General features: G+C 39.3%; 4 protein-coding genes, 1 long non-coding RNA gene and 1 pseudogene across 9 annotated transcripts; 4 read left to right on the top strand and 2 right to left on the bottom strand.

Annotated features, from left to right (window-relative positions):
- Positions 1-5,531: 5,531 nt before the first annotated feature.
- Positions 5,532-11,198, top strand: LOC121791193 (pumilio homolog 2-like). 3 transcript variants are annotated; one of them, XM_042189237.1, is made up of 11 exons: positions 5,534-5,849; positions 5,984-6,658; positions 7,645-8,248; positions 8,390-9,170; positions 9,254-9,395; positions 9,503-9,610; positions 9,690-9,902; positions 9,999-10,109; positions 10,242-10,436; positions 10,525-10,699; positions 10,783-11,198. In XM_042189237.1, exons 2-11 carry the CDS (start codon positions 6,005-6,007, stop codon positions 10,821-10,823), a joined length of 3,024 nt encoding a protein of 1,007 aa, XP_042045171.1. In that variant the 5' UTR covers positions 5,534-5,849; positions 5,984-6,004; the 3' UTR covers positions 10,824-11,198. The 3 variants fall into 3 exon arrangements, with proteins under 3 accessions (XP_042045157.1, XP_042045164.1, XP_042045171.1); XM_042189223.1 differs by having other exon boundaries at positions 5,532-5,849; positions 7,645-9,170; XM_042189230.1 differs by having other exon boundaries at positions 5,532-5,849; positions 6,025-6,658; positions 7,645-9,170.
- A 10,534-nt stretch (positions 11,199-21,732) lies between these two features.
- LOC121791218 (probably inactive leucine-rich repeat receptor-like protein kinase At5g48380) lies at positions 21,733-24,586 on the top strand. Its single transcript, XM_042189244.1, has 3 exons — positions 21,733-21,900; positions 22,326-23,223; positions 23,364-24,586. Exons 2-3 carry the CDS (start codon positions 22,393-22,395, stop codon positions 24,363-24,365), a joined length of 1,833 nt encoding a protein of 610 aa, XP_042045178.1. The 5' UTR covers positions 21,733-21,900; positions 22,326-22,392; the 3' UTR covers positions 24,366-24,586.
- Positions 24,587-25,322: 736 nt separating this feature from the next.
- Positions 25,323-29,231, bottom strand: LOC121791229. Of its 2 annotated transcripts, XM_042189249.1 has the most exons (3): positions 28,938-29,231; positions 27,473-28,356; positions 25,323-26,972 (listed from the first exon to the last, which is right to left on the bottom strand). In XM_042189249.1, exons 2-3 carry the CDS (start codon positions 27,712-27,714, stop codon positions 25,589-25,591), a joined length of 1,626 nt encoding a protein of 541 aa, XP_042045183.1. In that variant the 5' UTR covers positions 27,715-28,356; positions 28,938-29,231; the 3' UTR covers positions 25,323-25,588. The 2 variants fall into 2 exon arrangements, with proteins under 2 accessions (XP_042045183.1, XP_042045188.1); XM_042189254.1 differs by lacking the exon at positions 28,938-29,231 and having other exon boundaries at positions 25,323-27,112; positions 27,473-27,601.
- Positions 28,421-29,869, top strand: LOC121791247. Its single transcript, XR_006048501.1, has 3 exons — positions 28,421-28,590; positions 28,667-28,741; positions 29,813-29,869. It is a non-coding gene; the product is annotated as an uncharacterized LOC121791247 (long non-coding RNA).
- Positions 29,870-31,766: 1,897 nt separating this feature from the next.
- LOC121791255 (60S ribosomal protein L5-like) lies at positions 31,767-35,092 on the bottom strand. Of its 2 annotated transcripts, none has more exons than XM_042189265.1 (9): positions 34,701-35,092; positions 33,738-33,807; positions 33,558-33,649; positions 33,277-33,403; positions 33,118-33,197; positions 32,903-33,019; positions 32,523-32,657; positions 32,233-32,402; positions 31,767-32,111 (listed from the first exon to the last, which is right to left on the bottom strand). In XM_042189265.1, the coding sequence occupies exons 1-9, from the start codon at positions 34,704-34,706 to the stop codon at positions 31,985-31,987; spliced, it is 924 nt and encodes a 307-aa protein (XP_042045199.1). In that variant the 5' UTR covers positions 34,707-35,092; the 3' UTR covers positions 31,767-31,984. The 2 variants fall into 2 exon arrangements, with proteins under 2 accessions (XP_042045199.1, XP_042045205.1); XM_042189271.1 differs by lacking the exon at positions 34,701-35,092 and adding an exon at positions 34,345-34,442.
- Positions 35,093-38,458: 3,366 nt separating this feature from the next.
- Positions 38,459-38,551, top strand: LOC121793177 (annotated as a pseudogene).
- Positions 38,552-72,089: the final 33,538 nt, after the last annotated feature.

Below are 72,089 nucleotides of genomic sequence, written 5' to 3' on the forward strand. Positions count from 1 at the left end.
ATATGTGAACCGGGAATGTGGCCACATTCCACGAAGGTCACTGGACCGGCCAACTCGAAAGCTAGCTCACGATCCCCATATGTGTACACTAGTCCAAGTAAGGTTTTCGGCCCTATTAGAACCCAAATTCGATTTAACATAGTTGGCATAGTCAAGCAGATAGGTAATCGTAAAAACAAAACATGGCATAACAAACATGTTTAGAAAAGATTCACATTTTCATACTAAAATCACGTTTTGAAAAGAATGCCCACCTCAAAGCTATTTCCTTAGGCGAAAAGTTCCTTGATTTGGTCTTAAACGACATGCGAAGACGCCCCTTTAGAAAAGAATAATACTTAAATTAGACTTAAGAAATTTTAGAAGACTTAAACGTGGATGCATTCCTAAGTGCATGATCATTTTATCCTTTTTCCTTATTTCATAGAAAGTCTTTGAGCATTAATTAAATCGATGTAGAAACTCGCAAAATTTTTGTATAGTCAAGAGAGCATTACCTCCTATGCAGATTATTCAATCATTAAAATAAATTTTAGGTCTATGCATTATTTCTGAATTAATTAGCGTACCATTTCTTAACATCAATTATTCGAGCACTCGATTAAAGTTCGGGAATTAAATTTATCATCGCGGAATTAATTAGCGGACCGTCAAATATTTGATCGGGCAAACATTAGGAGAGCCCGTAAATTAAATTTGATTCTTAGCCCATACTTTTACTTAATTTTTGGCCCAACTCCATAATTTATTTCTATGAAGATAGCCCACTCTTCAATTAGTTTCCTAACCAAACTTAAAATTAAATTGAAAAGGCCCAACCAATCATACTCTCATTCCCGTCGCTTCTCTCACTCTCAATTCCATCTCACAAAATTCAACTTTCAACCCAAAAAAATCTCTAAATCAAAGAAAACCCTAGATTAGAATCCCCAAAATTGAAATTTCGTCGCCCCTCTTCTCCCCGCGATTTCTACTCCCGACGGGTTGCCGGAGCTTCGCCGGCGTTTTCCCCTCTGCGAATTCTCCTTCCGGCGAGCTCCCTCTCAAATTCCAATCGGAACTCTCGAGTCGAGGTAGCGTCTGGAAAGGAACCCTAGATCGAGGCGAACTCGGCGGCGTCTCTCCCTTCGCCGTCCGTCGGTCACCGCCGCCGCCAAGCTGGCTGTCCGTTTGAAACATCGCGGCCCGCTGCCGCTGCCGCTGCCTCTGGTCCCTTCGTTGCTGGTGTCGCACCGTCGGGTAAGGAAAGGAAGCTTCGTCTCTCTTTCTCTCTCTGCACCCACAGCTCCGCTACGCCCGCACCGCTGGCCCTCCGTCGAGTTGCGGTTCCGCTCGCTGTGATCCCAGCCGGCGTCGCCTAGATGCGCCGCCAGGGCAGCCACCGTCCACCAATCGGCCCTAAAGCTAAGTCTCTGAACTCTCATTATCTAGCTCGCATCTATCCCGTTGATTAGGTGTACAATGGGTGAAGCTCGGTACTTGGGATTATAGCTATTCACAAAACATGGAAAGCAAAGCCTGAGGACAAGCTATGATTTTTCGTTCTGTTTGGGGGGTTGCTCTTGCTTGGTGGCTTAGAGCATCCGCAATGGCGGATTTCGCCGCAGAATTCCCACGGATGTGCCGGAATTCCGTGGCGGACGTCCGCCATTAGGCACGAATGGCACGGATACGGAATTGAGCTGAGGACGTCGCAGGTCTGCAGCCTTCTGCGGAATTCCGCGCGGAATTCCGAAGGGACGTCCGCCATTGCGTCGACTCCCGCGGAATTCCGCGCGGATTTCCGATTTATTTATTATTTTTTTGTAATGTCTATACATACGGCTCGTTGAATTTCACTTCATTCGCACCACTTGTTTTAACAAGTTTCTCTCTCTCTAAATTTCTTTTATATAATAGTAATGGCTGGTAGTAGTAGTGGTAGTGGTAGTGGCCATCACGAAGACCCTATGGCTCGGATTTGGGCACATGTGCGAGAGGCCACGGCGAGAGAGGAACAAGCGGACTTTGCGCCTGCGGTGCCTCGACCCATCCATCGTCGCACTATAGTATCCTGCGACCATCTCGCAACCCACCGTCGGTTGTACGATTACTACTTTGCGTCGGAGCCATAGTTTGGGGAGAACCTATTCCGGTGACGGTTTAGGATGCATCGACCGCTGTTTATGAGTATCGTTGGCACTTTGGAGCGTCGATACGGGTATTTCAGGGTGCAGGAGGATGCAGCGGGTAAACCTGGCCACACGCCGATCCAGAAGTGCACTGCCGCAATCAGGCAGTTGGCGTACAGAGGTGCAGCGGACATGTTCGAAGAGTACCTCCACATCGGTGAGTCGACAGCACGCGATTGCCTAAAGTATTTTTGTCAGGGCGTGAGGGAGATATTCGGGGATAGGTAACTTCGGAAGCCTACCCCGAAGATTGTCAGGCTCTGCTGGATATGCATGGGTCTCAGCACGGCTTCCCGGGTATGCTGGGCAACATAGATTGTATGCACTGGGAATGAAAGAACTTCCCCGCTGCCTGGAAAGGGATGCTCACTACTGGTTTCAAGGCTAAGAATCCTACGATGATCCTTTAAGCGGTAGCTGACTACCGGTTGTGGATTTGGCACGCCTATTTTGGAGTAGCCGGGGTGAACAACGACATCAACGTCCTCCAGTCGTCGCCCCTTTTGAACGACCAGTGCATGGGCGTCTGTCTGGCCGTCAACTTCGTCGCCAACGACAACCAGCACTACATGGGCTATTATTTGGCGGATGGAATATACCCGATGTTGCCCGTCTTTGTGAAGACAATCAGATGCCCAACGGATAAGAATAAGGTATACTTTGCGCAACGTCAGGAGGCAGCGTACAAGGATGTGGAGCGTGCATTTGGTGTGCTCCAAGCTCGATGGGCGGCAGTGAAGGGTCCGTCACGGCTGTGGTATGTTGACAGCATCGCCGACATCATGTACGCATGTATTATCATGCACAACATGATCGTCGAAGATGAAGGCCCAGCACTGACCGATTGGGCCAATGATGATACTGACACTGCGGGTCCAAGCCACGGCGTGACCACGAGCAATGTACGCATGGGGATACCCCATGACGACGTCGATCGAGTCCGTGCATTTGCCGACATTCGCCAAAAACAAGACCACGTTCGACTCCGGAATGATATTAATGAAGAAGTGTGGCAGCATAGAGGTCGTCGTTGATGTAGTTTGTAATTATTGAAATGTATTTTTTTATTTGGTGAAATGTACTTTTCTTTTTTTAATGGATTTTTTTCCATATTCGCGTCGATGGAAAAACTGACCATCTTCGAGCAATGTATGCATGGGGATTTTTTATTTGTTTGTATTTTGCAAGGGAAAAACTGACCATCTTCGGCTGCCACCTTGCTGATTCGGGCCCGATGGGCGTCGGGATCGGGCCGCGATTCGGGCCTAAAGAAGAGGCCCGAAGTGCTCATTAGAAATCTTGCATTCTGTTTCTTTGCTTTGTGTACTTTATTTGGAATTAGTTGATAGTTCATTATGTAAAAGATATTCGAACACCTTTAGTCCGAAATAAATTTCTTGTTTCTCCTTTTTTATAAACATATTATCGAGGTCGTTTTTGTTCGTTCAATTATTTCTTTAACTTTTACTTCTTTGTGAACCAACAATATTAAGCATTTACGAGCGATAAAATTTTCTCATTCCAAAACACAAATCAAGAGAGCTAGGATTTATTAGTTCGACCTTAACATTAATGAAAAGGATAATAAAAGGGGCGGGTATTACATAATATGACTAATTTTCATCATTATTTAATAGATTGACTATATGTTAATTTTGTTGATAACAATTCAAATAATTCACTGGGCTAGCCTAAAACCCAAACAATTAGGGTTATGGTTGAATATTTATAACCTGATAAAATCACAACAGATTAGCTCACATCCAATTAACTCGCAATCCAAGGAGAGTTGACTCGAAATTCATTGGGCTGACCCGATTAACATCCCTACTCATAGCTATTAGCATTTTGTCTGTTTACGAATATGAATTACTGCTAATGTTATTAAAAGTATCGCGTGATCACTATGTATATGAATTACTGATGATGAACTTAAAGAGGGCGACCAGCTCACCATTTAATGAGAATGTTTTAATATAACGAAAATTGAACTTTTAACTAAGGAAAACATGCATGCATACGAATACAAATTACTGCTAAAATCACAAACATGCATGGATACGATTTGAAATTGAATATTTTTAAGAGAATAAGACGTCGATTTCAAATTATGAAATATGTTTCTATTCTCAAACGTAATTTGTAAGGCAATTATTAACTTGAAAGTATAAACTCTAAAGAACTTGGCAAAAAGATAGGATTTTTTATGGGACGGATGTGAAAGGAAAGTGTCCCTATTTTTATGGGATGAAGGGAATAAATAACTTCCCTATAGAACAAAAGATAGTATAGTTCCTTCGTCCACGATTAAATGTCACACTTTGATCCGACATTAGTTGTAAAAAATGTAATGAAAAGTGGGTTGAAAAAATTAGTAGAATATGAATTCTACTTCTATATATTAGTTTTATAATAAAATATGAGCGGAATGAGTTAGTGGAATATGTGATCCATTACCATAAGTAGTACTCCATCCGTCTCACAATATGCACTTTCTAAATTTGAAAACTATTTTTTCTCTCTGACGAAGTGTGACTCATTCTCTCTCCTCTATTAATACTTTAATTACTTTTTTTTATTTCTACTTCTCTCTTACTTTATCAATTATACATTAAAATTCGTGTCCAACTAAAAGTGCATATTCTTGTAGAATGGAGAGAGTAAAAAAAATAAGTGTGACTAGTATTTACACACAGATCCAAAAAAAAACTAGTAACAAATAATAACGGACGAAAAGAGTACTATTATACTTCCCCCGTCCCCAAAGAGTACGGACTATTTCCTTTTTCGTCCGCCCTAAAGAGTATGAACTTTCTAATTTTAAAAAAATTCAAATAACATACTACCCCTACACATCATTTTATTTACAACTTGTATCATTAACATTAACACTTATACTATTATAACAATGTGGATCTCACTCTTCACTAACATTATTTTCACTACCCTTTCTCCCTCTCTCACTTTTTCCCTTATTTATTAAAATTTGTGCCGAACTTAAAATTCATAAATAAACCTAAAATCCTTCGACGGAATAGGAAAGTTACAACAATAAAAATTGATTCGAGTGAGATATAGTAGTAGTGCGTTGCATTTTGAATAAATATCACTTGGAATGCAAAGGGCGAACGTGTCACCCGCATATTCTTCTTTGGCAACAATTTACAGAGTAGAACTTCTTTCTGTTGATATAAATCCGTTATCATCACTGGGTCAATTAGACCACCTAGTATTTAGGAAATTTGTTATTGACAAAATTAAGCAAAGCCCTTGCGAATAATAATAGCAACTTTAGATAAATTTGGTGACCATGTATTTAGTCACAACACCCCTTTCTCTTCTCACTCTGTACACAGTTCCAAAACAAAACCCTAAAATGGCTTCTTTGTAAGAACAATTCGCCGCCATATTCATCCTTTCTCTCTTATATATATATATATATATATATATATATATATATATATATGCCTTTCATTCTCATTCACTTCTCTTCCCCTCAGCCTCACTCTCTTAACTCAATCTGAAACTAAAAAATTTCATTTTTTCTACATATTGATTTCAATCAACACCAACACTTAATTTATTGTGAGATGGGTTCCTTTCCTTTCTATTTGATCAGGCTGACGACTTCATTCATCTTCAAGAACTGAGCTATCCTGACGCCTGGATGATCAAAAGGTTGTTTTTTTATGAGCTCCAAGATTTGATTTTTATTCTAATTTGCTCGTGTGGGCTTTGTTTGAATTAGTAAAGTTCCGTTCTTGGTAGCTATTGAATTGACTTGAGCTTTGTTTCTTTCTTGTAATGAACAGTGAATTTCCGGTTGAATAAACATGTTATCCGAATTGTGTAGGAGGCCGATGGTTGGGAATAGTGAGAATTCATCATATCCGGATGAGTTTGAGCAGGAAATAGGGCTGTTGCTCCGTGAACAGAGGAGCCAAGAGGCTGATGATCTTGAAAAAGAGCTTAATTTGTATAGAAGTGGTTCAGCTCCACCGACGGTCGAGGGCTCACTAAGTGCAGTTGGTGGGTTGTTCAATCATGGAGCCAGCGGTGGCGGCGGCTCTGGAAGTGGAGCTGGTGTTTCTTCAGCAATTGCTGAGTTTGCAAGAAATAAGAGTGGTAATGGGTTCATGTCTGAGGAGGAGCTTAGGTCTGATCCCGCGTATCTATCTTACTATTACTCGAATGTCAATTTGAACCCGCGCCTCCCGCCTCCTCTGTTGTCGAGAGAGGATTGGCGGTTTGCTCAGAGGCTGCAAGGAGGGAGTTCTGCTATTGGGGATAAGAGGAAGGTGAACAGGAGTGATAGTGGCAATGGCGGGAGATCCATGTTTTCGATGCCTCCTGGTTTCATTCCGAAGAAGCAAGAGAGTGAGAATGAGGACAAGCTGCAGGGTTCTGTCGAGTGGGGTGATGGACTTATTGGTTTGCCTGGATTAGGACTAGGTAGCAAGCAGAAGAGCCTCGCAGAGATTTTTCAGGTTAGCAATTTTTGCTCTGCCTTTATTTTTATGTTCTTTTTCTGCTAATGATATTAGTATCTTAAGTTCCTGGCATCTGATTTTGTATAATTGTAGTGGTTCTGCTCGGTTGCTGATAGTTCCATTGAATATGTTCCTTTATCATTTCCTTGAACGTGATGCTTCCTAACATGCAACTTAGGATTTTTCTAGAGATTTTAGTGTGCACAGTTTTTTTTCTAATACAGACTGAGTTTTTGAAGATTATTCAGCACTTCTTCGGATATAATAGCTTTTTATTTGTTCTTATGTCCCTATCATTGCGATTGGCTTTGTTTTGGATTTAGCAATGGAGCACCTTTGCGAGGGTGATGCCCTTTCTGTTTAAACTATTACAAGCACAACATGATTTAATTCTACTATGAACTCTAGAATTTGGCATGCTTGCATATTATATCTATGCTCCTCCTAAACGTCATTACTTTATCTCCATTAGGATTTCTGACACACCCCCAGGGTGTTTGCAGTTTTGCACTTTGAATTATATATGTATCATCGAGTACTTGTGAACCCATTACTAAACTCGCAACGTGGGTAAGCTTATGCATATCACATGCTCTTTTTTTTATCCTTATGAGTTTGATTATCTATCATTTCTTCTGTAGTTGTGGTCATGTTTGGATTTCTGTTTCTCCTCTTGAATGAATATATGCAACATTATCATGAGCTAGTCTTCTTGCTTTATTATACTTCTCTAAGAAGCTTCCTGTTTGGCAGGAAGAGCATTCATATTTTATTTTCTGAGTTATCATCAGTTTCAGATAATCAGATGTAAATGTTTTGTACTTTTTAAACCTTACTTGGAGTCATTTATGTGTTGCATCTATTGATGAGTGAAGGCCAAGTTGTTACTTTGGACCCATTTCTATCATAATGCATTCTAGTCCTGCATACCCCAAGCCCTTTTTACGATTTTATCTGATCTTAAGATCTTAATATCTCTACAGGATGATATGAACCGTGCTACTCCTGTTCCTGGACACCCTTCTCGCCCAGCTAGCAGAAATGCTTTTGATGAGAACTCTAGTGGTATGGATTCAGCTGAGGCTGAGTTGGCTAATCTGCGTCGGGAATTGTCTTCATCTGATCTAGTACACTCTACTTCAAATGTCCAGACCTCATCTGCTCCTCAGCACACAGGAACAGCTGCATCATTTTCTTATGCTGCTGTCTTGGGTGCATCCTTGTCGAGAAGCTCAACTCCTGATCCTCAACGCATTGCAAGAGCACCAAGTCCTTGCCCAACTCCCATTGGAGGAGGCAGGGGAGGAAATTCAGAAAAAAGAAACATAAATAGTCCTAACTCTTTCAACGGTGTAGCTTCCCATTCTAATGAACCTGCTGATATTGTGTCGTCTTTATCTGGATTGAACCTTTCAAATGGCATCATGGAGGAGGAGAATCATTTATCCTCCCGGAATGAGCCTGATGCTGAATACCACAATAGTTATCTTTTTAGTGTTCAGGGTGGCCAGAATGACTCAAGGAAACAATCTTACGCAAAGAAACATGAATCTGGGCCGTACAATATGACTTCTGTTCCCCAGACAGGTAAAGTAATGCCTTCTGATTCTGGTATGGGAAATGGTGGTGGGTCAGATCTAAGTGGTAATCATTATTTTCAAGCTGAGCTCCACAGAAATTCTGTTCCTTCTAATAACTCATACTTGCAAGTTTCTCCTAATGCTGCAGCTAATGGCGGGGTAGGTGGAATTTCTCAGTATCAGCATCTGGATAGTCCAAACTCATCATTTTCAAATTATGGATTAAGTGGGTACCCTATGAGTCCAATATCAGGTCAACTTGGTGGGTCCAATTTGCCTCCGTTGTTTGAAAACACTGCTGCAGCCTCAGCTATGGGTTTACCTGGGATGGACTCTAGAATGTTGGGGGGATCAAATATTGGTACTGCTGCTGCTGAGCAAAGCCTTGGAAGATTAGGAAATCAGGTTCCGGGTAGCACAATGCAGGCACCGTATGTCGACCCTTTGTATCTGCAGTATTTGAGAACTGCTGAATATGCTGCACAAGTGGCTGCTCTTAATGATCCTTCTGTCGATAGGAACTACATGGGTAACTCATACATGGACCTACTCCAGAAAACCTATCTTGGGAATCTATTAACTCCTCAGAAATCTCAATATGGTGCTCCCATGGGTGGTAAAACAGGTGTATCTAGCCCTCATGGTTACTACGGGAATCCTGCATTTGGGATTGGATTGTCATATCCTGGAAGTCCCTTGGCTAGTGCGGTAATCCCAAGTTCAGGAGGGCCCGGTAGCCCTATGAGGCATGGAGATTTCAATGTGAGATACCCTGGTGGGTTGAGAAATGTTTCAGGGAGCGTCATTGGACCCTGGCACTTGGATAACATGGATGGTACCTTTGCTTCTTCACTGCTGGAAGAGTTCAAGAGCAATAAAGCAAAGTGCTTTGAGCTTTCCGAGATTGCTGGTCATGTTGTTGAATTCAGGTATGCCTTTCTTTAAAGTTGAAATCATTATTCATTTGTGAGGCTCTTGATTTCTGACTTTTCGTCTCTACATCTTATGTCAGTGCTGATCAATATGGAAGCCGGTTTATCCAACAAAAACTTGAAACTGCAACAACAGATGAGAAGAACATGGTTTTTCAGGAAATTTTTCCACAAGCTCTTGCATTAATGACTGACGTATTTGGTAATTATGTAATCCAAAAGGTACAGAGTCCTGTGACTAGTTGTAGTTGATACGTGTGCTTCTGAATCACTTCACTGTATCTTGGCTTTGTTAATCCACCTCTATACTGAATTTTATACATTCCCAGTTCTTCGAACATGGTATGGCGTCTCAACGAAGAGAGCTGGCTGACAAGCTTTTCGGCCATGTACTTAGCTTAAGCCTCCAGATGTATGGTTGTAGAGTGATCCAAAAGGTATCATCTTCTTTGGATTTCGCATTCATATGATGAAATGACTCTTTACATCAATCTTCCTTGCATTCGGATTATGTAGGCAATAGAAGTTGTCGATGTGGATCAAAAGATCAAAATGGTGGAGGAGCTGGATGGGAGTGTCATGCGCTGTGTCCGTGATCAGAATGGGAATCATGTTATCCAGAAGTGCATCGAATGTGTCCCCGAGGAGCACATTCAGTTTATTGTCTCGACATTCTATGATCAAGTTGTGACCCTCTCGGCACATCCTTATGGTTGCCGTGTGATACAGGTTACTAAGAACTGTTTAGATGTCTTGGTTCACACTTGTAGTTGGAATTGCGTTCAAAATGTTAATGCATAACATGATATGCTTCCAATTATGCAGAGAGTTTTAGAGCACTGTAAGGATGAAATTACCCAGAGCAAAGTTATGGAAGAAATTTTGGGATCCGTAAGTATGCTGGCACAAGATCAGTATGGGAATTACGTTGTTCAGGTTTGTAGTTTCCTATGATTTTTTTTCATAAGTTTAATAATGTGTTTCATTTGTTTACTTACAAAATTCGTAATTGGATGCATGTCATTTAGCTTCTTTTCACTGACTGCTTTTTATGCTGCTGCTATATAGCACGTACTGGAGCAGGGAAAGCCACACGAGCGATCAGCCATTATTCAGGAATTAGGTGGGAAGATTGTCCAGATGAGCCAGCAGAAGTTTGCATCAAACGTTGTCGAGAAATGCTTAACATTTAGCAATCCTAGTGAACGCCAACTGTTGGTGAATGAAATGCTCGGAACAACTGATGAGAATGAGCCACTTCAGGTTTGTCACACAATTTTGCCTTTTTATACATGAAGATGAACTAATACTTTTCTAAACTTGTATTTTCTCATTCTAACCTCAAAATCAGGCCATGATGAAAGACCAATTTGCGAATTACGTTGTACAGAAGGTTTTAGAAACTTGTAGCGACCAGCAACGTGAACTGCTCATGTCAAGAATAAAAGTTCACTTGAACGCATTGAAGAAATACACATATGGGAAGCACATAGTAGCCCGTGTGGAGAAACTTGTTGCCGCTGGGGGTATGTTGAATCTCAAAGTCCTGATTCCTACTTCGTCAAAAACCATACTTACTAACCGATGGTTTTTATTTGTTGAATGGTAGAGAGGAGAATTGCGGCTCAGACCCCAAATCCAGCAGCATAGCCATAGACGCGTTGTAGAAAAGAAAGAAATTGTACAGCTAACTGAGGCTAGTTTGCGCTATACCTCTCTTTCTCATCTTTCTTTCTTAAGCGGAGCGTATTATATTCGATGATGAGGAGGAGGTCATAAGCTGATTGCGAATAAAGCTGTCGCCGCGTGTACTAAGAAACCTGTACATTGTGTAGTGTTGAGTTTATACATAGAGAGAGAGTGTAGTAAGAGCTGAGGCCCGAATGCTGCTGCTGCTGCTGCTGAGGAGAATATCAAAACGGGTGTAATATAGTTTTACATTGCAAAGTTAGTTTTAATGTGCAAAGTGACTGTACAAAATTATGCCTTCTTCCAGAGCTTTAAACCTGCTTTTTTTACTCTTCATTTGATTTTTTACACAGTAGTAGTACTTGGTACTCTTTCCGTTTTAATGCAAAATTGCTCAAATAAGAGAGATAATTGACAGCTAATTTAAACGATGTTGAAAATGTAGTCTGATTGAGTTTTTCTTGTATCAACATTTTCTACATAATCACAGTCACAAAAGCCAAGTATAACATCTCCTAACGGATTCATAGTTTTGTACATTGCAAAGCATCTTTCATAGTGTTTCTATATTGTAAAAAACTCTTTGTTTATTTTCCAATCAAATAAAAGGAATATTTTGTCACAATTTGATATGTTAAGTGGCAGACGCAGGATTTATATGATGGAGGTTCCAAACCACTGTTTCTTATTGTGATAATTTTTAGCGCCGATAAATAAGAGAATCAATTATAAAAGTCAAAAGTATGTGTAAGGTGATTGTTAAGACGTGAACGTAAAAAAGCCAACTTAATTTGTTGACAAAAGAGTTTAAAAAAATAAAATAAAACATAAATCATTGAAGAAAAAAAGAGTTAAACTGGATTGCGGCAAAATCGCGTTTCTAGGCTATTTGGCCTTTAAAATAACGTAAATGTACCCATTTTGTTATCAATTCCATTTATGGGAAAAACGCCGATGAAGTTGGCGTGTTTTTAAGTAAAAACGCCAGCGATATTGGCGTGTCTAAACGTAAAGACGCCAACATAGACGGCGTTTTATACTTGTGCCGTATTTTGAGCGTATTCTTTCCAATTATCATTACGTTGAAACACGCCATTGGTGTTGGCGTGTATTATATAAAACACGCCAATTTTAGATGCGTGTTTACGGAAATACGCCAATAACATCGGCGTGTTTAAACGCAAAGACGCCAATAACAGCAGCGTTTTTAAAAGAAAAGACGCCAATAACATCGGCGGGTTTAACAGAAAAACGCCAATTTGAGTGGCGTGTTTTAACAGGCTGATATAGCCCCAGCCTCCACCCCCAAATCGCGAAACATCACAGCCACACCCACACTTTGCGATTTTTCTCCAAGCAGCGCCAATCTCCGCGAATTCGCCCTCCTCTCCGTGATTTCGCCCTCCATTCATCAATCGGTGCTATTCTTCCCCAGATTCATATATTTTCTTCGGTTAGTATGCTTATCTTTTACATTATTAGAGTAATTGTTGGATAGTTAGCTAGGGTTTGTAATGGGTTGTGAATTGAGTTGAAATATTATGCATTTTGGATTGTTTGAATGACATTAGTGTTGATTATTATGTTGGATTATTTGGATTTAAGTGAATTTATATAAAAAATTGATTATAAACCTAAACCCTAGGGTTGTTATAGCAAAAAAATTGGGCAAATTGATTTGGTTTATGTGGGTTTTGGTTGATGTATATTGTTTAGTTTGAATTGTTAATTTTGTTTATATTGTTAGGCTGGGCAATTTGAAATTGGACAAATTGAAATTGTTAGGTCGGACAAATTTGTAATTGAAATTGTCAATTTTGTGTAGATGAATTGTGTTATGATTTTGGATGTGAAATGTTGAGTAGGTGAATTTGTGTATTGTGAATTATTTGATTTTGGTGTTCCATTTTGTGAAATTGGATTAAATTGTATGTAATTATTGAAATGATTTATGTTTGGTAAATGTTAAATTTGGATTATGAATGTTGTGTAGGTAAATTATGGCATCATCTTCGACTTCTGCTCGTCGGCTTGCGTGTGGTCCTGCGGATCCTTCTGTACTGTATCTTCAGAGACAACACGTCTCTAATAACATATGGGCAGGAGTTCCATCCGAATAAGTACGCTGCCGACGATATGAAGGAATAATTTGGAATGTTCCCATACATCACCGTGTTTTGGCACTAGTGGACCAGATGAGGTTCGGCGGTTTATTGAGGTGTGGTCAGCCAAAGGAAATTGACCACCATCTTATCACCGCTTTGATTGAACATTGGAGGCCAGAGACTCACACGTTTCACTTCCCAATCGGTGAAGCGACTGTAACATTGGAAGACGTGGAGGTTTTATGGGGCCTGAAAGTTGATGGAGAGGCTGTGACGGGTTACATCCCCCCGACACAACCGGGATATTGGCAGGACAGGTGTTTGGATTTTCTAGGATTCATACTGGACGCATCCGAGTTGAAGGAAATGGCTTTTAAGCAGACAAGCTTATCGCGTCAATTGAGGATTGAGCTGAATGATGAGCACGATCACAACATATATGCTCAGCGGGCTCGTATCTATTGTCTGCTATTACTTGGTGGTCTGATGATCCCGAATGCCACCGGAAATAAAATTCCGTTCTTCTACCTGCAATTTTTCATGGATATAGAACGGTGTTCTACCTATAGCTGGGGTGGTGCGACGCTTGCTTGCTTGTACCACAATTTGTGTGAAGCTGCCGTTGCTAAGAGGACGGATGTCGGGGGAGCCTTAACTCTATTACAGCTGTGGGCTTGGGAGAGAATCCCAAATATTAGACCGAGGATGCTAGATCACGTGCATACAGACTATCTACCATGTGCAAGCGCGTAAGTTGTTCACTAATTCATTTTTTAAGCTTTATGTTCATCAATCTTCGTGTTATTCGCTCATAATTTACATTTTGTAGATGGAATGGTCCGGCGTCATATGTAAAAGCACCCGGACATTGTATTGAAAATTTCCGAGATCAGTTCTCCATGATGCATGCCAACCAGGTACTTCATATACTTATAAATTGTTTTTTGTTTGTTGTTTTTTATTGAAATTATTTTGAATAAATTTGTGTTGCATGTAGTTTATTTGGATGCCTTATCTCCAACGGGAGTTGCCGGAAAGTTGTGATGCCGGTCGTCCTGTATGGATGTCGATAACACCTGCCACACCGAGTGTTGCGCCAATTTGGGATTGTCCAACCGTATATCCCACAACTCCCCCGGTTCCACGGTACTGATTTTGCGAAACAGGATCGCCGTGGAAAAGCTGGTCGAAATTGGGTTGATTGGCACGCCAATTATATACAGGAGTGGGACAACAGGCACTTTTTGGTGTGGACTGATCTGGAGTACAGTGATGAGCCTGTTGCAACCGAAGAATATATGGATTGGTTTCGGCAGATAACTGTGGTGTATTTAATCAAACCTGGCGTGCATGCTGAAGAGGGCTTCCACGAAACGACATCTTCTCATAAATTCGCGGTAAATTATTCATACTTAACCAAACCCTAATTAATTATTTAAATTCATATTATGATATGTATTTAACTTTGATAATTGTAGGTGAAGACACTTCACAACGTGCGCCACTTTCTAAGTGGCCAATATACGAATGAACATCCGGCTTTGGGAACCATTTCGAGGATGATTGAAGAAGGACTGCGGATATCCGGGGAGGCTGAGCGGATGGACTACCGTCCTTCGCAGCGCTCTGCAATGGACGTGGACGTACCCGTAAGGCAAAAGGCAAAACGACGAACCAAGAAGAAAACCGCCTGCGGAGAGTCGTCATCTCAGCCCGTACACCACTCCGATGACGATTTTGTGGAACCACCTCCACCTAGATCTGCAGTTCGAGGCCGTCATTTTGTCAGCCACACAGGTGGTACCGGAGAAGATATTGGCCTCAGTGATGTCCCCACTTCTCCACCGCGGTCGTCTGTGCAAGATGACTTTTTTGGGGTGGATCTAGAGAACGCTGTTGTTCAAGATACTCCTCCCTCAAGGATCCCTAGATCTACATCCAGAATTGGGAAGGGGATACGGGGTCTGTTTATGCGGAAACGGCGAGATGATTAAACTAATTTGATACATTCTATTGATATTGGTGGTTTTTCATTGATTTGAACTCTTTATATTAGTAATTTGATAAATCCTCTTTTTACACGTATTCATATTGATATTTTGAACTCTTTATATTACTTATTGGTCAACGATAGGAACAAACACGCCATTCCCAGTTGGCCTTTTTATATCACTAAGATTTTGTATAAAACGCCACTCCAATTGGCGTTTTTAACTTGGGGAAAATTTGACCAAATTTTCCTACGTTGTAGCGGACATTCTGCATAAAAACGCCGACTACAGTGGCGTTTTTTCATAAAACGCCAACTATATAGGCGTTTTTCGGGAAAAACGCCATCGCCGTTGGCGTAATTAAAAAAATGCTATTCAGGATGGCGTTTTACAGTTAGAAAATTTTTTGAACTTTTTTCCTACGTCGAGGTAACGTTTCTGAATAAACACGCCACTGTAGTCGGCGTGTTTTAAAAGACGCCACTCCAATTGGCGTTTTTTGATAAAAACGCGAACTCACACGGCTCGCCAAATATAAGTAAAACGTTACAATGTTCAATTCAATAAATAACTACGATTATAAACAGAACAATGTTCAATTCAACTAAATAGTTGTTACACGTTCAATTGTCTCACCTTCTGCGGGTAAAGAAGCTACGGATACCCTTCCCGATTCTGGCGGTGGAGAGTCTAGACGGAGGAGTATCTTGCACAACGACATTCTCTAAATCAACCCCGAAAAAATCGTCTCGCACAGAAGACCTAGGTGGAGAATGTGGATATCACTGAGCCCGATGTCTTCGCCTGTACCACCAGTGTGGCTGACAGAATGCCGACCTCGAACTGCAGATCTTGGTGGAGGTGGAGGCATAAAATCGTGATCGGCATCATCAGTGTGGCTGATAGAATGACGACCTCGAACTGCAGATTTTGATGGAGGTGGAGGCATAAAATCGTCAGCGGCATCATCTACCAACTGAGTATCCATCCTTGAAGAAGCATTCGGGCAGTTGCGTCTGTCGTGCCCTGGTTGACGGCAATGTTTACATCGGCGTCGGGCTCGTGGCTGGTCAGCTTCACGGACATCCATCTGATTAGGAATCCTAGTAGTACGATATCGACCTCGACTTTTAGGCATTAACTGGGCTCGTGAACATTGCAAAGTCCATTCAGGCACAGCCCAATAATCTTGGTGTCTGATTGGATTGAACACCGTAGAATATTGGTGTACCCAAACACTTGTGCGGTATACGTTATCAACAAGCGACAGCATGGGCTCGTTTCTAAACCGCGCAACTGCCGCTGCATGTGAACATGGAAGTCTCCACATCTGCCACTTTTGACATTTGCAGTTCGACTCCAAGTACTTTACCTTCCACTTATTACCACCCTTTCCACCAATTCGACGCTTTGTTCGAACCACGTAAAGCCCTGCAATTGTGTTTGGGACTCTCACATTATGTAATTGACCTTTTACATCATTTTTGCACACCTTTTCATGGGCCCACGGGGTAAGTGGTGTGGCACACTGTGTTGATGCAATTGACCGCTCATTAAACCGTTCTATTGTCCTCCAAAATATCAGATCAATGCAAGCTTTAATTGGGAGTTGTCTTGCGCCTCTCAACACATTGTTGTAAGATTCCACCATATTAGTGGTCATCTCACCCCATCTTTTGTGTTTGTCATACGCCAAACTCCATTTTTCTAACTCCACGGCATCAAGGTACTGCACAGCCTCGTTGTTGATGGTTCGAAGTAAACGACGTCTGATCTTAAACTTTGCTTTCTTGGTAGCAATACCAATTTTCCAAACAAGTTTTTTTACCATGATGCCTTTGTGATTCTGCAAAACATTCTTTCTAACATGTACCAAGCAAAATCTGTGATGCCCCACATTGGGTTCTTCTTTCCATATGGGAGAATTCATTGCATCTATGATTCCCACATGCCTATCTGATATTACACATAATTCATGCTTGGCTACGTGAAGTCTAATACGTTCCATAAACCAATTCTAACTTTGTATGGTTTCCTCATCAACAATGGCATATGCAATAGGCAAACATTTCTTATTAGCATCAAATCCAACGGCAATAAGAATTTTACCTCGATATCGTCCAAGTAGATGAGTTCCATCAACGGTTAAAACTGGTTTGCATAGTTGAAAAGCCTCCACAGCTGGACCAAAAGCCCAAAATACGTACTTGAAAACCTTGTTCATACCGTTGCTTAATCTGTCATCATGCAACCATTCGACAATTGTGCCAGGATTTTGTCTTTGCAACTCATTCAAATAAGCTGGTAAAACTTTGAAATTCCACTCCCACGAACCATACACAAGCTCAATAGCTGTCCTCCGAGCATATCATGCTTTCTTGTAACTACCTTTCACATGAAATCTATTTTCAATATCCGCCACAATTGCTTTTACCTTGTAGCAAGGATCGTTTTCTATCTGATGTCGAACACTCAACGCTATCATACCCGACGAAAGATTAGCGTGCCCATTATAATTACGATCCCCCATGCAAGTATGAGCAGTGCTAAACACTCTAATTTGCCAGTGTTCATCATGCTTCCTCAATGTTGCTCGGCACTCCCACAAACATGGCGGTAAGGACTTATCTTTCGGATTTCCTTGTGGCCACTTACAAACTGCATGCCATCTCTTTCCTTTACTTTCAGCAACTGTATATTGTCGGATTTTTTCCAAATGCCAAAAAGTCACAGCTGAGTTCAATTCCAATTTGGTTTTAAATTTAGTATGCAAACCGACATTGCTCGGATCTTTTTCACTCCAATAATGCACATTGAGATCATCAAACTCAAAGTTTTTTGGATCAAAACTATCATATGGACCTGGTAAGGTGCGAAAATAGTTCATACCAGGCTGTGGGAACTGTGGAACTACTCTTTCTCGTACTGCTCTTCCTCCAATTGATGTTTCTCCAACCACTGTTTCTCCAACCGGAATGGATGTTCTTGGAGCAACAAATTGGTCCTCATCCGACGAAGCACCATCTGAATCTGTACTATCCGGATCGACATCTTCAGAATCATAAGGTGATTGTGGATCAAGAAAGTCGGCTTTATCAGGACCAATTATGTCCTCAACCACATCACAGTTGTCACTGTCCCCTAAATGCACGCCTCCAATATCAAAATCTTGTGTTGTATCGAAGCATGGTTCTTGGCCTCTCGTAGACGTACCAACATCAAAATCTTGTGTTGCAGCGAAATATGGTTCTCGGCCTCTCGTAGACGTACCAACATCATTACTCATGAGATGATGACTATGTTGTTGAGTAATTGACGAATACTCAACATACAATTCAATTTGACCTCCTGTAGTCATACTCTCACTAAACATTAGTGGCATGTATACTTCTTCTAGTAAAATACCTATATACGTGATTGAAGATCCATAGAATATATGACTTTTCCATACTATTTGAAGTTTGTTTTCAAATATGTTTATTCCCATTCTTTCACAAATTGTTTCCACAAGCTTATCGTAGGAAATACTTTCATCCAACATAATCAATCATTTTGCAAAAGGAGGATCATATGAAATAACTGTTCCGGGAATTATATTTCCACCCCAATATAAATGGACACACCACGTCATACTATCTGCATTAATGTCAAACACAAATATTGGTCAAAAATATTTCTTTACAGTACACTACAATATATACTATCATAACAACCTATCAAATATGAGTAAAAAATTAGATATACTACAACATATAATACCATAACAATTGGTCAAAATATTTCTATTAATTACAATACAATTTATAATACTATAACAATCTATCAAATAAATATATAAATTACACTACAATATATACTATCATAATAATCCATCAATTATTGGTAGACTAATGTTTGGAAGAATGAGTTAAAAATTAGATATACTAACCGATTGCGAGTACTAATATTTGGAAGAAATGAGCCAAAATCGAAATCTACACGCTTCAATCCACCACCGGGTTGACCCGACCAAGGCAAGCGTTTTCGCGTTTTTCAGCTTTGGGAAGGTTTTTCGCGTTTTGGGGAGGGAATGTGACTAGGGTCTGCGATTTTTGGGGAGATCTGTGAAATATGGTTCAACCGGAAAACGCCGACCAGGTTGGCGTTTTTTATGTTAAACACGCCAATGATCTTGGCGTTTTATAACTTAAACACGCCATCAAGATTGGCGTCTTTACTATCAAACACGCCAAAGAAGTTAGCGTGTTTAAATTTAAGTATTTTGGTTAATAATACGAGCAAAATACAGTGCCATTGTAAAACGCCAACTATGTTGGCGTGTTTGCGTATACACACGCTAATATCACTGGCGTTTTCATTTATAAACACGCCATTCTCGTAGACGTTTTTCCCATGAATGGAATTGATAACAAAATGAGTACATTTACATAATTTTAAAGGTCAAATAGCCTAGAAATCCGATTTTCTCCTGGATTGCACTCTGTCACATTACGTCGAGGGTCTCATCTTGGACAGCGTCGATAGGATCATCTTCCCACACTTGTGGTTATTTGAATAATTTCTTACTACACTATTAACTAAGGTTGCCACTTCATTTTACTGGTTAAGGTAAATTTAATTGTAGTAAAATAAAATTAAAATTTATTAACCAATTTAATACAAATTGGTTATTGATTCAAATCTAAAGTTTAAATTATTGATTCAGTACCTTAATTTAATTAAGCAAGTTACTAGTTGGTTTAACTCATTAAACCATTACCAATGATACAATAAATCTAAAATACAGTAGGTAATTAGTTCCAACTGTATTTAAAGTCAATTTCATTTTTGGACCTATCTTTAGGTTTATAAATAAACTCAAAAACTTTTTCAAATTTTGTGAGTAAAAAAAGCATAATATAGAAAAAAAAATTAAAATTTGAGTTTAATGTAAATGACTGAAGTAAAATATGTGATATTTACACTAAAATTTGTTTGAATCTAGTGTAAATAGAAGCAAAATTACTTAATACTCTCTCCGTCCCATAGAAATAGGTCATATTTCCTTTTTCATCTGTCCCATAGAAATAGTCTATATCCATTTATGACAATTTTTTTTCTTCTTCTCTTTTATTTTATCATTTATGGTCCCACCCAATGTTTTAAAAACCGAACCGGCAAGCGAACCGGCGTCATTATTGGTTCACTGGTTCAACCGGTTCACTGGTCGAACCATTGGTTGAACCGGAATACTATTTATATATATATATTTATTTATTTAGTAGTAAATAATAAAATTTAATTAAATGTTTTATCAATAAATATTATAGTATTATACATTTAATAGTATTATTATAGAAAACAAGTATTGTACTAGTATATTAGAATATTTAATGACGTTAAGTTTAAATAGAATAATAAATTATAATACACAATATTAAAAATTAGTATTAAACTCTATGTATAATTATAAACTCCTATATTATAAAACATTAGTGATTGTAAAAGTATAATTAAAATATAAGAAATATATTATAATTAACAATTTCTTAAAAGAATATATAAAATTAAAATGAATTATCTTAAAAGAATATAAAATTAAAAGGAACATATTTTTAGTGAATGATAGAATTTTATTAATTTTTTATCAATAAATATAATTAAATATATAAATTATACTAGTAGTAAGTTAATGTAAATAAAAAATTTAATATTTATGTATAAAAATAAATAAGTTCATAGTATTATTTTCAAAAAGTAATGCGGCAAAATAATATTATACACAAAGATATATGAATAAACATAAATTAAAAACATATATTTAGTAAATACTCCTAGTATATAATCAAATAGTAGTAAACTTTTAATATAATTAATCACATATTCTTAATATACATATATACGTATGAAACACGAATTATTAGTTTATATAGATAAAATATTTCGTGTTTAACATATGAAAATAACTTATGTTCATATTACTACCAAGAAGTCCTTGTGGTGTAGTGGTAGAATTGTTGGTAAGTTCACTGGGAGGTCTTGAGTTCAACCCCTATCAAGGCCAAAATTTTAGAATAAAATTTTGAAAAGCATTTGAACCGGTTCCCGGCCAGACCGGTCCGGACCGGACCGGACCCCCCGGCGGTTGAACATGTCAATGGTTTTATAGTGCTAACCGGACCGGACCACCTACCGGTTCGCGATTGAACCGCTCGAACCGGCTGGTCCGGTCCGGTTTTTAAAACATTGGCCCCACCACCTACTACACAATTTCAACTATTTTTTCACCTTCTCTCTTACTTTACCAATTATACATTAAAACTCATGTCAACCCTAAACGACCTATTTCTATGGGACGGAGGAAGTATGACATTTACATTTGTTTTGAGCTTAATATAAATGATTGGAGATGTTTTAATCTTGTATTCGGTTGAAGGTATGAATTGGGTTTAAATAATTCCCTATACGCTAGGACCACAAAATTATACTCCCTCCGTCTCGGCTAAGATGACACATTTCTTGGCCGACACGAGATTTTAGGAGTTATTGGTTAAAGTGTTTAATTAGAGAGAGGAAAGGTGGGTGAAAGTATTAAAATAGAGAGAGAAAGAAAGATGAATATTTTAATAAAAGTGAAAAAAATTGTTGGTGTATTAGTTAGAGAGAGAAAGTTTTCATAAAAAGAAATGTGTCATTGGACAAACTAAAATGAAAAACAATTTCAATTAATTTAAAAATAAAGAAAATGGCAAAATGCAAAGGAAAAAGTCTTGCCCTTTTTGGTCGTCGCACATTCCATCAGTCGGAGTGGGAAACCAGCTATGAAATTTTTTGATGGTCTCCATACCGTATTTGACCCGCCTCTTGACACTGATTGATTCAACTCTTATTTCTACCATTTTTTAATTTTCTCTCCAATTTCAAACTATCGTCCTCGACGAAGATCCAATCCTTTAACTTCTGGTATTTTTTTTTTCTTTTCCCCCAATCTCTTCTCTTTAAATTTTTGTTTCAGTATTTAATTAGTCTTGAGTTATTTAGTTGGTTCCCTTCAACACTTGATTTTTCTTATTCTATGATGCCCAATTAAGTCTGGAATTCTGGGTAATTTCCTTTAAATTGAGCGTTTATTTGTTATGGCTTATGGATTATGAATTGTGGTTGAAGAGGTGAAGCTTATTTGTGTTTACTGTTTTGATTTGGTTTGAGTAAATATAATTACTGTTTTAGGTTGCTTTTAGTTATAATCATAATCCCCAAGCCCTAAGTAATTAAATTGATATATGTATAAAACATATTAGTGGTTTGTTGTAACTTCTCATTGAGTAGTTATGTTTATTGAGATTTCTGCTCTTGATGATGCTGTTATTTTTGTCTCTAATCATAAGATGAAGCAGTTGGTCTCCCAAAAATCTTGAACCCGTGTATGTCATTGGTTGCTCGTTTGTTGTATCGATGAGAATCTTATCAGGCTCTGGAGCCCTCTCGGCTTTCATCACTGTACTCGTTTGGCTGCTCCCATTTGGCTCGTTTGCTCAAAACGATGTCAGCTGCCTCAGAGCGATAAAAAATTCTTTGGAAGACCCGTTGGGCAACTTAGGGACGTGGGATTTCAGCAACAACAGTCAAACGTCTATCTGCAAGTTCACTGGGATCGAGTGTTGGCACGCTGATGACAACAAGATATTGAATATCAGGTTGACGGACATGGGGCTTAAGGGTGGTTTTCCTCAAGGTATTGCCGGTTGCCAGTCCCTAACGGGCCTAGATCTTTCTAGAAACAGCATCAGTGGAAATATTCCAAATGATATCTCAAGGCTAATTGGTTTTATCACTAGTCTTGATCTTTCATCCAACCAGCTGTCGGGAGAGATTCCCATGGATCTTGCGAATTGCACGTTCCTGAATGTCCTGAGACTCGACAGCAACCAGTTCACTGGTCAGATCCCTCTTCAGCTCAGCCAACTCAGCCGGCTCAAGACATTTAGCGTGGCAAATAATCGACTGAGTGGACAAGTTCCCATATTTGCAAACGCTACCATCCCAGCAGAAAACTACGCAAATAATGCTGGACTATGTGGCGGCCCTTTACGCCGTTGCGATGGCAAGTCGAAGGCTAGCCATACTCCTATCATTATTGCGGCAGCCATTGGTGGGTTGACCATTGCAGCATTGGCCTTCTTGGTTGCTATGTACTTTTTGCGCAGAGTTTATAGAAAGAAGAAGGAAGATGACCCTCTGGGCAATAAATGGGCGAGGAGCATCAAGGGCGCAAAACGCTTCAAGGTAACATAAACTCGGATTTCGTTTTCATAAATTTTATTCCACTCATTTAAATCACTTTGCAATTGTTCTTGTTTTAATGTTTCAATCACATTATAGAATGTAAGTAACAGTGTTTTCCTTTCCCGTCTCGTCCTTTTCAGCTTTCGATGTTTGAGAATACAGTCACAAAAATGAACCTAGGCGATCTAATGAAGGCCACGAACAACTTCAGCAATGAGAATATAATTGGGTCGAGGCGAACTGGGACAACGTACAAGGCAACATTCGAAGATGGGACATCCTTTATGGTCAAGAGATTGCAGGACACTCAACACTCTGAGAAAGAATTCATGTCCGAGATGGATACTTTAGGCAGTATAAAACACCGCAACTTGGTTCCTCTTCTAGGTTTTTGCGTTGCTAAGAAGGAGCGCCTCTTGGTCTATACATATATGCCTAATGGAACCCTACATGATAAAATACACTCGAGCGTTGAGGGTGAAGTTATGGATTGGCCCCTGCGGCTGAAAGTCGGGATCAGAGCTGCCAAAGGATTCGCTTGGCTCCACCACAGCTGCAATCCGCGTGTTATCCACAGAAATATCAGTTCGAAATGCATCTTGTTGGATGCGGATTACGAACCAAAGATATCCGATTTCGGACTTGCTAGGCTCATGAATCCAGTTGACACCCATCTGAGCACTTTCGTGAACGGTGAGTTTGGTGACTTGGGTTACGTTGCCCCTGAGTATGCGCGGACGCTGGTGGCCACGCCAAAAGGGGACGTCTATAGTTTTGGCGTTGTGCTTCTCGAGCTGGTGACAGGTGAGAGGCCTACACACGTAGCTAAAGCCCCAGAAACCTTCAAGGGAAGCCTAGTGGAGTGGATATCCGAGCTCTCTGCGGCCTCCAAGCTCCACGATGCAATTGACACGTCCTTGGTGGGGAAAGGCCACGACAGCGAACTCTTCCAGTTTCTTAAGGTGGCGTGTAGTTGCGTGCTGCCAGGGCACAAGGAGCGGCCCACCATGTTTGAGGTGTTCCAGCTCCTGAGAGCTATTGGGCAGAGGTATGATTTTACTACCGAAGACGATATGCTGATGCTGCAAGATTCAGGGGGTGCGGACAACGTCGTCGAACTCATTGTTGCTCAAGACAAGTAGGAGGAGATCTACGACCAGATCAAAGCCAGAGAAGGGGGAGTGTCTGTTACATATTGTGTAATTATGTTGTGTTTTAATATATTTTTCGTTACAATTTAGATCAGTGTTGGTAGATTTCTTGAGTGAAGATGAGATTTTTGGTGCCATTACATAGATGGTGTTTTTATCAATCTTTGCAACGATGAATGCAGCTCGTTGTTAATCATCTTTTTGCATTGCCATTTTACTTGCATTTGTTGCGCCAGTTTTTTATTTTGGCTGAGAAAATTGTAACGAATATCTACTGTTTTTAAACATAAAACGGGTGTTTTTACTAATTAAAACACATTCATTATTTTTATTGAAAATACCAACTCAAATTGAATATAATGTTACTGCATAGACGGGGGTTATTAATTTTCATTTTCATCGATTAAATAATATTTACATTTAAATGTTACAGTGAACTCGGACTCAAGAGCTTTGGTCGTATGCATCAATCATTTCACCAACACATTTCACTACTTAATTTTCTTTAATTACCTTTTCATGGGCGAACCTGGACATGATAACATTGGTATCGCTTCATATTTTTAAGATACTGTCTGAACGGACTACTTGCAAAGAAAAATTAGAATTGCTGCAGTGTTTCCTTTTCCAAATACTCCCTCTATCCATGAATTAAAATCTCATTTTGATGCAGCACGAGTTTTAAAAAATGTGAAGAAAAATGAGTTAATAAAGTTAGGGTGACACTTCATATATTGATTTTATAATAGAATATGAGGTAATGAGTTGATAGAAAATGGAGTCTATTTATCCAAAATGGAAAAAGTAAATGTGGAAATATTTCGTGGGCGGAGGGAGTAGTTTATATTTTATAATACTTCCTCAAGGAATTAAATTAAATTAGACGTGCAAATATGATAGTTGTAGCAGAAAGCAAACCGAATGAATGGGGAGAAGAAGCCAACCAAGTCCAACACCAATCAAAATATCATCAGAAACAATCCTTGTTATCGCAACAGCATGTTTAACATACTGTTTTGGGAAGCTAACCTATAAACAGTTACTCCCTTCAATAACAAGACAAACATAATCCCATTTTAAACAAAAAAAGGGTAGGTGTGTTAAAATCGTTTCTATTCGTCTAAACAATCCACTACTTACAGGTATAAGCAAGAAACAAGGCATGTATAGGAGCACTGAATCAAGAAAGTAATTATAATCAATGACACTCACTATTAAAAATTCCATCTTTGAGATGTATAAACAGCGCTCTGCCTCGGCCTCGGCCTGCGTTTTTGCTGCTGCTCCATGTCGTTCCTTTTCTTCATATTGGACGAAACTGTTGGGCTGTAGTAGTCGTTGCTCCTTTGAGATGTTGCACCTTGTGAGTACACCTTCCTCCCTTGCATGAGGTTGTGGTGCTTCTCAAGATTCAAGCCACGGGCCACCGAGTTTTTTGGGACCGGCCCCCATCTGTTGTAGCTCACACAGCTCTGGCTCCTTCCTATCTGACAGAACCTTCCCTCTCTGGGGCTTGGGTAGTTCCGGCTTTCGGCTGTTTCTGCAGAGTACATGGTGGTTTCTCCTTCACTGCTGTATTCGTGTGGAAACTCAACGGGGGAAGAGCTCGACTGGACATCATTCTGGGCTCCATTCACGGACCCCGTTGATTCTGCATCTGGAATGGGGCCCTTGTGTTGCTTTTGAAGCAGGAAATCCTTGACATAGTTTTGATCAAAGCTCGGTGGCATCGTTTTTCTTGATTGCTTAGGTGATGATGCAGCTTTACTAATCCTTGGAGGGAAGTTGATGTCCAAAAGTTGGATTTGAGTAGTAGGAGTAGGAGTAGTAGCATCCTTGTTCCTAACTGGGCTTGAGGTCAGCATCGGGGACTCGTAAATCTCAGGAGTTGGGATACCGGGAGCATGAGTTGCGCCTTGCCGATCACCACTTGAGGACTTCTCGTCTTTGACTTCCACAGTGTGGACAGCTGCTGAACTTGGTCCAGGTTGCTGCTCTACTGGTTTGGATGAAGATGGAGTCCCCTCGTTCTCACCTTCAGTTGGCTTAAAAACGCTTCGCATGGTGAATGATGCACAAGAATGCTCACTTTTCTGGGCGGAGGACATCAATCGGATCAGAGGTAGTTTCGGTTTATTGAGTTCATCGAGGTTCCCCTCCCAGTGCTGATTAAGCCAATGACAGATAGCGGGCATAGGGATGCCAAATTGCATCGGGGTGTCTTTCCTCCACAACGACGTTGACGATGAAGAAGTTGAAGTGGATCTGGTATTTGGAGAAGTTGCAAGCTTCATAGGATCGCAAACCATAAAGGAGAGATTTCCATGAAAATCAAAACCAGCAGAACCCGGGCTCCATGTTACTCCATCAGTCGATAACTTAATCAGATTGTCAGTAGCTATTACTACCTTCGCTTCACCGACTGCCAATTCCTGTTTATCTGTGTACCCTAGAAGATAAACTATACTTCCCAGCTCCAGATTCGGTTTCGAACAAGTCCTTAAGTAGTGAGGATGCTGCACGGGAGCTTTTGATTCACCATCAAAAGTGTCAAGGCCCACCATTGTCAGGTCAAGAACGGAGCTTGTGATAAAGAAGCTGCATTAGACAGGAACATCAATTATTGGTGAAAGCATTGCCTCTTTTCTTCCTTTTATTCACCAGCATCAGCAAATCAGGGTAAGGCATAGTTAAATACTAATGGCTATTACAATGGAGATAAATCTCAAGAGTTAGATCTGCAAACATAAATACAAAGGAGACTAATTAAGTAAGGCTTGATGATTAGTAAATCAATTATGTGAATGTCTCCTCAAAAGGAAAATAAATAACTATACAATTCAAGAGTTTGGTGGAACTTACACATTACAAAACAGTTGCAAAGATGAAGCGTGGAGCCCTAATTCCATGATTACAAAATCATAATTGTAATTACTCTAGATTTAGCATTAACTATGTTGTATCTTACCATCAATTCTATCATTACGAACCCTAATTAAAGTAGATTGGTTGTGAAAAATGATCTTCAACATCCAACCACCTTATCCACTTTTTTGCACGAATCAAGCGAACAGAAATTGGTATAGTAGAAAACTGACCGGTGAGGGAATAAGGAAGCGGAGAGGGCATTGTGGAGGCGGATCTCGGCGGCTTCAGCGGCGGCGACGGAGGGGAGATTGGCGTGGGTGGTGAGCAGCAGATTGCGGTGGATCAGGAAGGCGGTGCCGCCTCCGTGAATTCTGGCCATGGAGGGAGCCTTGCCGGAGAAAATGGCGGCCTTCATTCTCTCCGACTTGGTTCCACTGTTGCAGAAACACCACGAGTCCCCTAAAACCCTCATTTTCTTAATTCCTTGAAATTAGCAGCCTCAAAATACAAATCTCGGATCGAGCCGAAAATGAAGCACATTGCTCAGTCATCCGTCATCACACACACACAATCCTCAGATGGGTTTGATTTAGCAAGCTGGAGTGCCGAAAATGGAGATTAAATTACAGCAGGGTGTGTAATAGAGAATTTGGAAGAAGATTGCAGAGTGGAGGCAGAGAGATAATGCAGGTGGTAGTCTAGAAATCCAGCTCCATTGGAGCACAACGCAAGCACGGAATAATGGATATGGAACTTGTAACGCCCCGTTTTTCTAAACCTAATTTGTGAACCTAAATTACTTGTTTTAATAGTATTAACTCTGCGAAGTCCGTGAATTGATTGTTGGTAATTGATTGTTGTTAATTGGGGATTTGTGAAATAAATGATTATGAGAATTTAATTAACTCCTGTCCGTGAGGAATATTTATTGGACTCAATTCCGTGTTGGATCCGATAAATTAAATAATTAATATAAAAGTCTAGTCCGTGATAAAATACAATGAGCTGCGAATTAAACTAAATTAATTAAGACAAAATATCTTTAATTCAAATCTTAATTAAAGATTTTATGTAGATTTTCCTGCTCCGTGATGGAATTTTCCTCCTCCGTAACCTGCAAATAAAATACCAAATAAATTCAACTAATTCAAAAATAAGAAGAAAAAAAAAAGAGAAAAGAAGAAAAAAATTGAATCCCTCCCTCAACCCCGTTGAAACCGCCTCCCCTCAATCCCATGAATCTCTCCCATATCCCCAACCCCTTTCCTCTATATTAAATCTTCAGCCATTATTTCTTTTCTCACCTATCGTCTCTGCAAGCAAGAATCATCTTCAACTTCTATCCAAGGTAAACTATGATTTATCATTTGTATCTAAATTCTCTCCTGTTTCAAAATCTAACATCAAATTGTTGCTTCCGGCAGTAATCAAACTCCTCCAGCTTCAAGAACCCGCCTTTCAGCCTTGTGAACTTCACAACCCAAATCCAATTCACGGAGGTAATTTCCTACCCAGATTTGGAACATGACTTATCGCATGCTGCATCCATACATTACTTTCCCAGCACCAACTCCCCTCGGCAATTGCTTACATTTTGTAAATATTATGAAATCTAAAAATCCTCTCTGATCGGATAACCGTAGCAACCAAAATAGGAATGAAAAGAAACGTTTTTTGTTTCTAATGGGAACTTACCTTGCGGGTGAAATCGGGGTTAATTGGGGCCGACCGATGGCGGCACCCTTCGCGGCGGAGCTGGAGCCGCACAGCAGCGACGACGGGCTCCCTCCGGCGACGGGCAGAAGCAGCGGCAGCGGTCCAGGGGAGCAGCGCGACTGCGGACAGCGGCGAATCGCGAACGGCGACTCGGAGCGAGGGGACGGTGAGGTCGCCGTCGTGAATGAGACGGGGGGGGGAGCGACGGAATTTGAGAAAGCCGATGGAAATCGGAGGAAAAATTTCTGCAGTTTTGGTCGAGAGATAGAGAGAAGGGGGGGGGAAGAAGGTGTGTTACACGTAGGTGAGGGAGGGGGTTTTCTTCATTTGGGCTCATTAAGTTTTGGGCCTCATTAAATTAGAAGTGGGTAGAATGTTTAATTGTTGGGCTTAAAATTGTAATTGAAGATGAAGTGGAGGAAACAATTAAATCTTGGACTTTTAATTAAATGGTTTGGGCCTTCTTTAGTGGGGGTATTGATTAATTAAATTAAAGACATAAGGTGGGAATGAATTAAGTTTTGGGCCGATAAATTAATTATGGGGAATTATTCAAATAATTTCCGGATAATGTGGAAGTTTAATAATTTTTATCCTATGTTCGAAATAGATAGTTTTGCGAGGGAAATATTTTCGATAATGAATTCATGGGCTTAATTAAATATTAGGATTTAAGTCTAAATCATTAAAAATATACGGGGAGCCAACGGTGGAAATTGGGAGCGTAAGCGGCCGTCGAACGATCGAAAAATCGAGAAAAAAAAAGGGGAGATAAAAGCTTTAAACTAGGGTGCATGCATTTTATTTACTTAATTAGAAAGTGTGTTGATTTATGTGTTATTTTAATTCTAAAGGTGATATCTCGCAAGGGAATCGTGATCGCAAAGGAAAGAAAATAGTTTTGGAATAAGCACTCGAGGTGGGCTTCTTTTCTACCCTGCCCTACGTGTGGGTTTTTATTTTACTAAACTCTTTTACGTTTGACCGTGGAGAGATAAGGGTGGTTTAAAATGACTTTATCATGCCGTGATTTGTGTTTTACGTGCCTATCTGGTATGGCTATGTGCCGTTGTTATATAAATCGAATTCGGGTCCACGTGGGGCCGCAAACCCTACCTGGACTAGTGTACACCTATGGTAGATCGTGTGCTAGCTACGGGCTGGCCGGTCTAGTGGCTTGGTTTGTGGCCACATTCCAAGTCATGTATTGGCAGATATGGCTAACGTCTATGGGAAAATGACTGATCAGTCGACTTTTACTATGGGAAAATGATTTTAGTGCCTCGGGCCTTTCTAAAGCTAAACCCCGACGGTTACTTAAGTGTGGCATGATAAATTGACAACTTTTATTGAAAATGTTTTCGGCGTGAGCCCACTGAGTATATTTTATAGTACTCAGCCCTGCATGTGTTTTCCCTATGTGCAGGTTGAGCGGCGACGAGGATGTGGTGGTGTTGAGCAAATGAATATAATATATTATTGATGTCTTTGAACCTTGAGTGTCGTTGTGTCTTCACACATGGCGTCACTCTTTCTCTTGGTCGTTTCCGCTGTGACGTGTCTTAAATTATGATTTATTTGGGCCGACAACTTTAATTGTTGGGGTAATGGATATTCTGAATTCCTTGTTGGATAATATTAAACTCTTGGTTATTTTCTTGAATAATTAATTATTGGTCAAGCTCGTTTTGAAACCCTAGTTTCCTTCGTCTTTTATTAAATTCTCTTAATCACGATCGCCCGTATTTATTAACCCTAAAGGGCGGTCGTGACAGAACTAGCTCTATTTTGAACTAGCTCATTTTTCCGAAATGGATGATATTAATTTCTTGTTTGCTTCTCTACTAACTATATTTGTTTAGAATTAAATGGATAAAATTATCCTAATGACATGAATTAATTTGGTTACTAATATTATGCCTTTTAAGTTTTAAATAAACACATTTATGATTCTACCTGGCGGGTTATATAAATCCAACAAAATATGGAAATTAGTGTGGATCTGCATGAATTTGGAAAATAGTTTTGTTAATTTATTTCACAAATCGAATAGTAATAAATAGAGGAATGATAAATATCAATATCCCAATGAAATATAGCTATCAAACGCATTATATTTGTCTTATAGACCATTTTCAATGATAACGCAAAGATTAAATACAGTAGAAATATATCTCCAATGATACTGCAAAACTAGTTTCTTTCTTGATTTTTGAGTAAAATAGCATATTTATTTTTAGGTTTATACTAAAATAAATTCAAATCTTTTTTTATATAATATTCTTTTAAATTTTAGTTTGATGTAAATAGTTAGAATAAAATCATTATTGAAATAAATTTGAGTTTAGTGTACAGAAGATTGGAAATACTTTTATTTACACGTAATAACACTGATTTTGTTGATCATCATTGCTGTGTATGTCCTTCGAAAGTTGGTACCTAAATTTCAAAATGTATTTCTCTTAATCCACCATGAAATCCAATTTATCACTTTGGATAAACCATGGAAGAAGCTGAGTAACTAATAAACTTTCTACATGATATTCAATGTTGAAATAAGGCAGTATAGTGTTATACTCCCTCTCTGTCCATGAAAATAGTCTGATTTTATCATTTTGAGATATCCACAAAAAATAATTTCATTTCTAAAATGGAAAGTTGCTCTCTCATACTTTACCTATTTTTTCTCCAATCTCTCTTAATTTGCCTATTTTTTTCAAGAACAAAAAAACATACGACTATCAAGGTTGCAACAAAAACTTATAAGCAATACCCAGAAAAAAAAAAAAAAAAAAAGTACAAGTCGGATTAAGAGCAAACTCATCAATTCAGGAGGGAAGAAAAAAGACTAGAAAAGAAAAAAATGAAAGTCTAGACAAGAGAGCATCAATTCGGGTGGTTAAATCTTGTGTAGAAAAACAACAATAAATTGTCACACCCCTAAAGAAATAGAAGCATCCAACAGATTACCGCAGCAAAGCAAAACTTTGACCAGATATTACAAACTACTGGCTGTCAGTGACAGTTCACTCATCATCTTCATCCTCATCCTCATCCTCATCATCGTCGTTTCCCGCAGCAGCATTCAGTGCATTTAGCCTCTCAATCAACTTGTTCTTCCTCTCCTCATAAGTTAGCTTCTTAAGGTTGTACCTGCATAACAAGTGATACAGTTAATTACAAACGCCATAAGAAAGCAAAGACGGATAACTATTTACCAAATATAGTTGGAAAGAGTCGTTACATTGTATTGATAGCATAACATAAGTCTTACCTCTTGTGCTCGGTTGGCTGCTTCTTTTCAGATTTCTTAGGTGTGGGGTCAGCACGAATTGCTGCATGAACCTTCTTGTACACCTCTGCAATGTTATCTGCCTCTATACCCCTCTTAATGTACTCACTAAAGTGAGACTGATACTTCTCAGGCTCGTCTTCAATCAGAGTCTGGATAGACATCCAATAGTTGAATTAATTTGATGAAAGGAAACCTTAAAGCACATTATAAGAAGGCATATGTAGAAATGTCTAAATTTTGTCCTGCACAGGGAAAAGGAAAGTACATACGTTCATGTAGGAAGCAACATGGCCACCATAAATATACTTGCGGTGCACTTCAGCATCAAGCTGCTTGTTGTCCTTGCTAAATCCAGCAAACCTCTTATCACTGTGTGGGACATCGAGTCCACCATCCAGGGCTCCCTACAACACAACAAATCACACTCTAGAAGCTCAAGAAATAGACAGTAAACATACAACACAATCTTCTTATAGCTATCGAATATATTGCAGACAACAATGAAACATTTACAACTGTCCTACCTCACCTAAACAAAGCAAGTCACTCCATTCTTGAGAAAATTAATAAGAACACAATTTCTTGTAGGAGAAAATATTACACAAGTGCCAAAGACAATATTGTCTGAAACAATAAACCAGCTTAATACCTTGAGAGCACCAAAAACACGGTTTCCAGTAGTAGTTTTGATGAGACCAACATCTAAAAGGGCACGGAAGGGCCTTCTGCTTTCAGCAGGCTCAACAGAATAATCCTCTCCTGTTGCCTGATAGGACAAAATTGGTATAAGTACTGAATTATATATCATCAAAAAGTAAATCATTGCAACAATACATGCAAACAACGAGAATATAAAACGGTTACCTCCACATTTCCTTCATACTCCTCGTCCAATTCAAGGGTCTTCAGAACGCGACGGCTCAAAAGAAGTCCAGTGCAGTAAGCTGTCACATAACAACATTTCAGATAATTCCAGATAATTCTTATTACTAAGAGAAAAGATTATTCTAGATTTATACTAGCCTGCAGCATAGTTGGTCAGCCCAACTTCTAGGCCATAACGAGGCAGCTCATGTGCATACGCAGCAGCAAGGACATGATCACCAGCAATGCTCGAGGACAAAATCTGGCAAATTATGTCCTTATTGGTCTAATAGAGATGTTAAGGCCAACATTGCATCACGTGATCGATAAGCAAGAGAGACACAATCAGCGGTTGAATGCGCATGATGAATAAAGATAATAAAGTACCAAATACAAATCTCTAGAGTGGGAAAAATTAAACACTACAGGGATCAGGATACAAATCGTACAACAAAGCGAAACTTTGGAGTGTTGTACTTGTTTTTATCCTGATTGATCATGCGAATCCTTGCCCGATAATCAGTCTTCCCCTCTAAATTGAGAAACATCATGATAAAGTTAATCAAAAAGAAAAAAGAACCCTCACATCAGTTGAGAAGAAACATATCATTGCTGCTCACCTCTTCTTCTCTTGTACTTAACTTGGAAACGCTTGAAGTACGCCTTTGACTTTTGTGCTTTGACGAACACCTAAAAGTAGCAAACACCTATTAGCACATACAGTGATAAAAATAAAACATCAACCGGTATCCAATTCCAGGAGTCAAAGCATATGCCAACACTATGAATAACTGTAAAAGCACAATTGTATTTCATCCCCTAAGCCTTCAAATAACATTGGAAACACTCAGAATTCAGAATGCAATATAAAATGTCGTGCTCTATTCGAATTCAGTTAAACACAACACTGATTTACGTGTTAACGATATCAATTACTAAACCAAAGAAAAAAATTAACAAGCGACGACGGCCTAAAACGAATAATGTCGACAATAACTGAGGAAATAATAGGAGTTCATAACGCCGTACTGAACAAGAGCTAATCAAAATCAAATCTTAAACAATTGCAAGCATCTAAACTAAACTGAAATGACAGCCAACAAAAGGATTTCGACTTAAAGCAATTAAGGCGCGTCAGTAACAGTGAGTTTGTTCGATGCAAAGGCAAAATAGCCTAGATGAAAAGTAATTAGACGGGAATCGCGTTGAGTTCAGCAAAAAGCTTACCATTTTCACCAAACTGGAGGAAGGGATTACAGACGCAGAAGATATAATAGAGCAAAACCCTAACACCTAATATGGGCCGCCGATAACACAATAATTATTGGGCCTCTGGTTTTTTTTTTATAATAAATTAGTATGATAATTAGAGCTGTGGATATCGTAAACCCGATATCAATTTTGATATCGGGTGCGGGTTTTAATAGTGGATTTCGTTGGATACTACGATCGGATATCAGGTATAAAATATTCAATTTTAATTTAATTTAATTTAAATTACAAAATTGAAAAATTAGACATTAACCATTTAGTTTTAGGAAACCCCAACCAATTATCTCACAGAACGCAGCCACTCTAGATACCTGCATCACCGTCGCCTGATTGTCGTTGTCGTTGCCGCTCACCCACTGCCTGCCAGCTTAGATGTCAGATCGCCCATTGCTTGCCCACTTAGCCACTCTCCCGCTCCCACCCTCTCAGCTCGCCCGCACAGCCTCCGTCGCATACCGCGCTGACTACCTATTCAATCTTCAAAGGTAAAATATTGTAAAATACAATTTGATATTTGTGTTCCATTTTGGTTGTTTTTTTTCTTTTAAATTACAATAATTTATGTATAGTAAAATTAATACATCCTCCGTCACACTTAAGGGACACACTTTCTCATTTTGACACACTTTCCCTTTCCCCAAATAAGATGATACTACATTCCTATTTTGGAAACTTTTTCTCTTCAACTAATACAACCAACCACTTTTTCTCTCGTTAATTAAATATTCAACTATCTTTCTCACTCTCCATTTAATACTTACAATCATCTTTTCTCCCGTTAATTAAATATTCAACTATCTTTCACTCTCCATTTAATACTTACGACCATCTTTTCTCTCTTCAATTAAACATATTATCTAACAACTCCTAAAATCTCGTGCTGACTAAGAAATGTGTCATCTTAGTCGGAACAGATGGAGTATCTTGAATCCTTGATTTATGACTTTTGTGATAATGCTTAATACTCCCTTGGTCCCAATAAAATGAAATATTTAGTTTATGACACAAGATTTTATGCAATGTTGTTGATGTGAATCTATATTATCAACATCATCCGAGAGGAGGGTAAATTCTTGGGTCCGTTTCAAACAGTAATCTGCCTATTAAGATGACATCCAAATTCTCTTCTAAGACTACCATTATCTTTGTCTTTGAAAGAGTTTCGCGTAGGTACCTCGCACACCTTAATTGGAGTCCATATGAAAGAGTTGTGTGTTAGAGTTTGTATACTAGAAATCATCTTTCGAGTGATTGAATACTGTAACACTCTATATGTTATTTTCCAAAGTAATGAAACAGATTATTTTTGTCATAATGTTGTTATGTTTTACATTTAATGGATGTTTATTGCATATTTAAATGTATAAGCAACGTAACAAAGTCTAAGTCTTTGTTTTAGTAGACCGGTTGTGGGCGTCGTTTACTTTAAGGTAACACGGTCAGTCCTGAACAAAGAAAAATAATAATTTCACAACCTAGATAGGCCTATACTACCTATCGTGAAAGGTTGCAATAGCAATCCGCATATTTCTAAGCCTTACTGAAATAAGATGACATTGGTGTGGTATAACACTGAATTGGATCTAACATCAAGACGAGTCTTTATGCTATCTACTGAAAGACGTGGTCTTGATAATTAATTTCTTAATCAATGTACGTTAGCATTGAGCATACAATATTGATTATGCACTACTTTGACTTACAAAAACGTGTGGGTTTTTCGCAATCCAAGAATCCTGGTATATTGGGTAGTGTTGATTAATATCTAGCGGTGCTAGGATTGCTATTATATTGAATCGTGCGCGAGGTAAGTCTCGTTTGATAACGTCCACAAGAGGAGTTCGAAACAAAGTTTTATTATTCGGAACCTAGCTAGTTGGAGTTTGATTACTCTATGAATAATAAATAAGCGTTTCTTGCTAAGTCCACTCTTGGAGATAATAATATGTTAATTAATTAAGTCCATAGCTGACATTGATTAATTAATTGACGTTTCTATCTTAAGCTCGGAAAATTGATGACAAACAAATGGAAACCCGGAATACTTGTAATTTCAGAATTGGATGGGTTGTGCAATATTACTTCTGTAGTGGCTGCTCATAATATTCCAATATAAGCTTATACTCTCTCTGTCCCATTAAAAATGAAACGTTTCCTAAAATGGAAACATCTCTATCTCTACTTTTTCATCTCTCTTACTTTACTCTCTCTTCATTAACTCACAAAACAACACTACATAAAAACCCGTGCCGATTCCCAAATGTTGCATATTTAATGGGTTCAAATTAATTAGTAAGAAGCTAATTGGGGGAGGTCATATCCAAATTCTTCCATAGATCCCTGACTAGGCCCAATATATGACTTAATATAAATAGGAGAATAAAAGAGACAGAAAAAACACATTATTTTCATCAAAATTTCGTCCCCATCTCCTTTAAGCCGAGGGACGATTTTCAGCTCCATCTGTGAGCAGTTTCCTTCTTCTTTATTCAAGTCCTAGTATTCTGGTGAGATCAGCCCACACTGATATCAGATTACAGTTCGGGAACCAGTTAGAAGATCCGTGATTTAGTACTCAAGATCTTCATGTGGAGAAGGCGCGAGCTATCTTCGATTCTTCACCGAATCAACGAGGTAAATTGGCTTACTCCGTAGCAAACATGTTTTAGGTGTTAATTGCGCTAAAACATATTTAAATTCAAGTTATGAGCATGATAAATGTGAGAATTACGCGAATAGAATTTGTCTAAATAATCTGCTAAAGAGATCATAATTATTATGTGATCCGTTAGAACGCATGCTTCCTCAGTCAGCCCCTACATTGTGGTCGTTGTACAAAAACTGTGCAGAAGTAGAGCAAAGCCGGTGACTCGCCGAGTGGCAAGTTGGTGAGTCGAAGATTTCGACTGCCAGAACAGCTCCAATGAATCGCAGGGTTGCAACCCAGCGACCCGCTGAAATGCCCAAACACATTCTTTTTAGTGTTTTTACACCCTTTTTGTGATACTTTTAACCCCTATTATTATTGAACAACATAGAATAAAACAAACATGAACAAAATGGATATTGAATAAATAGAAACTGTATAAACCAAAGACACATTTCTAAAGAACCAACAAATTTAGCACTAAATACATAGTTTATAGAGGAAAATATAGAAAACATAAAAACTAAATAGATAAGGGAAGAATCTTGTAGTCTTTGATCTTCTCTTGAATCTAAGCTTCAAACTCAAAGTATGGTGGAAAGATGATGAACGGTGGAAAGGAACTCATAATCCTGTATCTCAAGTGTAAAATGCAGCAAAAGGTTCCTTTGATGAAGCTTTGGGGATATTTATAGCCTCCAAGTCATGTATTGCAAATATGACAAATCTTCTAATCTAGATAGGTAAAATCACGCGCCGTCCATTTCCAGCAGACCGCTGCATAATTTTAGTGGGCCGCTGCCAAAGTTCTGACTCTTCGGTGCAACTTTCAGCGGATCGCTGCGCACATCCCAGTGGTCACTGGCTAAGGTCCAACGCATCGCTGGCAGGCTCAAATGCTCCAAACTTCTGAATTCGAACTTTTGCTATCTTTTTATGCTCTATTTTTCATATTTCTAAAAAAGACACGTCAGAATACCAAAATAGAGAAAATGTATAAATAATAGACATGTAATGCAACTATGCCACTCAAAATGAATCAAATAAAGACCTTAAAAATGTGCAAAATCTGAGCGTATCAATGACATGTATTAATAACAATATATTTGTATAAACTGAGGGCCAACCATAATATTTCTCTGCTTGATAATAAGTGACAATTAAGCTCTCCTGGTGGTCTGAGGGGTCAGCGGCCCCCTCTTGCCCCTAATTCCAATGCTGCCAATTAAATCAATCCATTATACCTGCAATAAAATTCCTAATTAGTTATTTTAAATAAAGATAATAATAGCTGAAAAATACACCAATTATAAGTCAATTCACGTCTTTATTAGTAGCTTTTAATGTGGTGAAAAATCATGAACCACGAAAAGAAACTATGAAAAAAAATTAAATCTTATGTGGAGTGTTCAATCACGACCAATCCCTTCGGGGACATCTGATAAAATTGGAACGATACAGAGAAGACCCTACGCAAGGATGACATGCATAAATCGAGAAATTGGAACGATACAGAGAAGATTAGCAGTGGCTCTGAGGGGACTGATGGAGATGCACACAGAGAAAATGACACAGGCAATCGACGTGATGATGAGAATAGTCGTTGTGGTCGAGCAGCAGATCCTCCTGGCCTAGCAGCGCATGATTCCTAAGGCGCCTGCAGTGCCCAAACAGCCAGCCCCATGAGCCACCCCAGTAAAGCCAGTTTCCAGCTCCCTAGCAACTACTCCAGCCAAGAAAGTTTCGAAATTCAAATCTACACTTTATGGAAGGGGTACGGCTGCTTACATCATGCCTGCAACCGCTTGCAAACCGTTCTCATTCCTATCTAATACCTATTTTCTCTCCTTATTTTTTTTATTTCTCAAACCGAACTCTCTCTCTCACTCTAAAAATCCCCAAAACTCTCTCTCGCAATACCCACTTTTTCTTTAACCCTAATCGGAATTTTTCTTCCAAGTTCTTGACAAGATTTTGCAGATTCAGGCCATGGAGAATAAATCTGACGCAGGGAAACCCACCACATCTGCCGATTCAAGTGCAGCGACGTTTATGGCGGAGTTGATGCAGAAATTTGGCAGTGCAGAAGAGGCAATGAAAGCCTTCGCTATGTTCACAACGATGATGGAAAGAACTAAACCTGTCGCGTCAACATCCACCACATCCACCACAACCACCGCACCACCACCACCGCTGATTCCGAAAGATTCGGCGGCCCAACCTTCCATTGTACATGCAGTAGCCGAACCTTCTACCAGAGCACCGAAAAAAGACACCGCGGTGAGCGAGAAGCAGGGACAAGAGGTGGATCTGGTTGCGGGGTTGGAACAGATGATGGATGTGGAGGAGGAAACCCTCTTTGCTGTTGTTGGTGTCGTTGAGGGGGAAACCCCTGTTTCTGTTGATAGTGTGATCGAGGGGGCCACCCCTGTTGTATCTGAAAGTGTTGAAAATGGGGAAACCCCAGTTGAAGTTGTTGAGGGGGAAACCCATGTGGATGTTTTGGAGGGGGAAACCCCTGTTATTTCTGAGAAAGCTGTTCAGGGGGAAACCCCAGAAAGGTGTGTGGGCGGTGAAGCCCTAAATTCTGATTTGATGGTTGCTGCGGGGGAAACCCATGTCTACATTGAGGGGGTGACCCCTGGTTTGTCTGAGGGGATAGAGACCCCTGTTCTTGATGAAGTTTCGGAGCCTAAGGAGAGCGTGCTCGAGTTGGTGATCGATCTGGAAGAAAATCCGGCCGACACAGATTCACCGGTGGACAAGAGAGGGGCCAGGCGTAGGGCCCGAGAACTGAGGGACGAGATCGAGGATCTCACCCTGGCCGCGGAGGTGGGAAGCCTAACCCCGGGAACTGAGGGCGTGCAAGCAAAGGATACCCCTAGGTCTGGTGGGGAAGAAGACGAAGCAGAAGAGCGCCGCCTGGCGGCAGAGCGAAAAAGGAAAGGCAAACATGCTGCTACTTCCCGGGTCAAGAAGTCCAAGCGGACTAAGGAGGACAAAGCTATGGAAGCTCAACTCCCAGCCCCTACTAAAGTGCCATTCGCCAAGGAACCAGTCGGGCCTCCTTCGTCTAGTGAATCCGAGGCAAAAGATATAGAAGAGCCAGAGGAAGTATTGAATTTCAAGCCAGCTGAAGTCTGGATTACGAAAGGTTTGATAGAAGCAATGGGAAAGTTCGAGGATCCCAAGAGAACGGCTACATATAAGGAACGCTGTAGTTCGGGAAAGCTAGCAAAGTCAGGGAAGCGGTATGTTCAAGAGGAGTTGGAAGATATAGACTCCAACGCGGAATTTCGGCAGTACATAGGCGCAATAGTATTTTATTGGCTACTAAAGGACAGTGATACGGAGGTGCCGGCTGCATTGGCCAGGGAATTTTTCTCCACCTTCCTCTTGAAGCCCACCACAGATTTGGATGCGGATTCTATCACTTTTCGCCTTTTTACTGAAGAACATGAAATGAGTCTTAGAGAATGGCCCCTCAGGATGGGTCTGTTTACGCGAGCGGAGGATGACGAGGGCGTATGGAATGAACGCATGGTCGGAGCTCCAAAGTACACTCCTGGATTCAAACCGCAGTCTGCCTGGGAGTTCGTTACGCATCCGAAAGTGGGACAGTTCAAGACGAGTTATTCGAAAGCCTTCCATATCGACAATCGAATCATGCGCTTCGCTCAGACTTTCATCAGCTATAACTTGATGGGGACCGCCAATTCTGCTTTGACCACCGGGATCTATATTTCACATGGTGCATGGCCAAGGGCGTTAAAGTGCATCTGGGTTATTGGTTAGCCTAGGCCTACCATCAAATGGCCGCAAACCCTTCCCGACATATGTACACCTGTCACCTTCTAGGTGTCTACCTTCAGCGCAACTCGATAATGAAGATTGCCAAATCTGCACCGGAGGTAGTGATGTGTGAGCCCCCTGAGCTGTTCAATGTGGATTACTTCTTCAACAAGGGCTTGTTATACATGCATGGGAAGGAAGTTTGCTTCTATGAGGTCGGTAGATTGGAGCCCCAAGTGAAGCCAGAGAAGGAAGGTGTCAAAACGGCTGCCAGCGTTGAGTACGGGAAGTGAAAACGGAAGTGGGTGTGATGCACAAGGAACTGGGTGATGTTAGAAAGGAAATGGGACTGATGAGAAAGGAGCTTGGTGTCGTCCGGGATGAGGTCAAGGCCCTCAGGGGCAGCCTTACTGAATTGGCGGGGAGGTCGTCTGCACAGACTGATCGAATGGCGGGGGCCGTAGCCTTGATGATGATGATGACTAAATGGATGAAGGAAAACTTTCCCGGGCCCCAAATGAAATTGCCTGCTGGACCTAGCAGTGTGCCCAAGCAGCCAGGGCAAGGAAGTTCTTCCATCCAGCAGCCCCCACCAGCGTCCAAGCCCTTGACAGCCCCGACTGCATCGAAGCCCGTGTCAGTTAAGAAGCTAGTGTCTAGACCGAGTGAGAAGGTGTCTAGACCGAGTGAGAAGGAGGAGAATAAACCGGAGTTGCCGGCGAGAAAGAAAGCAAAAGTGACCCGACCCTACGTACCACCGCAGTTTGGCTCCCGCGGGAGCCAAACCCCGAATTGAAACCCCCTTGACCAAGTTACTTTACTTTCAGTTTCCTTTTATTTTCTTTCAGTTTTAAGCTTGTTTGTTTGCTGTTTTGTGTTGTGTGTTTGTTTTTTCCAGCATGCCGCGTATTGTATATATTTGTCTACGTCTATAGTTGTCTTCTCCCACTTAGCCCAATTTTTGGTCTAAGTGTGAGAAGCTTGTGTTTCTTTTCAAGCATGCTTTGGTTATGTTCTGTTGGGATTTCTCCCACTTAGCCCGTTGCTCGGTCTAACTGTGAGAAGTTTGTTTTGTTTGTAAGTTCTGTTGTTATGTGTTTTGTTGTGATCTGTTCCGTACTTCCCATTTTCCCCCTTCACTAGGATAGCTTGGGGACAAGCTTGAGTGAAGTGGGAGGGGGAGGGAGTCGTACAGTTGTGTTTTAATGTGAATAGGTGTTTTTAGGTCTGGGATTTTGTTTTTATTTTGTGTGTCGCATGAGCTAGTGAAAATAATAAGGCAAGATCCTCTTAGTAAGAGCAATTGAAGATAGGAGGTATGTCAACTTTGAGGCCTTTTTCCTTAATAAGCCGAATTCGATTTGAATAAAGTGATGACGATAGAAGACGCTTTAGATGACTTAGTTGTGAAGCCCCACCATAAATGTGAGTTATAAGCCTATACACTTTGAGCTAACTTGTATAAAAATGGGCCACCACTTGATGCCTAGGGAGTAGATTCAGAAGAAGAAAAATAACAAAAAATGGGTTCTGGAGGGATAAGCTGGACGAAGTCCAGGAAATGGAGGTATAAGCTGGACAAAGTCCAGGAAATGGAGGTATAAGTTGGACGAAGTCCAGGAGAGGAATAAAATTAAAAAAATCGGAGGCAATAGTTACCTGACCCAGGAAATAAAAAGGGCATGTAGGAAGCAAAAACTCTCATAACCTGACGCATCAGTGGTATAACATTGACTTAAGAGTGATTCGATCCTAACATCCCTGGTGAGGAATGAGTGATCGAGTGAATCCAACAATTAGGAAGTCAATAGGCTATCTTGATGAACTCACAGACCGATTAGGTAGAAGAGGGAAAAGGGAGGATTTGGAGACTGTAGACGAATCGGATAGACCTTAAGCTTGTGGGGACGACTGCTGAAAAGTTGAAGCTAGTTCACGCCTTTATGTTTTTCTTTGTGTTTTTCTTTTAGTGTTTATTTTCTTTTTTGTGAGTCTGTAGTATGTTTAGATCTAGGAGTTTTTGGTTTTGTTGTGTCTGTGAGTCGGTCAAGGATAACCAGGCATTGAAATTCGCCTGATTTCTATTTTTCTTGTCTTCATACTTGAGGACAAGTATGGTTTAAGTGTGAGCAGTTTGATAAGGCTAATTTCGTGCATTGGTTAAAGGGTTAAATTCGTGCATTTGCGGGGTCTAACACATGTTTTAAGCCATGTGTGTAAACGGTTTTCGCCATGTCCAGGAAAACAAGAGGACATTTGCATGGTCCAACAAAACTGGTGAATAAGTGAGCAATTTGGAGAAAATGACTAGACGGAGGAGACAACGAAGCTGAAGGGTAGAATGGAGATTTCTACGAAGGCTTCTAGAAGATCAACTCCGCGCCTATATAAAGAGGAGAGCATGCAATCTTGTAGAGACTCGGTGGAGGACTTGTAACCAGATTATAGCTCGTAGCTCACTCACTTTTACACACTTGGGGGAATGTTCGGGAATTTGTAGGGATTCGGTTCATTTCACTGGTAGTCAGTAGTTGGGCAACACCGTCCTTGTGGAGGACGAAGATATAATTTAATTGCTTTCGTTTTAATTTGCTGTCGTGAATTTCACCGAGCTTCGTTGTTCGAAGCTCGGCCTCGTTTTCTGTTGAATTTCCGTTGGTTTATGCAATTTCTCTTTTCCGTATTTGAGCTACTGTTGATTTCGATTATGGATGCAAATTGTTTTGAGTTTGCCGTAGTTACTGTGATTTTTGCATTGGTTTACTGAGTTTGAGTGGAATTATTGGAAGCTTGTGTTGATCGGGGCAGATCTATTGAAATCGGAAGTTATGGAGTTGATGTTGTGGATTGTTGGGTTCGGAATGCTTGGATCCGGAGTGGATTAAACATCCGACGACTGGATTTGAAACAGAGGATTCGTGATTGATGCCTAGATTTCGTGTGTTCATTTCATTTCGTCTAGTATATGTAGATCTGTTTAATTTTCGGCTAATTGCAAGTTTCCGACGCCCGAATTTTTATATCTTGTTTGAATCTGGGTATGTGCTCTGTTTTCTTCATGTTCGCGTTTGAATCAGCTGATGAGATGCATGTCAGAGTTAGTTAAATTCTTAGTTTGTTAATTGCAGCTTTTATTCCGTACTTGCTGCTTCTGGAAGATGGTCCCCGCTGGTTACTCACTTTCTGTCTAGCTATATTAGGAAGTTATTTGCTCGGTCTAAGAAGTTAGTTTAATATTTCGTAGTTATACGGATGTTCGATGTAAGCATGATGTTTACAGTTTCCTAGGTCTAGTATTTGATTTCATGCCTAGGTCTAGTAGTAATTAAACCTCAACCCAAAATTGCGTGGCAGCAGCCATTCACCATTTCCAAGGTCTTCTAAATGCCTTCTTACGCGTCCATCTTCGTGGGATCGATCCCTGCTTCCCTGTACTAATTCATAGTATAGCGGGTTGAGTGTTTTGAACGCGGAATCAGTGTGTCCAACGACTGAGATTTCTGATATCCTCTGAGTTCCTAGACCTCGTGATCTAGCGGATTCTCTGGATATGAGAAGCTTAACCTAGCATTAAAATCACACACGTTTCCAGAATTCTGAGTTTTCTCACCACCACAACAAATATATCTGTGAAGAAGGATATCCCGAGGCCAGCAGGACAGAAGGCCAGGAAGGATGATAAACCAGTCGTGGCACCACCAAAGAAAATAAAGACGGTAGCCAGGAAGTCTGGTCCCCCTGGGGACCAGAGTCAAAATTGACCCCCCTATACACCAAGTAATTTTAAGTTTCCGTTTTAGTTTTATTTTTAGTTTAGTCGTATATATTTTATGTGGCGTCTCCCATTTAGGCCATTGCTGGGCCTAAGTGTGAGAAGTTTGTGTGTCTAGTATGTGTTCCTGCTTATTTTCTGGGTTTGATGTTTGAAGATAGAGAATTCTGGGTTCCTGCTTATTTTTGAGATTTTCCCATGGGGTCGCTTCTTAGGACTACATCGATGTCTGAATCAGAGAATAGCTTTTTTAAAAACTACACAAAGCCTCGTGCAAATCTTGTACAGTTCATCAATTTCTTTAACTGTGCTGTGGGAGATCAAAGGAATGCCAATTCACGATTGAACTACTTGGATTACTCAACTATTCCTGATTTGTCAACCCAATTGCCTATTGAGAAGCATGCATCTACAATCTACACTGATTCTATTTTCAAACATGTACAAAAGGAAATAAGTATGGTATGCGAGATTGTTTCGATAACTGTTGGGGATAACATCAAGATGCATAAGGTCAAGGACCAATATGGTAGAACATGGGATGTTAAGTATGATTGTAAGCAAGACACATTCGACTGTAGTTGTAAGAAGTTTTCCAGAATTGGTTTGTTATGCTGTCATATATTTTGTTTGTTGAAGAATAAGTCTGCTAATCTCATTCTTGAGAAATATTTTGGTCGAAGGTGGTTGAAGAGCTCTTTACTAAAGGCAGCCCATGGTCTACCATTTGAGGAGCAACTATCATTTGAACGTGAGCTCCAATTTTAACCTTATTTATAAAAACTCTATTTTTCAGTCATTGAAATGATAGTATTTATTGTAATAATGTTATCTTTTACCTTGCAGATTTGGATGAAAAGCAGGAAGTTAAGAAAAAGTTGTTCTCCAACTTTTATCGATTAGTCCAAAAGTCTGAGGGAAGTATGGATCATCTGTCTTTGTTATGTGCTGGTCTTGATGATTTGGAAGAGCATATATTTGGAAATTGTGCAACACCTTCAGTCATTGAAAAGAAAAAGATGGTTGAGAATTTTTATGGAATGGCAGTACCTAATGTAATTGATGTACATCCTCCAGATGTTGTTCGTACCAAAGGATCGGCTAGTGACAGGGTATCAAAGAGGGAGAGTGCAATAAAGAAAGCAAATAAGCCAAAACGACGGTGTGGTAAATGTCATGAGATGGGTCATCATTATTCAAGAAATTGTGGTAGATTCAATGAGAAGGCAGATTGAAGCCATTTGATATAAACTGATACTTTCAGCCGATAAAATGATAGATATTTTTGGCTTATAAATGTTAGGTTTACTATATAAAATGATAATTTTGCCGGATAGAATGTCACGACCGCACTTCCTAAGGATAGGAAGCACGGGGAATCGTGACTCGTGGGGGATTTAAGAGGCGGGGAAGAAGGGGGAACAATCAAAAGAAGTACGACATATCGATCAAAAGATGAAATTTACATTTATCAATCAAAGATTCAAATCCCGAAGGTACATAACGTGAATGACATGGTTTGACAATTCCAAGGAAATAGAAGAAATTCTTAAAACGTAGAGTAGCGGAAGCAATTGAGAGTTAGCTACTACTATGTATGAAGACACAATAGTAACCGGATCATTTATTGAATACTGTCTCTGTCCAATGCTCAACATTCTCCGTCTCCCGTCCACGCTCAACCTGCACATAGGGAAAACATATGCAGGGGCTGAGTACTTGATGCACTCAGTGAACTCATGCCCAAAATATATTTCATCAATAAAGCTATATCATGCCACCATTGAGTGACCTCGGGGTTTTAACTTGAAAAGGCCCGAGACACTAAAAAATATCTCAATCACAAACTTTCAACTCAACCTCAAGTCCTTTTTTCTCATCATTTCAAAACACAACCATTTCTCCTTGATTTATTTAAGAAAATGCCATATTTGTTCTTTAGGGTGCCGTGTAAGGGGCCACTTTCCACGAGCACGAAAACCGGCCAACCCGTTCGATGACTCACAGTCCTCATCGTGTACACTAGCCCGAGCAGGGACGCACCCTTGCTAGGACCCGAATTCGATTAAACTCATAGTAGGGACTCACTCCCCACTAAGCAATCATCAACATCAACATCAATCTCATCAACATCAACATCCTGCGAACGAGAATGTGGCCGCAAACTCGATCACTAGATCGGCCGACCTAAAAGACGGCTCACGATCCCCATTGGTGTACACTAGCCTAAGTAGGGACTCACTCCCTAGTCAGACCCGAATTTGATTTCAATAGGTCTAGTAGGGACAACTCCCTTGCTAAACAAACAGATAGGCATTTCTCCAAAACAAAAGCATGGCATGACATACCCTTTGCAAACTTTATTTTTCCTCAAAAACATATTTAAAACATAAATCATTTTTCTATCAAGGTCGAGCATTATCATATCACATCCACAAAGTCGAGCAATTCACAACCACTCAAAAGCTATCACTTTCACAATCAATTCACAACATATGACAATCACTTTCACACCTTAAACACATATATCACACCGTCATGGAATGAAATAATAATCGGCAATCACACTTGGAAGCAATTTATCACTTAAAAAGATGCTCAAACCGGATATAATAAATCGCAAGCTCTTGAAAATAATTTAGTTCGAAAGCCCACCTCGTTCGTTTAAAACCTTAATTTGTCTTGTTGTTCCATTCTCGAATAGTGTGCGTGAAAAGCCTTTGTCACCATGAGTGTTCCACCTAGCCCATCTCTTTTTAATTGGTAATCTGGCCCAATCTTCATTAATTCCCATGTTAAAATCAACACATCCGTTTGTCTTAATTTCCCCAAATTCAACATCTGGTTGCGAATTCTTCTGCAACTTATCAGAATCCTTGTTAACCAAATCAGCTAAACCATCATCCTCCACTATCTCTCTTTCCTCCATCTCATAATCCAATCTGGCGAGATCAGATTTATGCTCCACCAAAGATGCTCCACCATCCTCCGCAGTACTTTCTAATTTGATTTCTTCAACCTCAGCATCATCGATTCTATCACCTTCCAACGATTGCAGCTCTGTAGTTTCTTCCTTGTCTTTGCTGCTCCGGTGGCGGTATTTACGGCTCTTCGATAGCTCCTCCGCGTCGTCGTGTTACAGCCACTACTGCTGTACAGCCCCGTGTTGTACGTCGTCTTTTCGCAGTGTTACCCGCCGCCGTCCAATCCTCCATCGCGTTCCAGCAGTGAGTCCTTCATCATCGCGGTCAGCCCTTGCTGCCCGTTGTTACTGCTGCTGCTCTCTTCTCCACTGCGCCACCACCCGCTTGGTCTCTCCGTCGTTGCTACCTCCACGCTCGTCTCTTTCTCTCTCTCAGTCGAAGGTAAGGCTGCACTTCCCTCGATCAACGCAGTGCCACTGCTGTCACGGTGCAGTCGACGTCGCATCGCCGCTGCTGCTCGGTGCAGATCGTGCTGCCGTGCAGACGTGGTCGCTGCTGCCAGCACCGAGCCGGCGCCGCCTTCCTCCAGCACGTCGTTCAGCAGCCTCGCCGCTGCCCTCGCAGTACAGCCGCCGTTGCCGCATGCCTGCTCTGTGAATTTTGTGAACAACTTTTCCATCGAAGACCTCTTCTTCTCCCAAATCCCTCTCTTTTTCCACTTCCTACTATTCTCGGCTCTTTCTCTCGGCTCCCCTCTCTCACTCTCTTTTTTTTTGTGGAGTATAAAGTGAGGAAGAAGTGGAAGGTTAATGTAATACTTGTGTGACTCTTGGATGGAAGAATTTATGGTGGAAGAGGGAAGGTGAAAGAGTTGGAGGTGGAGAGTCTTTGTGGAAACCGTCGACCATGGTAAGAAAAGAGAAGAAGAATGGCTTCTTGGGCTTGCTCCCACATTTTGATTTAATTTGTTTTGGGCTCAATAGTTGCAAGCCCAAGTTTGTATATTCATTAATTGGCTAGCTTCTTAAATAGTTAGGGCCCAAGCCATTTTTTGTAGATAATCATTTGGACTCTAACTTAATTCGAGAAGCCCAAATAATAATATACGTTCTTTATATTCTCGCATTTCTTTCGATTAATTAAAATTCACGGAAACTTTAATCAATTCGTTATCTTGTCTTCACAACGATTAAAATCGTCCAACGCAACCACTTATATTTGGTGTTGTTCCAAATATAAATTCATCGACCGTTCTTCAAATTTATGCGCGCCAAGCACAATAAAAAGTACGGGTGTTACAATCTATCCACCTTAACAGAAATTTCGTCCCGAAATTTGCTCATCTCTAACGAACAACTCCGAGTACTTCTCTTTCATTTTATCCTCGAGTTCCCATGTAGTCTCCTCATCACCAAGTCGGGATTCAAAAACATTTCCTCATCATCATCACATCCAACATCAAACCATTCATACTTCAGGATAACCAAATATAACACACAACATTCTAACTTTCCAAAGCAAACACTTTCGAACTTCATTAACATTCAAAACTTTTGAAATAAAAATTTTCTTTAAACTCTCGCACTTTCAACAAAATTTCTACATCTTACTTTCCACTTTAAAACTCAAAACATACTTTAACATCAACTTTCATCTTTCAAGTAGAACAACAATCCATCATTCCTCTTCAAAACTTCATCATCTTTCTTTCTTAAAAACTTTTCTATCTTTCTTTCTCAGAAACTTTATCACCTTGCTTTCTCGAAAACTTTCTCATTTCAAAACATTTTACCTTCTCTCTTGTTGAGCGCGACGAGACGGAATGTTGAACCTTCAATAAATACTCTTTTAGTCTAGCGAAACGAGTCTAGACTAGATTGAATAAAGGACTCTCGGTCCAGAGCGGAAAGAAAAATTGCTCTGATACCATTCTGTCACGACCGCACTTCCTAAGGATAGGAAGCACGGGGAATCGTGACTCGTGGGGGATTTAAGAGGCGGGGAAGAAGGGGGAACAATCAAAAGAAGTACGACATATCGATCAAAAGATGAAATTTACATTTATCAATCAAAGATTCAAATCCCGAAGGTACATAACGTGAATGACATGGTTTGACAATTCCAAGGAAATAGAAGAAATTCTTAAAACGTAGAGTAGCGGAAGCAATTGAGAGTTAGCTACTACTATGTATGAAGACACAATAGTAACCTGATCATTTATTGAATACTGTCTCTGTCCAATGCTCAACATTCTCCGTCTCCCGTCCACGCTCAACCTGCACATAGGGAAAACATATGCAGGGGCTGAGTACTTGATGCACTCAGTGAACTCATGCCCAAAATATATTTCATCAATAAAGCTATATCATGCCACCATTGAGTGACCTCGGGGTTTTAACTTGAAAAGGCCCGAGACACTAAAAAATATCTCAATCACAAACTTTCAACTCAACCTCAAGTCCTTTTTTCTCATCATTTCAAAACACAACCATTTCTCCTTGATTTATTTAAGAAAATGCCATATTTGTTCTTTAGGGTGCCGTGTAAGGGGCCACTTTCCACGAGCACGAAAACCGGCCAACCCGTTCGATGACTCACAGTCCTCATCGTGTACACTAGCCCGAGCAGGGACGCACCCTTGCTAGGACCCGAATTCGATTAAACTCATAGTAGGGACTCACTCCCCACTAAGCAATCATCAACATCAACATCAATCTCATCAACATCAACATCCTGCGAACGAGAATGTGGCCGCAAACTCGATCACTAGATCGGCCGACCTAAAAGACGGCTCACGATCCCCATTGGTGTACACTAGCCTAAGTAGGGACTCACTCCCTAGTCAGACCCGAATTCGATTTCAATAGGTCTAGTAGGGACAACTCCCTTGCTAAACAAACAGATAGGCATTTCTCCAAAACAAAAGCATGGCATGACATACCCTTTGCAAACTTTATTTTTCCTCAAAAACATATTTAAAACATAAATCATTTTTCTATCAAGGTCGAGCATTATCATATCACATCCACAAAGTCGAGCAATTCACAACCACTCAAAAGCTATCACTTTCACAATCAATTCACAACATATGACAATCACTTTCACACCTTAAACACATATATCACACCGTCATGGAATGAAATAATAATCGGCAATCACACTTGGAAGCAATTTATCACTTAAAAAGATGCTCAAACCGGATATAATAAATCGCAAGCTCTTGAAAATAATTTAGTTCGAAAGCCCACCTCGTTCGTTTAAAACCTTAATTTGTCTTGTTGTTCCATTCTCGAATAGTGTGCGTGAAAAGCCTTTGTCACCATGAGTGTTCCACCTAGCCCATCTCTTTTTAATTGGTAATCTGGCCCAATCTTCATTAATTCCCATGTTAAAATCAACACATCCGTTTGTCTTAATTTCCCCAAATTCAACATCTGGTTGCGAATTCTTCTGCAACTTATCAGAATCCTTGTTAACCAAATCAGCTAAACCATCATCCTCCACTATCTCTCTTTCCTCCATCTCATAATCCAATCTGGCGAGATCAGATTTATGCTCCACCAAAGATGCTCCACCATCCTCCGCAGTACTTTCTAATTTGATTTCTTCAACCTCAGCATCATCGATTCTATCACCTTCCAACGATTGCAGCTCTGTAGTTTCTTCCTTGTCTTTGCTGCTCCGGTGGCGGTATTTACGGCTCTTCGATAGCTCCTCCGCGTCGTCGTGTTACAGCCACTACTGCTGTACAGCCCCGTGTTGTACGTCGTCTTTTCGCAGTGTTACCCGCCGCCGTCCAATCCTCCATCGCGTTCCAGCAGTGAGTCCTTCATCATCGCGGTCAGCCCTTGCTGCCCGTTGTTACTGCTGCTGCTCTCTTCTCCACTGCGCCACCACCCGCTTGGTCTCTCCGTCGTTGCTACCTCCACGCTCGTCTCTTTCTCTCTCTCAGTCGAAGGTAAGGCTGCACTTCCCTCGATCAACGCAGTGCCACTGCTGTCACGGTGCAGTCGACGTCGCATCGCCGCTGCTGCTCGGTGCAGATCGTGCTGCCGTGCAGACGTGGTCGCTGCTGCCAGCACCGAGCCGGCGCCGCCTTCCTCCAGCACGTCGTTCAGCAGCCTCGCCGCTGCCCTCGCAGTACAGCCGCCGTTGCCGCATGCCTGCTCTGTGAATTTTGTGAACAACTTTTCCATCGAAGACCTCTTCTTCTCCCAAATCCCTCTCTTTTTCCACTTCCTACTATTCTCGGCTCTTTCTCTCGGCTCCCCTCTCTCACTCTCTTTTTTTTTGTGGAGTATAAAGTGAGGAAGAAGTGGAAGGTTAATGTAATACTTGTGTGACTCTTGGATGGAAGAATTTATGGTGGAAGAGGGAAGGTGAAAGAGTTGGAGGTGGAGAGTCTTTGTGGAAACCGTCGACCATGGTAAGAAAAGAGAAGAAGAATGGCTTCTTGGGCTTGCTCCCACATTTTGATTTAATTTGTTTTGGGCTCAATAGTTGCAAGCCCAAGTTTGTATATTCATTAATTGGCTAGCTTCTTAAATAGTTAGGGCCCAAGCCATTTTTTGTAGATAATCATTTGGACTCTAACTTAATTCGAGAAGCCCAAATAATAATATACGTTCTTTATATTCTCGCATTTCTTTCGATTAATTAAAATTCACGGAAACTTTAATCAATTCGTTATCTTGTCTTCACAACGATTAAAATCGTCCAACGCAACCACTTATATTTGGTGTTGTTCCAAATATAAATTCATCGACCGTTCTTCAAATTTATGCGCGCCAAGCACAATAAAAAGTACGGGTGTTACAATCTATCCACCTTAACAGAAATTTCGTCCCGAAATTTGCTCATCTCTAACGAACAACTCCGAGTACTTCTCTTTCATTTTATCCTCGAGTTCCCATGTAGTCTCCTCATCACCAAGTCGGGATTCAAAAACATTTCCTCATCATCATCACATCCAACATCAAACCATTCATACTTCAGGATAACCAAATATAACACACAACATTCTAACTTTCCAAAGCAAACACTTTCGAACTTCATTAACATTCAAAACTTTTGAAATAAAAATTTTCTTTAAACTCTCGCACTTTCAACAAAATTTCTACATCTTACTTTCCACTTTAAAACTCAAAACATACTTTAACATCAACTTTCATCTTTCAAGTAGAACAACAATCCATCATTCCTCTTCAAAACTTCATCATCTTTCTTTCTTAAAAACTTTTCTATCTTTCTTTCTCAGAAACTTTATCACCTTGCTTTCTCGAAAACTTTCTCATTTCAAAACATTTTACCTTCTCTCTTGTTGAGCGCGACGAGACGGAATGTTGAACCTTCAATAAATACTCTTTTAGTCTAGCGAAACGAGTCTAGACTAGATTGAATAAAGGACTCTCGGTCCAGAGCGGAAAGAAAAATTGCTCTGATACCATTCTGTCACGACCGCACTTCCTAAGGATAGGAAGCACGGGGAATCGTGACTCGTGGGGGATTTAAGAGGCGGGGAAGAAGGGGGAACAATCAAAAGAAGTACGACATATCGATCAAAAGATGAAATTTACATTTATCAATCAAAGATTCAAATCCCGAAGGTACATAACGTGAATGACATGGTTTGACAATTCCAAGGAAATAGAAGAAATTCTTAAAACGTAGAGTAGCGGAAGCAATTGAGAGTTAGCTACTACTATGTATGAAGACACAATAGTAACCGGATCATTTATTGAATACTGTCTCTGTCCAATGCTCAACATTCTCCGTCTCCCGTCCACGCTCAACCTGCACATAGGGAAAACATATGCAGGGGCTGAGTACTTGATGCACTCAGTGAACTCATGCCCAAAATATATTTCATCAATAAAGCTATATCATGCCACCATTGAGTGACCTCGGGGTTTTAACTTGAAAAGGCCCGAGACACTAAAAAATATCTCAATCACAAACTTTCAACTCAACCTCAAGTCCTTTTTTCTCATCATTTCAAAACACAACCATTTCTCCTTGATTTATTTAAGAAAATGCCATATCTGTTCTTTAGGGTGCCGTGTAAGGGGCCACTTTCCACGAGCACGAAAACCGGCCAACCCGTTCGATGACTCACAGTCCTCATCGTGTACACTAGCCCGAGCAGGGACGCACCCTTGCTAGGACCCGAATTCGATTAAACTCATAGTAGGGACTCACTCCCCACTAAGCAATCATCAACATCAACATCAATCTCATCAACATCAACATCCTGCGAACGAGAATGTGGCCGCAAACTCGATCACTAGATCGGCCGACCTAAAAGACGGCTCACGATCCCCATTGGTGTACACTAGCCTAAGTAGGGACTCACTCCCTAGTCAGACCCGAATTCGATTTCAATAGGTCTAGTAGGGACAACTCCCTTGCTAAACAAACAGATAGGCATTTCTCCAAAACAAAAGCATGGCATGACATACCCTTTGCAAACTTTATTTTTCCTCAAAAACATATTTAAAACATAAATCATTTTTCTATCAAGGTCGAGCATTATCATATCACATCCACAAAGTCGAGCAATTCACAACCACTCAAAAGCTATCACTTTCACAATCAATTCACAACATATGACAATCACTTTCACACCTTAAACACATATATCACACCGTCATGGAATGAAATAATAATCGGCAATCACACTTGGAAGCAATTTATCACTTAAAAAGATGCTCAAACCGGATATAATAAATCGCAAGCTCTTGAAAATAATTTAGTTCGAAAGCCCACCTCGTTCGTTTAAAACCTTAATTTGTCTTGTTGTTCCATTCTCGAATAGTGTGCGTGAAAAGCCTTTGTCACCATGAGTGTTCCACCTAGCCCATCTCTTTTTAATTGGTAATCTGGCCCAATCTTCATTAATTCCCATGTTAAAATCAACACATCCGTTTGTCTTAATTTCCCCAAATTCAACATCTGGTTGCGAATTCTTCTGCAACTTATCAGAATCCTTGTTAACCAAATCAGCTAAACCATCATCCTCCACTATCTCTCTTTCCTCCATCTCATAATCCAATCTGGCGAGATCAGATTTATGCTCCACCAAAGATGCTCCACCATCCTCCGCAGTACTTTCTAATTTGATTTCTTCAACCTCAGCATCATCGATTCTATCACCTTCCAACGATTGCAGCTCTGTAGTTTCTTCCTTCTCTTTGCTGCTCCAGTGGCGGTATTTGCGGCTCTTCGATAGCTCCTTCGCGTCGTCGTGTTACAGCCACTACTGCTGTACAGCCCCGTGTTGTACGTCGTCTTTTCGCAGTGTTACCCGCCGCCGTCCAATCCTCCATCGCGTTCCAGCAGTGAGTCCTTCATCATCGCGGTCAGCCCTTGCTGCCCGTTGTTACTGCTGCTGCTCTCTTCTCCACTGCGCCACCACCCGCTTGGTCTCTCCGTCGTTGCTACCTCCACGCTCGTCTCTTTCTCTCTCTCAGTCGAAGGTAAGGCTGCACTTCCCTCGATCAACGCAACGCCGCTGCTGTCACGGTGCAGTCGACGTCGCATCGCCGCTGCTGCTCGGTGCAGATCGTGCTGCCGTGCAGACGTGGTCGCTGCTGCCAGCACCGAGCCGGCGCCGCCTTCCTCCAGCACGTCGTTCAGCAGCCTCGCCGCTGCCCTCGCAGTACAGCCGCCGTTGCCGCATGCCTGCTCTGTGAATTTTGTGAACAACTTTTCCATCGAAGACCTCTTCTTCTCCCAAATCCCTCTCTTTTTCCACTTCCTACTATTCTCGGCTCTTTCTCTCGGCTCCCCTCTCTCACTCTCTTTTTTTTTGTGGAGTATAAAGTGAGGAAGAAGTGGAAGGTTAATGTAATACTTGTGTGACTCTTGGATGGAAGAATTTATGGTGGAAGAGGGAAGGTGAAAGAGTTGGAGGTGGAGAGTCTTTGTGGAAACCGTCGACCATGGTAAGAAAAGAGAAGAAGAATGGCTTCTTGGGCTTGCTCCCACATTTTGATTTAATTTGTTTTGGGCTCAATAGTTGCAAGCCCAAGTTTGTATATTCATTAATTGGCTAGCTTCTTAAATAGTTAGGGCCCAAGCCATTTTTTGTAGATAATCATTTGGACTCTAACTTAATTCGAGAAGCCCAAATAATAATATACGTTCTTTATATTCTCGCATTTCTTTCGATTAATTAAAATTCACGGAAACTTTAATCAATTCGTTATCTTGTCTTCACAACGATTAAAATCGTCCAACGCAACCACTTATATTTGGTGTTGTTCCAAATATAAATTCATCGACCGTTCTTCAAATTTATGCGCGCCAAGCACTATAAAAAGTACGGGTGTTACAATCTATCCACCTTAACAGAAATTTCGTCCCGAAATTTGCTCATCTCTAACGAACAACTCCGAGTACTTCTCTTTCATTTTATCCTCGAGTTCCCATGTAGTCTCCTCATCACCAAGTCGGGATTCAAAAACATTTCCTCATCATCATCACATCCAACATCAAACCATTCATACTTCAGGATAACCAAATATAACACACAACATTCTAACTTTCCAAAGCAAACACTTTCGAACTTCATTAACATTCAAAACTTTTGAAATAAAAATTTTCTTTAAACTCTCGCACTTTCAACAAAATTTCTACATCTTACTTTCCACTTTAAAACTCAAAACATACTTTAACATCAACTTTCATCTTTCAAGTAGAACAACAATCCATCATTCCTCTTCAAAACTTCATCATCTTTCTTTCTTAAAAACTTTTCTATCTTTCTTTCTCAGAAACTTTATCACCTTGCTTTCTCGAAAACTTTCTCATTTCAAAACATTTTACCTTCTCTCTTGTTGAGCGCGACGAGACGGAATGTTGAACCTTCAATAAATACTCTTTTAGTCTAGCGAAACGAGTCTAGACTAGATTGAATAAAGGACTCTCGGTCCAGAGCGGAAAGAAAAATTGCTCTGATACCATTCTGTCACGACCGCACTTCCTAAGGATAGGAAGCACGGGGAATCGTGACTCGTGGGGGATTTAAGAGGCGGGGAAGAAGGGGGAACAATCAAAAGAAGTACGACATATCGATCAAAAGATGAAATTTACATTTATCAATCAAAGATTCAAATCCCGAAGGTACATAACGTGAATGACATGGTTTGACAATTCCAAGGAAATAGAAGAAATTCTTAAAACGTAGAGTAGCGGAAGCAATTGAGAGTTAGCTACTACTATGTATGAAGACACAATAGTAACCGGATCATTTATTGAATACTGTCTCTGTCCAATGCTCAACATTCTCCGTCTCCCGTCCACGCTCAACCTGCACATAGGGAAAACATATGCAGGGGCTGAGTACTTGATGCACTCAGTGAACTCATGCCCAAAATATATTTCATCAATAAAGCTATATCATGCCACCATTGAGTGACCTCGGGGTTTTAACTTGAAAAGGCCCGAGACACTAAAAAATATCTCAATCACAAACTTTCAACTCAACCTCAAGTCCTTTTTTCTCATCATTTCAAAACACAACCATTTCTCCTTGATTTATTTAAGAAAATGCCATATCTGTTCTTTAGGGTGCCGTGTAAGGGGCCACTTTCCACGAGCACGAAAACCGGCCAACCCGTTCGATGACTCACAGTCCTCATCGTGTACACTAGCCCGAGCAGGGACGCACCCTTGCTAGGACCCGAATTCGATTAAACTCATAGTAGGGACTCACTCCCCACTAAGCAATCATCAACATCAACATCAATCTCATCAACATCAACATCCTGCGAACGAGAATGTGGCCGCAAACTCGATCACTAGATCGGCCGACCTAAAAGACGGCTCACGATCCCCATTGGTGTACACTAGCCTAAGTAGGGACTCACTCCCTAGTCAGACCCGAATTCGATTTCAATAGGTCTAGTAGGGACAACTCCCTTGCTAAACAAACAGATAGGCATTTCTCCAAAACAAAAGCATGGCATGACATACCCTTTGCAAACTTTATTTTTCCTCAAAAACATATTTAAAACATAAATCATTTTTCTATCAAGGTCGAGCATTATCATATCACATCCACAAAGTCGAGCAATTCACAACCACTCAAAAGCTATCACTTTCACAATCAATTCACAACATATGACAATCACTTTCACACCTTAAACACATATATCACACCGTCATGGAATGAAATAATAATCGGCAATCACACTTGGAAGCAATTTATCACTTAAAAAGATGCTCAAACCGGATATAATAAATCGCAAGCTCTTGAAAATAATTTAGTTCGAAAGCCCACCTCGTTCGTTTAAAACCTTAATTTGTCTTGTTGTTCCATTCTCGAATAGTGTGCGTGAAAAGCCTTTGTCACCATGAGTGTTCCACCTAGCCCATCTCTTTTTAATTGGTAATCTGGCCCAATCTTCATTAATTCCCATGTTAAAATCAACACATCCGTTTGTCTTAATTTCCCCAAATTCAACATCTGGTTGCGAATTCTTCTGCAACTTATCAGAATCCTTGTTAACCAAATCAGCTAAACCATCATCCTCCACTATCTCTCTTTCCTCCATCTCATAATCCAATCTGGCGAGATCAGATTTATGCTCCACCAAAGATGCTCCACCATCCTCCGCAGTACTTTCTAATTTGATTTCTTCAACCTCAGCATCATCGATTCTATCACCTTCCAACGATTGCAGCTCTGTAGTTTCTTCCTTCTCTTTGCTGCTCCAGTGGCGGTATTTGCGGCTCTTCGATAGCTCCTCCGCGTCGTCGTGTTACAGCCACTACTGCTGTACAGCCTCGTGTTGTACGTCGTCTTTTCGCAGTGTTACCCGCCGCCGTCCAATCCTCCATCGCGTTCCAGCAGTGAGTCCTTCATCATCGCGGTCAGCCCTTGCTGCCCGTTGTTACTGCTGCTGCTCTCTTCTCCACTGCGCCACCACCCCGCTTGGTCTCTCCGTCGTTGCTACCTCCACGCTCGTCTCTTTCTCTCTCTCAGTCGAAGGTAAGGCTGCACTTCCCTCGATCAACGCAACGCCGCTGCTGTCACGGTGCAGTCGACGTCGCATCGCCGCTGCTGCTCGGTGCAGATCGTGCTGCCGTGCAGACGTGGTCGCTGCTGCCAGCACCGAGCCGGCGCCGCCTTCCTCCAGCACGTCGTTCAGCAGCCTCGCCGCTGCCCTCGCAGTACAGCCGCCGTTGCCGCATGCCTGCTCTGTGAATTTTGTGAACAACTTTTCCATCGAAGACCTCTTCTTCTCCCAAATCCCTCTCTTTTTCCACTTCCTACTATTCTCGGCTCTTTCTCTCGGCTCCCCTCTCTCACTCTCTTTTTTTTTGTGGAGTATAAAGTGAGGAAGAAGTGGAAGGTTAATGTAATACTTGTGTGACTCTTGGATGGAAGAATTTATGGTGGAAGAGGGAAGGTGAAAGAGTTGGAGGTGGAGAGTCTTTGTGGAAACCGTCGACCATGGTAAGAAAAGAGAAGAAGAATGGCTTCTTGGGCTTGCTCCCACATTTTGATTTAATTTGTTTTGGGCTCAATAGTTGCAAGCCCAAGTTTGTATATTCATTAATTGGCTAGCTTCTTAAATAGTTAGGGCCCAAGCCATTTTTTGTAGATAATCATTTGGACTCTAACTTAATTCGAGAAGCCCAAATAATAATATACGTTCTTTATATTCTCGCATTTCTTTCGATTAATTAAAATTCACGGAAACTTTAATCAATTCGTTATCTTGTCTTCACAACGATTAAAATCGTCCAACGCAACCACTTATATTTGGTGTTGTTCCAAATATAAATTCATCGACCGTTCTTCAATTTTATGCGCGCCAAGCACTATAAAAAGTACGGGTGTTACATAGAATGATACTCGAGTTTATAAATTGATAAATGTTACTCGCGGTAGATAAAATCATATTTCTAACCTATAAAACGATAAAATGATACTTGCAGCCGATAAAATGATATTTCTGACTGATAGAATGATACTTTGAGTTGATAAAATGATACTTTTGTTTATAAATGTTAGATTTACTACATAAAATGATAGTTTTGACTGATAGAATGATATTCTGAGCTGATAAAATGATACTTTTATTGATATGTAGGTCTTACATTCTTGGTAGTTAAGGAGATACTTCTGGCTTATAAATGTTAGGTTTACTGTATAAAGTGATAGTTTTGCCGGATAGAATGAGACTCTGAGTTTATAAAATATTAAATGTTACTCGCAGTAGATAAAATGATATTTCTATCCTATAAAATGACAAAATGATACTTGCAGCCGATAAAATGATATTTCTGAATGATAGAATGATACTTTGAGTTGATAAAATGATACTTTTGTTTATAAAATGATACATTCGTCATAAAATGAAACTTTAACCTGATAAAATGATAATCTAACCTTATAAAATGATATATAAGCTGAAGAAATGACATATAAGCTGATAAAATGACATAAAAATGATAAAATGATAGTTTTGTCGGATAGAATGATACTTTAAGTTGATAAAATGATACTTTTGGCTTATAAATGTTAGGTTTACTATATAAAATGATAGTTTTGCCGGATAGAATGATACTCTGAGTTTATAAAATGATAAATGTTACTCGCAATAGATAAAATCATATTTCTAACCTATAAAATGACAAAATGATAACCCCGGATCTGCCAAAGAGCTTAAAATATTATCGAGCCAAAAAATATTATGATAGTCCCTCTGTTTGTAGAAATAACATCAGAAAAATAGCAATTTACGTATACAAAGAATATAGCAAAATGCATAATACTCCATATAGTTTGGATTTTGTAATATTCATTTCATAAAATAAAATAAAATAAAGATGTATTGAGATTCTAAAAAATATGTAAAGCAAGATATCATCATCATCTTCATCATTCTCTTCATGTGGTTGCTTTTTATATCGGTCATACTTATGACCGAGACCAAAATCTGAACCACTCTTTGCCTTTCTTTCAGCAGTTCGGCAGTCCAACCCTTAACTGTTGGATAGCATCTTGACACCATTTTTTTCAAACAAAATTCTGTCGACGTAACCGGCCTACATTAACAAAAACTAAATATTAGTTTTTCTGTAAATAGATTCATAGACAATGGAAAAAAAATATATTCTTACCACTACAAAGATAACTTGTCCTGTAAATATCTTTGATGTGTTTCTTTTCCATCTCTTTTGTGTTTCAAGCAATTTGGATATGACATAGCTACACCAATTGTATTCTTTGATCTTCTCCACATCAGCTATGTAATCTAAAACTTGTGGGCTCAGATTTCCATCAGCAAGGGTGTTGATCAAGGCATACTCCACCAGAATCATAAAATTCCTTTTGAACCACTCACCACCTTCTTCGTCTTTCATCATCTGCTCTACAACATACGCTGGAACCATATTTTTTTTCTCCACCTTTACAGAATCTAGCAATTTCACTTTTGATGTTGATATTTTTCTGAAATTTGATCCTACTCATAGGTAAAGATCCCATCGGGAGCCCAAGAGTAATATGAACATCTTCATCATCTAAAAATAGTGATTCTCCGCTGTTCAATTTAATTGAACAACTTTTATGGTTAAAGTTGTAAATCAGATAATAAGCCAATGATCTTGGGAAACTTCTTATTTTGAAGTTTAGGAGTGCGCCAAACCCAATCTCTCTTACAGCTCTTTTTTATTCTTTTTTAGAGTTTCGAGCATGTTTACGAAGAAGTCAGTATTCCTTCTTCCTGCCAAAGTCGGTGAGTGAATGGCTGTATCATCTTGAATAACTATTTTCTTGCACTTCTTTGCAGCTGCCTTCTTCTTACTTGCATCATCATTCTTTCTTTTCTTGTTATTTCTTATACTTTCTATTTCATCTGCTAATAGTCTATCATCATCAGCATCATCAGCATCACCTAATACACAAAAGATTTCAGCGTGTTAAACGGTTTATGTCATTATATTAAGCCAAAGTATCATTTTATCCTCAGAAACTATCATTTTACCCCCTGAAACTATCATTTTATCCACTGAAACTTTCTTTTACCTACTGAAACTATCATTTTATTCCAAGAAACTCTCATTTTATCATTTTATGCAAAGGTATCATTTTATCACTGAACCTATTATTTTACACACTGAAACTATCATTTTATCCCCTGAAACTATCATTTTATCAAGTGCAACTATCATTTTATCAAGTGCAACTATCATTTTACCTTCTGAAACTATCATTTTCAATGTAGAGATTTATCATTAATACACAAAAGATTTATCATTTTACCTTCTGAAACCATCACTAAATGTCTATCATCATGATCAGCACCAGCAGCAGGAATGTTTGTTCCTAATACACAAAAGATTTCAGTGTGTTAAACAATTTATGTCATTATATAAAGTAAAAGTATCATTTTATCTACTGAAACTATCATTTATCCCCTTAAACCATCATTTTATCAAGTGCAACTATAATTTTATCAAGTGCAACTAGTAAGTTTATCATTTTACCCACTGAAACTATCATTTTATTCCCCGAAACTATCATTATTTTATCCAAAGTATCATTTTATCATTTGAAAACTATCATTTTATGATATAAAAGTATCATTTTATCACTAAACCTATCATTTTATCCCCTGAAACTATCATTTTACACACTGAAACTATCATTTTATAACCTGAAACTATCATTTTATCCCATGAAACCATCATTTTATTAAGTGCAACTATAATTTTATCCCCTGAAACTATCATTTTCAATTTAGAGATGTATCAATAATACACAAAAGATTTATCATTTTACCTTCTGAAACCATCATTAAGAGTTTAACATCATCATCAGCAACAGCATCAGGAATGTTGTTTCCTAATACACAAAAGATTTCAGTGTGTTAAACGATTTATGTCATTATATAAAGTCAAAGTATCATTTTAGCACCTGAAACTATCATTTTATCACATGAAACTATCATTTTATCACCTGAAAATATCATTTTATCACCTGAAACTATCATTTACTAAATTTCAATGACTTCAAAACAGGAGAGAGAGCAAACTTGTCACTTAAGTAGAACAAAACACTCACAAAATCAGCACTCAAATAAACTTCTTCGAATCTGCATTACTGCTGCACACATTTTTCTAAACTAACGGAGGTTAGGATATGGTTGCAGATACTGATAAACTAACGGATCTCAACTATTCGCTTTATCAATATGAGTTTTGCCGCTATAGTCACACATTTGCTATAGACACTGATAAACTTCTTCGAATAAACCGCTGATTTTGAATCTAAAAACCGCTGAGTTAGGATATGAGTTTTGTATTGATGATACAAAACCAAGTATAAAGTAAATTTGAAGTAAATTCATCATGCTGTCATATGTAACTCTAAATCTACACTAAAAACTATAGAATCTAAAAAAAAGGAGAATCGCAGGCAAAATGATAAAATCGAGCAAAAACAAAAGTGAAATAAGTAAAAAACTTCATCCAACCTTTCTTCGATGATGCTTGAGTGTTTCTCGACGTCATATTACAGAATTTGGATGGATTTGTTGGGGAAAAAAATGTGTAAATTGCCAATCCTTTGGCTTTCCATCTCTTGTAACCACCTTTTGCATAATGGTTTGCTTAATGGTTGATTATGATCAAGACCTTCCATGTCCTCTTTTGTGTCTATATAAGGCATGTGGATTTGAGAGATGTGGATACACAAACAAAAACATTCTATCTTCTCTCTAGCTCTCAAGCATTCTAGTTAGCTTTTTAGGAGCATTGTCTAGCTCGATTCTCGGAACTCCATCAAGTTTGCCGGTGCCTAGCGGGTTTGAGGTGCTTCTACACGCTAGGAGGAAGTCGTTTTATCTTTGGGGGAAATACGCCATTCTGTGCGCACTAGCCGGGGCGTAATTTGTCTTGCGGAAAGAGGGTTTTCCTCGACTCGACTTATAAATTTGATTTGCTTTATTTCCGTTGTAATTTTCATTCCTCTTTTTGTTGCAAGTTTCCTTTCGATTGTAATAGTTAGAGTACCGCCTGTACACGGCTTGGGAATTTCTTCCCATTATTTCTAACAATCGCAAGACAAATTAGTGTACTCTTTTAAGATAGGGTTATATCAATCGAAGTTGGAGAAAACAAGAGCTTCAAAGCTGGAATGAAGAAACGAACAGTACCAATGTTCATGGGCTACGAAATGGTTAATTCCTTGAGATCTACTCTCTTGAGAATTGTGTTTATCGTTTGTCATTTGACAAGCAAGACCAATTTAGACTTGGTAGTAGTAATTGGGATGCATGGGTTGTTGAATATACCAATGCACATATGGTTCAATATAATTGTGTACTTATTGATGGAGACAATATTGTGCAAATTATTTGAACGTGTTGTTATAAACTACAAAGATCACGAGGTGGTCGCAATGGTCTCCGACGTGAACCATGGTAACAATCCAAATGAATGGTTTGTTGATACAGGTGCCACATGTCATGTGTGCTCCGAGAGAAGCGTTTTTTCTACCTATAATTCTGTTGGAGGTAGAAAAGTACGTATGGGAAACCAAGCCTCTTCTAAGGTGGTTGGTGTGGGTAATGTGTTCATAAAATTAGGATCTGGAAAAGTTCTTACCTAAGGATGTACTGCATGTCCCAGACATCCGAAATAATTTGGTGTCAGGCTCACTTCTAGTAAATCATGGATTTTCACTAGAATTTGAGTGTGAAAAGGTTATATTGACCAAGTATGAAAAGTTCATAGGTGAAGGTCACCTAGTGAATGGGCTTTTTGAGCTGAATATTACGGTCATTCACCGTGGAAATGGAATAAGCAATAAGGAAGATGACACATCCTCTTATTTGCTTGAAAGCTCTGATTTATGGCATAATAGAATGGGACATGTAAATCTAAATGCTATAAAAAGATTACTAAATCTTAATTTACTAAAAGTAGATAAGTTTAACTCACAAGAAAGATGTGAAGTGTGTGTTCAAGCCAAAATGGTTAAACTGCCGTTCTATTCGGTAGAGCGAAGCACAAAACCTCTTGAATTGATCCATATAGACGTATGTGATTTGAAATTTGTGCAAACAAGAGGTGGTAAAAAGTGTTTCACCACGTTTATAGATGATTGCATAAGGTATTGTTACCTTTACTTATTAAGAAGTAAAGATGAGGCATTTGAAGCGTTCAAAGACTTCAAAAATGAAGCTGAAAATCAACTTAAATGTCGAATTAAGTGTGTTCGAAGTGATAGAGGTGGTGAGTATGTAGCGCCGTTTGCAGAATTATGCCATGCAAGTGGAATAATTCACCAAACCGCAGCTCCATATTCTCCTCAATCAAATGGTGTTGCTGAACGCAAAAATCGAACACTAAAAGAGATGATGAATGCTTTGTTGATTAATTCAGGATTACCCCAGAACATGTGGGGGAAGGCTGTGTTAACAGCGAATCATATCCTGAACAAAATTCCACTAAAAAATAGGGATGTGACTCCTCATGAAATGTGGAAATGAAAGAAACCTTCGTATTCATACCTCAAAGTGTGGGGGTATTTAGCGAAGGTAGAAGTACCACCTCCGAAACAAGTTGCAATAGGCCCTAAAACAGTCGATTGCATCTTTATTGGCCATGCACTTAATAGTAGTGCCTATTGTTTCCTAGTCCATAGATCAGCTATGCCTGGTGTGGCTGAAGGAACAACGATTGAGTCAAGGAATGCTATATTCTTTGAGAATGTTTACCCTTGCAAGAGGCAAGAGGATCGTTCTAGTGAAAGAATGATGGATGAATCCACTAGTTCTAATCCTCCAAAAAGGACGAGGTCAAGTCCTGAGGATGTTGAACCAAGACGTGGTAAAAGAGTTAAAGTTGTTAAAACATTTGATCCTGACTTCATAACTTTTATGTTGGATGACGAACCAAAGTCATTGGCGGAAGCTCTGTCTGGCCCAGACGCATCGTGGTGGCAAGAAGCTATCAACAGTGAAATTGAATCCATCATGAGAAATAACACTTGGGTGTTAGTAGACTTGCCTGAAGGCTGTAAGCCTTTAGGGTGCAAGTGGATTCTGAAAAAGGAAATATAAGCCTGATGGTACTATAGATAAGTACAAAGCTTGCCTAGTTGTCCAAGGTTTTAAGCAGAAAGAAGGGTATGACTTTTTTGATACCTATTCACCTGTTACGAGAATCACTTCCATTCGGGTGCTTCTTGCGATTGCTGCTTTGCACAATCTCGATATTCACCAAATGAATGTGAAAACTGCGTTTCTGAATGGTGATCTGGAAGAAGAAATATATATGGAACAACCCGAAGGGTTTGTTGTGCCTGTGCAAGAGCGTAAAGTATGCAAACTGGTAAAGTCATTATATGGGTTGAAGCAAGCACCATTACAATGGCATTTAAAATTTGACAACGTGATGTTGGCAAATGGATTCACTATCAATGAGTGCGATAAGTGTGTTTACATTAAGAACACAGATAACGGTTTTGTTATTGTGCGTCTTTATGTAGATGATATGTTGATTACGGGCAGCAATAGTGCCATTATCAACGAAACCAAAAATATGTTGAAGAGAAATTTCGACATGAAAGATATGGGTTTAGCTGATGTGATTCTCGGAATCAAAATTAAAAGAAATCATGAGGGAATTGCTCTGACACAATCTCATTATATTGAGAAAGTGCTAAAGAAATTTCACTCGTTCGATTGTGAGCCAGCTAAGACTCCATTGGAACCCAACGTGCATTTGAGTAAGCACACGGGTGAGCCTATAGCTCAAGAAGAATATGCAAAGATCATAGGGAGTTTTTATCACAAACTGCACCCGACCAGATCTTGCGTGTACGGTGAATAAGCTGAGCCGATTTACGAGCAACCCAAGCAAGGAACATTGGAAAGCTCTAGGGTTTTGAGATACTTGAAGTATACTCTTAACTTTGAGCTGCAGTACACAAGATATCACCTAGTACTTGAAGGGTACTGTGATCCAAATTGGATCTCTGATTCAAAAGACTCATTCTCGACGAGTGGTTATGTGTTCACTGTGGGGGTGGTGATGTTTCGTGGAAGTCGACGAAACAAACGTGTATAGCTCGATCCACCATGGAATCTGAGTTTATCGCATTGGATAAAGCAGGGGAAGAAGCCGAGTGGCTCAGAAATTTCCTAGAATGTATTCCATGTTGGAAGAAGCCAGTGCCGACAGTAGTGATATACTGTGATAGCCAAGCAGCTATAGGGAGAGCACATAATGGCTTATACAACGGTAAGTCTCGACATATTCGTCGACGACATAATACCGTCAGACAATTGATCACAAGTGGTGTTATCACAGTTGACTATGTAAGGTCAGTTGATAACTTAGCGGATCCGTTAACAAAAGGTTTAAACCGTGATCAAATGCATAAATTGCTAAAAGGAATGGGACTGAAAACCACATCTTAAAAGATGATTATAGTGGTAACCCAACCATACGATTGGAGATCCCATGGGCTTGGTTCAACGAGAAAACGAAGCTATATGAATCTAGTTGTAACACTCGGAAGATTTTTAATCTTCGCCCATTCTTTAGAAAGCATTGAGTGTTGTAAACTGCATGTGGTAAGAGGCTAAGTTTTGACTTTTAATGATTCTTAGAAACCTCGAGGAGGTGGGTATTGCAAGATACCTGGAAAAGAATCACCTATGTAAGTGAAGAAGTGTGGGCCGCTTCAACATGTGAATCACTTATGAATCCAAAGTGGTGTTCCATGGCCAGTAAAGGACACAAACGTGAGAACTGATGAGTTTGTAAAAAATATTGTGTCAATATTATTGTCTCGGTATACACCAAGGAGGAATGGTTCAAGGCATCACGTCCACCAGGCCGCCGGTATGCCCGATAGTGTTGACTATGGAAAGTTCAAAGCCCCAAGCTACTATTCCAAATGCAATATTGTTTCTCGAGAATTGAGCATAGAGTCTGCATGCATGCATTTGTGTCTGGTGTTGGTTTGAGCTTGCAGCGCTCTAACCAATGTGGGGGATTATTGGAAAAAACTACGGTTTGAATGCGATCGGAGAGTTTGGAAGCGATTCGGAAGGTTTGGAAGCGATTCGAAGGGTTTGAGTGTCAGAGAAATCAAATTTAGCATCTAGTTCACGTTTTCTAACGAAGCGCCAATTTGAAAAAGAAATGACAATTTTTTTCCCTTATATATTTTATTAATTATTTATCCCCACTTTATTAAAGTAACCACAAAATACTCCAACTTATGAAAAAAATAGTGTTAGGTATAAAATGATAGTTAAATCCTTTAAAAGTTTGAATTTGTCAAAAGTTCAATCCTTTCAAAAGTATCATTTTATCAACTCATAGTATCATTCTATCAATCAGAAATATCATTTTATCGGCTGCAAGTATCATTTTATCATTTTATAGGTTATAAATATGATTTTATAAACAAAAGTATCATTTTATCAACTCAGAGTATCATTCTATCCGGCAAAACTATCATTTTATACAGTAAACCTATCATTTATAATCCAAAAGTATCATCTTAACTACCAATCATTGGCTTCAAAGCATCATTACGAACAGGAATGTACATAACCACATATCAGTAAAAGTATCATTTTATCAACTCAGAGTATCATTATATTCGTCAAAACTATCATTTTATGTTGTAAACCTAACATTTATAAGCCAAAAGTATCATTTTATCAACTTAAAGGATCATTCTATCCGGCAAAACTATCATTTTATCATTTTTATGTCATTTTATCACCTTATATGCCATTTCTTCAGCTTATATATCATTTTATAAGATTGCTGTCATTTTGTCCACTTATATTATCATTTTATCAGGTTAAAGTGTCATTTTATGACCAATGTATCATTTTATAAACAAAAGTATCATTTTATCAACTCAAAGTATCATTCTATCATTCAGAAATATCATTTTATCGGCTGCAAGTATCATTTTGTCATTTTATAGGATAGAAATATCATTTTATCTGCTGCGAGTAACATTTAACATTTTGTAAACTCAGAGTCTCATTCTATCCGGCAAAACTATCATTTTATACAGTAAACCTAACATTTATAAGCCAGAAGTATCTCCTTAACTACCAAGAATGTAAAACCTACATATCAATAAAAGTATCATTTTATCAACTCAGAATATCATTCTATCAGTCAAAACTATCATTTTATGCAGTAAATCTAACATTTATAAACAAAAGTATCATTTTATCAACTCAAAGTATCATTCTATCAGTCAGAAATATCATTTTATCGGCTGCAAGTATCATTTTGTCATTTTATAGGTTAGAAATATGATTTTATCTACTGCGAGTAACATTTATCATTTTATAAACTCAGAGTATCATTCTATCCGGCAAAACTATCATTTTATATAGTAAACCTAACATTTATAATCCAAAAGTATCATTTTATCAACTTAAAGTATCATTCGATCCGGCAAAACTATCATTTTATCAGCTTATATGCCATTTCTTCAGCTTATATATCATTTTATAAGGTTAGATTATCATTTTATCAGGTTAAAGTTTCATTTTATGACGAATGTATCATTTTATAAACAAAAGTATCATTTTATCAATTCAAAGTATCATTCTATCAGACAGAAATATCATTTTATCATTTTATCCCGCAAAATTCAGAGTATCATTCTATCGGCAAAAATATCATTTTATCAACTCAGAGTATCATTCTAACTGTTAAAACTATCATTTTATGCAGTAAATCTAACATTTATAAACAAAAGTATCATTTTATCAACTCAAAGTATCATTCTATCAGTCAGAAATATCATTTTATCGGCTCAGAGTATCATTCTATCCTGCAAAACTATGATGTTGTCAACTCAGAGTATCATTCTATCGGCCAAAGTATCATTTTATCAATTCAGAGTATCATTCTATTAGTCAAAACTATCATTTTATGCAGTAAATCAAACATTTACAAACAAAAGTATCATTTTATTAGTTAGAAATATCATTTTATCGGGTGCAAGTGTCATTTCGTTATTTTATCCGGCAAAACTATGATTTTGTCAACTCAAAGTATCATTCTATCGGCAAAAGTATCATTTTATCAACTCAGAGTATCATTCTATCCGGCAAAACTATCATTTTATATAGTAAACCTAACATTTATAAGCCAAAAGTATCATTTTATCAACTTAAAGTATCATTCTATCCTGCAAAACTATCATTTTATGCAGTAAATCTAACATTTATAAACAAAAGTATAATTTTATCAACTCAAAGTATCATTCTACCAGTACGAAATATCATTTTATCGGCTGCAAGTATCATTTTGTCATTTTATATGTTAGAAGTATGATTTTATCTGCTGCGAGTAACATTTATCATTTTATAAACTTAGAGTATCATTTTATTCGGCAAAACTATCATTTTATATAGTAAACCTGACATTTATAAGCCAAAAGTATCATTTTATCAACTTAAAGTATCATTCTATCCGGCAAAACTATCATTTGATCATTTTTTGGTCATTTTATCAGCATATATGCCATTTCTTCAGCTTATTTATCATTTTATAAAGTTAGATTATCATTTTATCAGGTTAAAGTTTCATTTTATGACGAATGTATCATTTTATAAACAAAAGTATCATTTTATCAATTCAAATTATCATTCTATCAGTCAGAAATATCATTTTATCGGTTCAGAGTATCATTTTGTCATTTTATCCCGCAAAATTCAAAGTATCATTCTATCGGCAAAAATATCATTTTATCAACTCAGAGTATAATTCTATCAGTCAAAACTATCATTTTATGCAGTAAATCTAACATTTATAAACAAAAGTATCATTTTATCAACTCAAAGTATCATTCTATCAGTCAGAAATATCATTTTATCGGATGCAAGTATCATTTTGTCATTTTATCGTTAGAAATATGATTTTATCTACTGCGAGTAACATTTATCATTTTATAAACTCTGAGTATCATTCTATCCGGCAAAACTATCATTTTATATAGTAAACCTAACATTTTTAAGCCAAAAATATCTATCATTTAATCGGCTGAAATTATCATTTTATCGGCTGAAAGTATCAGTTTATATCAAATGGCTTCAATCTGCCTTCTCGTTGAATCTACCACAATTTCTTGAATCATGATGACCCATCTCATGACATTTACCACACCGTCGTTTTGGCTTATTTGCTTTCTTTATTGCACTCTCCCTCTTTGATTCCCTGTCACTAGCCGATCCTTTGGTACGAACAACATCTGGAGGATGTACATCAATTACATCAGGTACTGCCATTCCATAAAAATTCTCAACCATCTTTTTCTTTTCAATGACTGAAGATGTTGCACAATTTCCAAATATATGCTCTTCCAAATCATCAAGACCAGTACATAACAAAGACAGATGATCCATACTTCCCTTAGACTTTTGGACTAATCGATAAAAGGTGGAGAACAACTTTTTCTTAACTTCCTGCTTTTCATCCAAATCTGCAAGGTAAAAGATAACATTATTACAATAAATACTATCATTTCAATGACTGAAAAATAGAGTTTTTATAAATAAGGTTAAAATTGGAGCTCACGTTCAAATGATAGTTGCTCCTCAAATGGTAGACCATGGGCTGCCTTTAGTAAAGAGCTCTTCAACCACCTTCGACCAAAATATTTCTCAGGAATGAGATTAGCAGACTTATTCTTCAACAAACAAAATATATGACAGCATAACAAACCAATTCTGGAAAACTTCTTATAACTACAGTCGAATGTGTCTTGCTTACAATCATACTTAACATCCCATGTTCTACCATATTGGTCCTTGACCTTATGCATCTTGATGTTATCCTCAACAGTTATCGAAACAATCTCACATACCATACTTATTTCCTTTTGTACATGTTTGAAAATAGAATCAGTGTAGATTGTAGATGCATGCTTCTCAATAGGCAATTGGGTTGACAAATCAGGAATAGTTGAGTAATCCAAGTAGTTCAATCGTGAATTGGCATTCCTTTGATCTCCCACAGCACAGTTAAAGAAATTGATGAACTGTACAAGATTTGCACGAGGCTTTGTGTAGTTTTTAAAAAAGCTATTCTCTGATTCAGATATCGATGTAGTCCTAAGAAGCGACCCCATGGGAAAATCTCAAAAATAAGCAGGAACCCAAAATTCTCTATCTTCAAACATCGATCCAAACCAGTGGACGTCTTCTAAGCCATACCGTTCCATAATATCATTCCATATTATATCAAACTCATCAGGCTCTAACAAATCAGACCAAACACATGCATTAAACTCTTTTTTGAAATCTTCACTACCAAGCAAGGATTTGGGCAACTTATCTGACACCTTAACCATAATATGCCACATGCACCATCGGTGCCTTGTTTGTAAAAGTACTTGTTGAACAACAAGTTTCATCCCCCAATCTTGATCAGTGATAATCATTTTGGGTGCAACCCCCATACATCGAACAAAACAGCCAAACCACCAAGAATATGAGTCTCTACCTTCACTTGATAACAATCCAGCTCCAAATGTAACTGCTCTGGAATG

The sequence above is a fragment of the Salvia splendens genome, chromosome 2 (genome assembly GCF_004379255.2).
Source record: "Salvia splendens isolate huo1 chromosome 2, SspV2, whole genome shotgun sequence".
Classification (NCBI taxonomy): Eukaryota; Viridiplantae; Streptophyta; class Magnoliopsida; order Lamiales; family Lamiaceae; genus Salvia; species Salvia splendens.

Bases quoted from the DNA above. Each gene is read 5' to 3' on its own strand.
- LOC121791193 (XM_042189223.1), top strand. From the start codon at position 6,005: ATGTTATCCGAATTGTGTAGGAGGCCGATGGTTGGGAATAGTGAGAAT. The intron at 9,171-9,253 runs GTATGCCTTTCT...ATCTTATGTCAG, and splicing joins GGTCATGTTGTTGAATTCAG to TGCTGATCAATATGGAAGCC. The intron at 10,437-10,524 runs GTTTGTCACACA...CCTCAAAATCAG, and splicing joins ATGAGAATGAGCCACTTCAG to GCCATGATGAAAGACCAATT.
- LOC121791218 (XM_042189244.1), top strand. From the start codon at position 22,393: ATGAGAATCTTATCAGGCTCTGGAGCCCTCTCGGCTTTCATCACTGTA. The intron at 23,224-23,363 runs GTAACATAAACT...CGTCCTTTTCAG, and splicing joins AGGGCGCAAAACGCTTCAAG to CTTTCGATGTTTGAGAATAC.
- LOC121791229 (XM_042189249.1), bottom strand. From the start codon at position 27,714: ATGAGGGTTTTAGGGGACTCGTGGTGTTTCTGCAACAGTGGAACCAAG. The intron at 26,973-27,472 runs GTCAGTTTTCTA...TGTCTAATGCAG, and splicing joins GCTTCCTTATTCCCTCACCG to CTTCTTTATCACAAGCTCCG.
- LOC121791255 (XM_042189265.1), bottom strand. The intron at 33,404-33,557 runs GTATCCTGATCC...CATCTCTATTAG, and splicing joins TTCGCTTTGTTGTACGATTT to ACCAATAAGGACATAATTTG. The intron at 33,020-33,117 runs GTAACCGTTTTA...TTGTCCTATCAG, and splicing joins AGTATGAAGGAAATGTGGAG to GCAACAGGAGAGGATTATTC.